The sequence below is a fragment of the Phaseolus vulgaris genome, chromosome 6 (genome assembly GCF_051622355.1).
Source record: "Phaseolus vulgaris cultivar YP4 chromosome 6, ASM5162235v1, whole genome shotgun sequence".
NCBI lineage: Eukaryota > Viridiplantae > Streptophyta > Magnoliopsida > Fabales > Fabaceae > Phaseolus > Phaseolus vulgaris.
This window is the reverse complement of record NC_143503.1, coordinates 24586363-24658451: the sequence shown is the minus strand read 5'-3', so window position 1 is coordinate 24658451 and position 72089 is coordinate 24586363. Positions and strand designations below refer to the sequence as shown.

The following is a 72089-nucleotide window of genomic DNA, read 5'->3' as shown; positions in this document are numbered from 1 at the left end:
TTCTTTCATAAATACTCCTTTTTTTATCTTCTTAAATGTGATGTCATATGGGTATCTATAATATTGAGAATATTGAAATTAAAAAAAAAAACACAATTTATGTGTTATTTTAAATTTGTTTGAACTTAGTTTCTTTATAAAAAATTATAAGAAAAAAGTTGGAGATCTCACATCGACTAAATATGAGAATATTTCATTGTATATAAGTGAGTGCAAACCTCATCCCATGAGCCGGTTTTATGGATTGAGTTAGACTTAAAGTTCACTTCGTAATATAGTATCAGAGTCATTTAAAACCTATCTTAGTGAGTGTTTGTTGGTCTATCGTGTCACCCGCTATCGGGTCGTTATTATGATGTGTTGGAGATCAAACATTCAACTAGAGATGAGAATACTGCATAATTTTTTCTAAAATTTTATTATTAATGTGTAAAAGTTAGTTTCATTTTTTTTTTCTTTTATAAGCTTTTAAGGAGAAATTTCTCATTATTAACTTTTGTGTATTTTAGCTCTCTAACTTAATTACTTATTTAATTTCAAGTAACCAAAACATCCATAGGTGTTATTTACAGAAAAAAAATTTAAGTTCAATTATATGGTTTGGATGAACTTTTTTAGATAATATAAAGAATTTAAAATACTTTTTGAAATTGGAAATTAAAAAAAAGTAAAATATATAAAATATATAAAATGTGAAAATATTTTAATTATTTACAATTTTATAAATTAGTAAATTTTGAATTATTTACATTCTCTTATTTTTCACGTCTACATATTTCATTCTACTCTAACATTATACACTTGAAGCTAACTACTATGTAATATAATTTAAATTACACAAAGTAAACTAGGAAATTAAAATATAAGAAATTTGAATTGATTTATTCACTATAAAATATTTATAAACACAGAAAAATCAATTTTTTAACATTTCAAAGTTTTATTATATTTTTCATCTAAATATAGATTTTATGACAACATGAATAAAATAATAAATATATTTAGTTCTAGTCTTTACTCTCTCTCTCTTTAGCCTTTAGGTTATTGTAACCCTCAAGATAAAATTAATAAGAGTGTTTAAATAACCTTGTTCGAATATTTTAAAGATGGCTTAACAATTATTATCTTGCGGTACGCGAACATTGTGGGACCTTATACACCTTAGTGTTAATTCTAACTAAATAAAACCTTTGGTACGAATTTATATAATCACGAAAATCTTGATTTATGGAATCATGAAAGGAAAAAACTATTAATATCATGAAAAACTCACAACATAGATTCAGAAATTATGACTATAATAAAAGAACAAATAATCCTTTTTAATTAAGGTTGTTGATAGAAATCTCATATTGATCACAAATAATTTCTTTTATAGTATTTAAGTCTGTACAAACTTCATTTATAATCCATTTTGTAAAATTTAATTAATTTTTATTATTTTTTTAAGAATTTTAGATAGACCAGCCATGAAAGTAAAACACCAAGTTATATGTAAATCAATCATGACTCCTAAATTAATGAAGAGTCACAATAAACAACTACCACTTATATATCAAGAAGAGTAACCATGCATTATTTATATAAGTATAATGAATGCTAATAGAGTTTTAAAAGTCACTAATGTAAAATAAAGTAAATTCGATTTTAAAGTTTTTTTTTTCATCTTAAATTCGATCTTAAAATAATTAATGGTGGTTTATATACTCATTTTCTCTTCAACTCACTCGAGTGTCTTTTAAGGATAAAATTATAGTAAAACATTGACCTCTAAAACAGACCATACTTCGAATGCGGAGATTGATCTAACAATATTATCTTCATACGTGAAGTTGGAACAAAAATTATTATAAATAAACCTTTAATTCATTTTAAAAATTGAGTTACAAATTTATGAACCTTCAGTAAATATTTTAAATCATTAGAAAAAATAATTTATGATAATCAAATGAATATTAAACCAAGTTGCTATATTCTAGCACTCAACCCCAATATTTTGATGCAAAAGGAATACTTATGTGATGCTCTCTACCACTACTTCCACTACTCATCAATTGGCAATAATTAACTAACAGAAGATGATTAAGTGAAATCCACTAGGTTAAGCTACATTTAAGTTCGCATAATTATGTTTAAGACTTGTGACAAAAGAAATAGAAAAAAAACACGTCCCCATATACGTTGCAAAATATAAAAAAAATATATATATTCGGATAATAGAAAAGTGGGAGGAATCAATAATAAATATATTTTCTTTTTGTCACAGTTTGGCATCTCGAATGCCCCACTCAACCCAACGAGAACGAGTTTTGGCGAAAGTAAAAGAGCACATTATTACGTAAATTATATGTTTTATTTTGAAAAAAAATAAAAATAAAAATACAAAATCAACAAAAAAAATTAAAAAGTTAAACTGGAATATGGAATAAATTTTAGTTACCATTCAATTAGAATAAACTTAGACGTCAATAAAATGAATAATTTTGTCGTATATAACTAAATATAAGTAAAATAATGTACAAGAAAAACAATCTTATTAAATTTTACAATTCCACAATAAACTTAGTTTTCGCAAATAAATATGTATCAACATTATTTAATAAAATAAACATATTTTTATGGATTTTAAATTTTTTAATATCCACTCCTTAATCAGAGTTATTTATAATTTATTTAATAAAAATTTATTGAATACATATTATATAAATTAATGCAAGTCTTTACAACTCAATTTTATAAGATTGAGGTAAATTTAAATTTTCAGAGAATTTTCAACATTAAATAATATTATTAGTGTAGAGAATATAGTTGAAATAAAATGTCCGTGTGCTGATAAATTGACTAATTTATTATTTCTTCATAGAGAATCATTTCATTGGTATAATGGGCTTTCAGTCCTTTCGGGGACATCTGATAAAATTGGAACGATACAGAGAAGATTAGCATGGCCCCTGCGCAAGGATGACACGCACAAATCGAGAAATGGTCCAAATTTTTTACTGGATCTTGTTATACTTGGTGTAACGGAAGGAGAGGGTTGCATAGAATTCACAGAAGACTGGATAGGGCTTTATGTAATGGAGTGTGTCTGGATGAATGAGATTCTTGTACTTATCAAGTTCTTGTTAAAAATTGTTCTGATCATTCCCCTATTCTTGCTAGTCTTGCTAGTAATTCTTTGCGGAAGGTTAGCAATTTTCGTTTCTTTTCTATGTGGCTTCAGGACACTTCGTGTATGAAGCTTATTCATGATTCTTGGGCTAATAAGGTTGTTGGTTGTCCTATGTTTATCTTGCAACATAAGTTAAAAAGGTTGAAACTTAAGCTCCGGGACTGGAATAAAAATTCTTTTGGTAATGTTCACAATGCAGTTCTTCTTAAGCAGGGTATCCTCCTTGGTATTCAAAAAAACTTAGAGACTGCTAGTTTGTCTGATAGTGATGGGCTTCTTTGTCAAGAAAAGATTGCTAAGGAGGAGCTTGATCATGCTCTTCACTGTCAATATTTGTTTTGGAAAGAAAGGGCTAAGATGTTATGGTTCAAGGATGGAGATCGAAATACAACTTTTTTCCATGCTGTGGTCAAAAGGAGAAATAATTCTAGTGGGATTCATCGTCTACGGATTGATAATGAGGTTACGGAGGATCCTAAAATCATTAAGGATCATATTTTGGACTTTTATAAAAATCTTTATGCTGAGTCTATTTCTAATGTTCTGAATGCTGATAATATGGAAGATTTTATTGGTACTTATATTCCTCCGATGGTTTCCTCTGAGGAAAATATGATGTTGATTAAATGTCCTGATTTTTCTGAAATCAAGAATGCGGTTTTTCATCTTAACGGTAATAATGCTCCTGGTCCTGATGGTTTTGGTGGTGTTTTCTATCATTCTTGCTGGGAAATTATTGGGACAGATGTTTGTAATGCTGTTCAACAATTTTTTAAACAAAATTGGGTTCTCCCTGGAATGAACAGTAATGTGGTATCTCTTATTCCTAAGATTCAGGGTGCTGATTCCATTAAAGATTACAGGCCAATTGTTGTTGCTAATTTCAAATTTAAAATTATTTCCAAGATACTGGCGGATAGGCTTGCTCTTGTGGCTGCTAGAATCATTTCTCCTAATCAATATGGGTTTGTGCAGGGTAGACAGATTCAGGATTGCATTGGTATTGCTTCTGAGGCTATTAATATGCTTTCTAAAAAGGTTAGAGGAGGTAATGTGGCTTACAAAGTTGATATTCATAAAGCTTTTGACACTCTGAGTTGGAAGTTCTTATTATTAGTTTTGAAACGCTTTGGTTTTCACCCCTCGTTTGTCAGTTGGATTAGTACAATTCTCCGTTCAGCTATGCTTTCTATCAGAATAAGTGGTAGTTTGGTGGGTTTTTTTCCCTACAGTTGAGGTGTAAGACAAGGTGATCCATTGTCTCCTTTACTTTTTTGTCTTGCAGAGGAAGTTCTTAGTAGAGGTATTTCTAAGCTTGTGAATGATAAGAAGATTTTAAATATGGCTAGTTCGAAAGGTTATCCCACTCCCTCTCATATTTTGTATGCTGATGACATTTTTATTTTCTGTAGGGGGGATATTAAGTCTCTTCGAAATTTGAGTACTTTTCTTAAAACATATGGTGATTTTTCTGGTCAATATATTAATAACTCTAAAAGTAGTTTCTTCACCATGGATAATTCTCCAAGATTTGTCACCAAAATTCAAAATATTCTTTCTTGTAGTCATGGTTGTTTGCCTTTCAATTATTTAGGAGTGCCTATCTTTGTTGGTGCTCCAAAGTGTCGATTTCTTCAACCTTTGGCTGATAAAGTCAAATTGAAGCTAGCATCTTGGAAAGGTAAATCTCTTAGCATGATGGGTCGGATCCAGCTGGTCAATACAGTGATTACTGGATTTCTAGCTTATAGTTTTAATATGTATAAATGGCCAGTTTCTCTTATTAAGCAAGTTGAGCAGTGGTGCCGGAATTTTATTTGGACTGGTGATATTATGAAAAAAGGTATCGCTACTGTTAATTGGGCGAAAATTTGTTCACCTCTTGAGGATGGAGGCTTGAATATTATTAATCTTCATCATGAAAATAATTCATATCTTCTTAAGCTTGCTTGGAACTTCGCTTATAGCAACAAACCTTGGTCTTTACTCTTGAAAGCCAGAGTTCTTAAATCAAAATACGAGTTTAGAATGGTTTATAGATCATCCTCTCTTTGGCTTGGAATTAAACAATTTTATTCTATCATACTTGATTATACTTCTTGGACTGTTGGTACAGGTTCTTTTATTAATTTCTGGAATGATAAATGGTGTTCTACCACTTCTTTAGCAAATATTGCAGGGTTATCTGATGGGGCTAACATTCCGGATACAGTCTCTCAATTTTGGTCAGGTTATGATTGGAATATTCCCTTATCTTTACAACAGATGCCGCATTTTTTTTAATCATATCATGGTTAGAGAGGAACAAGATATTCCTAATTGGATTCTAGATGAGTCTGGTCGTTTCACTCTTAAATCGGCTAGGACTTTTTTCTTGGAACCAGGAGTTCCAGGTGGTTGGGGTAAGTTCATTTGGTCTTCATCTATTCCGCCTTCCAAAACTTTAGTACTCTGGAAAAATTTTCATGGGAGACTTCCTACAGATCTGCATATTCAGAATAAGGGTTTGCATATATGTTCTATGTGTACGCTTTGTGAAAAGCATGAAGAATCTATTCAACATCTATTTTTTGAATGTTCTAATGCATTACATATTTGGAGTTGGGTTCGACAGATTTTTCTTACTTCTCATTTCTCTAATAAGGATGATATTCTTTCTTTTATTAAGAGTGATGGTAGTCCTTTGGTTAAATTGATTAAACTTGCTGTGACAACCTTTTCTATATGGATGATATGGCGTATGAGGAATTATGCTAGATTTCAGGATAAGATTGAGGTTTCTAAGGCTATTTCGGTAATTAAAGATTTAACTCGTCTAGTGGGAAATTCATCTAAAGCTTCAATGAAGAATGATATGTTGGATTTCAACGTGATTAAGTTTTTTGGTATTAAGACTCGTAGTGGGAAAGTTCTTCATCCTCTTCCAGTTAGATGGGAATTTCCTTCACCAGGCTGGGTTAAAATTAACACTGATGGGGCTGCTAGGGGGTATCCTGGTCTTGCTACTTGTGGAGGTATTTTTCGTGGGAGTATGGGAGAATTTATTGGTGCTTTTTCAGGGTTTCTTGAAGTTCAAACTGCTTTGGTTGCTGAGTTTTATGGAGTTATACATGCTATGGAGGAACCTCAAAAGATGAGACTTACTAATGTTTGGCTTGAATGTGATTCTGTCTTGGTTTGTGCTGCGTTTACTGCTAGGACTACTGTTCCGTGGATGCTTCGTAATCGATGGAATACTTGTCTTAATTTCTGTAGGACAATCAGGTTTAGGGTTACTCATATTTTTCGTGAGGGAAATACATGTGCTGATAAGTTGGCTAATTTAGGGTTCATTCATAGACAATCATTTCATTGGTATAATAGACTTCCATCTAGTTTGTTCTTAGAATTCTTTATGAATAGGTATAGTCTACCTATGTATCGTTTTTGTTAACATGTGGGTTTTGGTCTAGTCCCCCCATATTTTTGTATTTTCTTTCTTTTTCCTTTTTTTAATAATACTTTTTTCATGTGATGGCAGATGATTGTTGTTACTTGAGATGTCAGCCTAGCTGAGATGTCAAGTTGCATAGTGATGCCTAACATGAAAATTTTCATTAAAAAAAAATAATGGGCTTTCATATAGTATGTTCTTAGAATTATTTAGGAATAAACATAATCTACATATGTATCGTTTTTGTTAATATATGAGTTTTGGTTTAGTGTCCCCATATTTTTTTTTAATAATATTTTTGTCATATGATGACAAATGATTGTTGTTACTTGAGGTGTTAACCTAATTAAAATGTCAAGTTGCTTGCCTAACATGAAATTTTATATATATATATATAAAAATTATCAAATTTGCATTTTTTTTTAATTTTAGTTTTTAAATTTTGATCTCATTTTCATTAATTATTAAAAAAATACATTAGAAAATCTTATAAAAATTCAGCTCTTTTAGGACTACAAATTAACTAATTTTTATATCAATAATACTTTACATGATACAAATTTGGTTTTTCAATAACCAAATTTTTAATGCGAATAATAAATAAGTTTATTCTAATAAGTAATATTGGAACGGTTCATTTATAGAATATTTTTTTTAAATGGGTTTATTCTGAAAAAGCTTAAGAATTATTGTTGTATTATTGAGGTTGAGGTTTCCAGGAAAGTGAGTTTTTTTACAATGTTAGGTTTGTTTATTAAAATTGTTTGAAAGAAAAGAATAGAAGGTGGTTGGGTGAGGTTCTTATCCAGTTCCACACGTGGAAACGCGGCAAATGCACGTTGAATGGACAAAAAGTTGATTGATTGAGATGTATTGGAAACAAGACAAAATGAAATAATTATACTATTTACATAATATCTATCTATCAAATTTAATATCACAACCCATCAAATTAAATATACCAATCATAACAACCAAAATAATAATGTTTTTTTATATGTCAAATAAACACAAGATATTTATTATGTATTTTCTATTTTTAATAAAATCTCTGTTTAGCTTATTAAAATAAAGTTAAATAATTTGTTAGTAATTTTAAAGTTAATCTAGGTTAAAATTAATATTTAAAAACATAACAATTTTTCTTTTAAATTTTAATTACTAATTAATTAAATTATAAAGTTAGTAGTTAAAATGTTGTAAGCATACTAAGAAATTATTCATTAATAACATAAATTACTTTAAATATTTTAAAATAATATTTAATTTAATTAATATAATAATTATTTTTTTCTAAATTTAATTTTTATCTGATAATTTTTTTTAGTTTATATTATGATTGTTATGATGTTAAAATTAAATCTAATAGTTTAATATTCTAACAATTTTATTGTCTGGGTATTGGATATTATAATCAAATATCAATCAATAATTAATTTTTATTTATTTAATTTCATAAGTAAAGTCTACAAAATCCATACATATTTATTAATATTTAAGGAAATATAATTTATGTTGTTGCAAGTGATATTATATATAATCTTTAATTTTATTGGTTTCATATTAGGAATATCAAAATGCATCTGTAAAAAAAATCATGAAATTAAAATTGATCAATTAATATTAAAAATCAATATACGATAACAATAATAATGTATTACTAGGACATCTTTCCAGAACATTTTCGAGAAGTAATTCTCTCAACTTATTCTATAATATACTGAATTTTTGTTCTGTTTAGGTAACTTGCATTAAACTTTTATATTTCGAAACTTATCCAGACTGAGAGGTTCAAATTCTAGAGGTTGCTTGGAAAGCAAACAATTGAGATAAGAGAAACTAACTTTAATTTTTAATAGTACCCTATACTAGAAGATCTGGATATGGAGGGAACGTAGTCCCAATATTCAATTTCTATTGCAAAGATGTTGTTTGTTTATATATTATGTTGTTTTTTTATATATTATTTAAACTTGTAGAAATATTATAAAACTCGTGCTAGGCTTTCATCACATGAAAAATATTATAAAATTAAAAAAAAAAACATGGAGCCTAGACTAAATCCAAAAAAACAAAGAAATTTCGAGTAGCCTAAGCAACTACATTATAAGTTTAAACCAAAAAATGAAAAATTAAATAAACACATTAAAATATTTTTCTCTAATGCCTAACTCTCATAAAGACAAAGACAATAAAGAGTAACGATTGAATCCCAAAAATCTAATCAAATTAATCCTCATTTGCATTCAACACGATAATTATACCGATCGGTGCCACATCACTTGGCCTCGATGACTGATCTACCAGTCAAAAGTATATTTAAAGCGCAGTTGTAATAAATGATAGTTAAGGTAGTTGTAGAAACTCCCTACGAATCAGAGTCACATCCCATCAAATCTAGGTAATGTCCCAAAAAATAAGGGTAACCTCCCTAGAAATCAGCTAACACTGATACATACTAGATTCAGCCCACCAGACATTTGGCCCAAAACTCAATGTTATAAATACCTCTAATAGTGGAGTAAGATACGCTTTTTATCAGTTTTACTATACACCATTCACGGGGTACTTACTTGATCGTCAGAGTACATTTGCAAGTCAACTCCTGATTGAGCTCTGAGGAATTAAGAAGAAGGAGTCTTGAAGTCTGAAGGAATGAAGTACTGAGGAACAAGGGAGCAACCGAGTGACCAACACTGCAACAATCGTTACAACTGATCTCAGGTACTATCTAAAGATATTTGTTGCGTTAATCTATTTTGGAAGTTATCGTATTGACTTTCACCTCAACTTTAGCAGAATATATCAACCTTTTGGAAGTTTGAATTAGTTCTTCTTAATTCCTCTTTATTCATTTCTTTAGTTTAGATTATAGTTTTATATTTTTAGGAATGTAATTGAGGAAAATATTATGGTAAGGATGTTATTTGCATGCATGTTTAGAAATATATTTAGTTAACTTTTCATAAGTAACTAAATAAATTAATTAAAAATGGAAGCTATAATATAGTTTAAAATTAACTTTTTAAAAAAAATATATAAGTTAATAAAGTCGGTACAATTAAAGAGATATAAAAAATAAAATACTCTAAATTATTTTCTATAATTTTTTAATAAATATAAGAATAAATATTCATATTTTTATATTTTCAAAAAATATGAATGAAACGCCTCTTTAATTATTATTATTATTTTGAAAAAAAATAGGAATATGACTTGTAACGTAATTTTATATTCCTGTACAGTGAAAGATGAGTTTGGCCACTAGCTTCCACTAAGTCAAAAAGTGAGTGCAGTAGATTTTACAAACAAGGTAAACTTTTTTGACATAAATTAAATTTATTTTGTCGCCATGCTACTTGTCATATTATGCTGATTTGTTTATAAAATTATTAAAATTATAAATTAACTTCAGTAATTAAATATCACTTTTGATGTGATAGATATTTTTGTATCATTAGTCAACTTACAAATGATATTTAATTTTGTACTATAAAAGAGTTATATTACCAATCAAATACATGATAAATTTTATGGATAATATAATTTATAGTGGATTGATGACATATAAAAGAAATTGCATTATTTTTACCTAGTGTTGCTGGATAATATTAAAAGTAATTTACACTATTTACTTATATTTTTATTAATGTAAAGTAGATTTGTACTAAAGGGTTTTTCAGTGGCTCCCCAGAATATAACTTTTACTACAATACCGCTTTCTATGGGGAAATATAAACTTTAAATTAGTAATATAACATGGTATACAAAAATAACTAAACAAAACTCATAAATAACATATAAATATAGTATTTTTAATATAAAATAATTAAATATTTCATGGAATGAAATATATAATCATAAATTAGTATACGGATTTGATTCATTAATGGAAAAACACTTTTGATGAGAGTTAAAACATATTTTTTATATTGATTTTAGACCTCTCATAAATATATGTAACATAGAAAATTGTAATTTTTATAATCGTTATATAATTTTAATACCCTGAAAAATAACATCTAACTATTATAATACAGGTTTTACATATTACTCTACAAGCTTAGAGTTTTTCAAAACATTCCTAATACATGATTAGGACATATAAAAATACAAATATTTACAATATAAGTTTCAAAATCAACACCCTAATGCTCTTCCGACTCTCCAACACCTGTAAGATCATTTGCTCGTGTACGTAGTAGAGTCATCACAGTTCAAACACAACAAAAAAAGTAAGGGTAAGCCAGTGGAAATATAATTTTTATAATATACACAATTAAATCAAAAGAGAAAACCAAATTACATGATCAATTTCTCAAATTATTAAAATTTCTTCAAATCTCAACAATAAAATAATCACATATATCTCACATGGATCTACACATCTAGGATATTAAACAAACAAAATAACATATGACGCATTCCAGAAGACTCGTATTAAGTAAGTCTTACCTGAGACTAACACTTGATCCAAAGATTACCAGCGAATCCAACAAAAATGATCAGGTAAGTTTAATACAATCCAAGTCGTGCATCTCATATGTCACGGTGTGCATGAACTTCCCCATCAGCTTCTCACCACTTGATATCTTAGTCTTTGTGACTTAGATCATCAGTGAAGCTCAAAGATATCTGTTACCACATAGGCATCAATACTTAATACACATACAAACATTAGTCCATACATTATTCCAAATGTATGAATTTAATTTCATTCAATTTCATGCAGTATCATTCAAAGCACGATCCGCAACATTCGAAAGTTTATTTAATATATAAAAAAACACTTAACTACTAAACCATCAAAACCTAATATTTTTACAAGTTTAAATAATATATAAACACACAACATCCCTGTAAGAGAAATTGAATATTAGGACCATGTCCCTTCCACATTCAGATCTTATATCCTAGGGTGCTATTAAAAAATAAATTTAGCTTCCTTTACCTTAATTGTTTGCTTTCCAAGAAACTTCTAGAATTTTATTCTCCACAGTTTGGATAAGCTTCAAGATTTATGAGCTTAATGCAAATTATCCAAATAGAACAAAAATTCAGTATATAGTAGAATAAGTTGAGAGGATTAATCTTTTCAACTGATCCCACCAAGATTGATGACTAAATCCTAAGGAAAAACAGAGAACAAAGGATATTTAGAGCAAAAATGAACTTACTCTGTTTGAAAATCTGATCGGATAGAAATGTTCTTTAACTCGCCAGCTACAACGTGGTCCAATCATATTCTAAAATAGATGAAGATTGGAAGGGAAAATTAAGAGTTGTGAGGATTCAAAACTTGTAAAAATATTAGATTTTGATGGTTTAGTATTTAAGTTTTTTTTTTAATGTTAAATAGAATTTTGAATGTTGTAGATCGCTTTTTGATTGATATTGTATGATGAAAATGGTATGGAATTGAACTCATATATTTGGAATAATGTATGGACTGATGTTTGTATGTGTATTAAATATTGATGCCTATATGGTAACAGAGATCTCCGAGCTTCAGAGTCACATAGATTAAGATATTAGGTGGTGAGAAGCTGATGGGGGAGTTCATGGACACTGTGACATATGAGATGCACGTCTTGGATTGTATTGAACTTACCTTGACCCTTTCTATTGGATTCACTGTTAATGTTTTGATCAAGTGTTAGTCTCTGGTAGGACTTATTTAATATGGATATTTCGAAAGACGTCAGTTGTTATTATGTTTGTTGAATATTCTGGATGTGTAGATCCATATGAGATTTATGTGATTGTTTTGTGTTGGGATTTGAAGAAGATTGAATAATTGAGAAATTAATCAATGTAATTTAGATTTCTCTTTTGATTTAATTGTGTATATTATAAAAATTTATTTTTACTAGCTTACCCTTGTTTTTCTTGTTGTGTTGTGAACTGTGATAACTGTACTATGTATACGAACAAATTATCATACAAGTGTCAGAAGGTCTAAAAGAATTTAGAATGTTGTTTTGAAACTTATATAGTAAATATTTGTATTTCTATAAACTTTAATAATGTATTAGAGATGTTTTAAGAAACTCTAAACTTGTATAGAAATATGTAGAATCTGTATTGTGATAATTAGATGTATTTTTGAAATGTTACAAAATCTAACAATATTTGATGATACTATCAATAAGTTATTTAATTAATTAAAATATAAAAAGTTAAATAAATAAAAACGTGTACAAAATTCAGGAATAGGCGAATATCACGATTTTTTTTAATAATCCGGAGACTAAAATCATAAAATAACATATATCAAAATCACAACTCAATTAAAACGAAAACCAAAGTTATAATTTAGTTTTATACAAAAAAAAATTGCCCTCCCTAAGGAATTTTTAGTGAAAAAAATTCCGATTCTTTAATTTATTGGACTTGCTTTTAAAGCATTCGTACCAAATTTAATATTCTAAAACGTTAATATTTTTAGAAAACTTAAAAGAATTTTTCTACAAAAGACCATCTAAAAGTAACTTTAAAATCTAAATAGATTGGATAAAATATAATTTCTCTGACTTTTTTGTATTTGCTAAAATTGATAAGTATGAGGTTTCCTCGAACAATTTTAAATAAGATGCGTATATATTCTCATACGTATGATGACATGAATTGAAAGTTGAATTTAGTATAAAGTTATAAATAGGAAGTCACTATCAAATTAAGCCACGTCGATAAGACGCGTAAGTGTTTCTACAACTTAATTACTTCAACCAGTAATGTAATCATTTTGACTTTTTAAATTTGAAAAATATTATATATAATAATAATATAATTCATACAGTAATTTCTATAAATTTTTTAGATTTTTCATTTTATTTTATCATTCTAGATATATTTATAAAAAATAATGTTATATACGTTGTTGGATACGAATCGTGTCCAATTTGCCTTTTTCTAAATCATAATTGAAGTCCTAAATCATATTTTAGATGAAAACTTCACAATCGTTGCACAAAAACAAAGAAAATTTTGCTTGTTATTTATTCATTTTAAGTAACTTGCACTCTTAGATATATAATTTGTCATATTGACCCAAAAATAAAAGTCATTTGTCACACTTATTTTTGGTACATTTTTTTTTGTATTACATCAATTTTCAATTCATTAATGCTATTTTAAGCAATTTTTTCTGACCAATGCATTTACAAATCCCCACGTTATTAGGCGACTGCTAATTTCCATTAACAAGTTGCTTAATCCATAAATATGTATTCTCTCTCTTCAATATTTTATATTTTTCTCTTATAATTAATAAAAATATTATGAGTAAACAAAAAATCATAATTTATTTATAATTTAAAAAAATACAAGTTAGAGAATTAATCATTCAATGTATGAAGTCAAGTAAATATACATGTGGAGTACCTCATTCTTATTACATGGCTCATAATTGTATCATTAAAAAACTTAACATGGAGGTTCCCCGAACAACCTCTAATACATATTGTAAGGATATATATAGAGGAACAACATTAGCAATTACTATTTCATTATTATTGTACCACTAGACTAGACAAGACAAGTTCGTTGGTCAAATTATGATTTTTATTATAATTATTATTAATATAATTTATACTTATTATTATTAATTATTATATTATATTATATTAATATTAATAATCCGTATGTAAATCATGCTTTTCTTGTAGTGATCATGTCATCATTATCATTACCAAGTGCTCCCATAACCTCCTTACATGATGGATATGAGCCTAAACAAAGGCAAAATATTAGTTCAACATTCATAAAAATCATAACAATAATAATAAAATAGAAAATAACACAATGTAACATATGTGGTCTTGTTGAGACTGTGTTGTGATTGAGATCCCAAAAAACAACCACAATATTAATTTGAAAAAACAAACGAAGATTTAGACCACTAACCTCATTAAAAAATGAAAAGTTGATCCAATCAGACAGAAACGACCAATATGCAAAACTCGTCACAAGAAAACAAGAAATAATGTGAGTCATAGCAACATCAAATGAAACATTCACAACCTCATCACAATTGTCGTTGGAGAGAAAACAAAGAAGAAGGTCAAATTATGTCATTGTACAATGAAGAAGTGAAAAGGAAAAAATTTACAACAAATTTTAAAATTCCGTGTAATTCAATGTAAAATTCTTCGATTTATTTTCAAAATTATTATCATATTTTTTAATTTTTTTTTGATAAAGAGTTCTAACGTAAAAAAAATATATAATTAACCATTTTGTACTAAAGAAGATACTCAAGCAAGCAATATACTGTTACAACTTTTATATTTTTATCAAATAACTAATGTAATATGTGTTGGATATATTCTCCTAAGAAATGATTATATATATAAACAATAACTCCCATTTAAAGTAATTCAAAAATCAAATGTAACACATTAAATTATGTTTTTGAAAAATAACACTCGTACACTATAGGTAATACACTCTATGCTCTAACCAACTATTTTTTAAAGTAAAGTAACTAATAATTTTATTTTAATATACTTTATATTATAAATTAAATTTATAACTATTATTTCTTCACTAAATCTCTGCTTTCAAATAAAATAATTGGGAATTTGTTCTCAATAGTACTCTTTTTTTTTCACAACACAAATAATATTTTAGAAGGTGATTTAGAAAATATTTTATTTTTAACTAATTAATCCATCTCAATTACAAACGTTTACCTTGAACAATGCTATTTAACAAATTATATAATTAAAATAAATTATGCTACATTATTTATATAAATATGTATTGTTCGTTTAAAACATTATATATATTTTGAATTAAAGTAATTAATGATAAGATATTTTTCTTAAAATTATCATTTCTATAATAAAGTAATATAAAAATCGATACTTACAGTTAATTACTATAACTAAGTTTCATTTATAGATGAACTTTTTTTCCACTTTCTATAAACTAAGAATATTTTGTAAAAACATTAAGCTATTTTTTCCCTCTATTAATTAGGATAAACTTTTACTCGTGTTAGTTTCTAAATAATATAATTTTTTTTTATTTCAAACATAAACATTAATTATTTTGTCGAAACGAAATAATTTTTTATTAATAATATTTATACGTAATTCATCTTTGTAGAAATAACAAGAATTGGTAATTCTGATATTGTTGATTAAGGAAAGAGCAAAAGAACAATGTAAATAATCCCATAAAGAATAAATAAATATATGTATATATATATTTTCATCATAATACATATTTAATCAATTTGATAAAGCTATATTCATAACTTACCAAACTTAAAAAAGTCTCACATGTTTAATTTATTTCCATTTAATATAATAAAATGTTTATTATTAACAACAAAATTATCTACTGTTTTTATGCAAATTTTATATATATATATATATTTTAAATATTAGTATTCTACAAAAAAATTGATTTTTTTTAGTCAATTTGGAACTTCAATAATTAGTCTTTAATTAATTAATCAATAAAGAAAATAGTGGTTACATTAGGAAATTAAAATATTGGTGACGAAAGAACCCAATTAAATCCGATTTCAATATGAAGTAATCTTATAAGAATCTTAAGATATATAAGAATGACATTTTTCCAGCTTCCAAGAATTTAATATCTAAAAAACAGAACACAAGGTGACGTAACACTTAATTGATTCTCATAAACTCTGGAAGAATTTAACGAAAGAAAAAATTGTAAAATTTAAGGATAAAGTGATAAACATCTCTCTCCTCAATTTCAGACGAGACAAAACGGGAAGCAGCGAATCGCTCATCACAAAATAGAAAAGGAATCAAATAATAAAATAAAAAGTTATGTAATAATAATTAAATAAAGTGACAAATATATCCCATAGCAAACCACGTGGCGATGCGCAAGAGGAAATTGGCGGTGGTCCCTGTGAGATTGACTGCGACACCCGGTAGCCGGTTAAATTTCCCACGCCACCGATGAAAGTGACATCAGACGAAACGACACCGTTTGGGGTCCAACCTTTGCATATAAATAGGAGTACGTTGTTATGTTGAACACTTAACTCTTTCAACTAGGAACCATTCTACGTGTTGTCCGTTCCATGTCTCACTCCTTCATCTTCGTTTCTTAAATCATTTCCTTCTTTCTCTCTTTGTCTTGTTTTTTTCTCTTTGCATTCTCTCTGTTCTTCTTTTTCTCTCTTCGTCGTAGTTCACATATCATAACGCAATGTGTGGCATACTTGCTGTGCTTGGTTGCTCTGATTCATCACAAGCCAAGAGGGTCCGCGTCCTTGAGCTTTCTCGCAGGCAATGATTCTCTCTGTCTTCTTCTTATTTACACAAAATCAAACAAGCAAAATTAATCTTCACCTGCTTTTTTTCAAATAATACCCTTTGCTCAACTTTGATGTTTTCTAGGCAAAGTTTCTTCTTTTGTGCATTTTTCCCATTCCAAAAAAAATAATTCTTACCCAACTGAACTTTTCTGTGACTGAAAAGTGGAAACTCAGCATGATGGTAACTGTATTTTTAGCAACTAATACACTGAAATATAATTAAACCAGCTGTAAAGATGACTGTGACACTTAGGAATTGAGATAAAAGGGGGAACAAAATATACTTGTCATAGATAATTCTTTCGTATAAGAGAATTGGAAAAGTTAAGTGTCCAAAAGTTGTTTAATTTATTATCATACTTTGTTTGTACACTGGCAGCAGAGCAGAAGAATCATAAAAAAGTTGGCGCTTATAATTTTGTTTTTGTTTCAACTTTGGTGGTGGTATCTTCTAGTGAAAAAAATTGGTGGACACTAATCTTTTGTTAATACCTAGAGAGAAGTGTTTGTAAATAAGTGGTAAAAATAATGAATATTGGTTTTCTACTGTCAAGTTCATTCAATATTTTAAAGGGAAGGAGTTAAACTTATGTAAGTGTTGAAATCATAGTTATTGCTTAATATTGGGGGCAGTATGATGCCAATCTTTTAGATGGAACAAGTATTTAAGGATAAACATGTTTGGAGAGAAGCTAAGTGGATTCTAGAATGAACAAGTATTCTTGTTAGATCACTAACTTATGTAGATAAACTAGTGGCATGTGGGGTCCACCTTGCTGTGAAATTATTGGTAACTTTGTGGTGGAAAAGTACAACAGTTGGAAAGTAATGGAAGAAGTTAATTTGTTTGAAAGTGGAAAAGGAAATTTTCAAAGCCTTCAGTTAAGAAAGTACAGTTTGAAGAATGAGTTAATAATTTACAATTTGATGATGTCACAGGTTGAAGCACCGTGGTCCTGACTGGAGTGGGCTCCACCAATATGGAGACTGCTATTTGGCTCATCAACGTTTAGCCATAGTTGATCCAGCTTCTGGGGATCAACCTCTCTTTAATGAAGACAAAACTATTGCTGTTACGGTAAGCCTTTGTTCAATGATTTAAACTTACACTGTTATGGCATGGAAAATTGGTAATAATAGTGATGGTAGACTTTAACTATAATTACCTTCAAAATCGTATCAACAGTTGTTTCTGATTAGTTTACACTAATTTACACTTTGATTATTAAACTCATAATACATAAGTTGTTCTACAAAAAACTGGAATGTATTCCATAGTAACATATACCTTTTGTTACATTTACTTCTTAATTCACGTTAAATATCATCCACTGAAAACCAGGTGAATGGTGAGATCTACAATCATGAAGAACTCAGGAAACAATTGCCTAATCACACGTTCCGTACAGGAAGTGACTGTGATGTTATTGCTCACCTGGTTAGTCATCTTTATGTATAATCTTGTAACAATTCTAACCTGATCATGTATGCATAAAAACCAACAGAAATTTTTTGTACTTCTTGTTCTTATCACCTGTATGCTGTTTTAGTACGAGGAGCACGGAGAAAACTTTGTGGACATGCTTGATGGTATATTTTCATTTGTTCTGTTGGATACCCGTGACAACAGTTTTATAGTGGCACGTGATGCTATTGGAGTCACTTCCTTATACATTGGTTGGGGTCTAGATGGTAATCTTCAAATATGTGCCCTGCTTTTGAATTGAATTTATGTGTATCTGTAACAAGAGATTTGAATTGAATAAATAATGATTAGTTTGCATACTCTGTTCAGGCTCTGTCTGGATTTCATCAGAATTGAAGGGGCTAAATGATGATTGTGAACATTTCGAGTCTTTTCCACCTGGTCACTTGTACTCTAGCAAAGAGAGGGAGTTTCGTAGATGGTACAATCCTCCATGGTTCTCTGAGGCTATTCCTTCAGCTCCTTATGACCCTCTAGCTTTGAGGCATGCCTTTGAGAAGGTAAGATACACAGAAGAAGACTCAACACATGATTGTAATTGAAAGTTTATCCAAAAACCACCTACTTGGTTAGCTTTTGGAAAAGCTTTTGTAGAAGTTATCAAAGTAGCTTGTAACCTTCGTATAAACTCTTTTGAATGTTATTTGCAGGCTGTGATCAAAAGGTTAATGACCGATGTGCCTTTTGGTGTTTTACTCTCTGGAGGTTTGGACTCTTCACTGGTTGCAGCTGTCACGGCTCGCTACCTGGAAGGCACAAATGCTGCCAAGCATTGGGGAACAAAACTACACTCTTTCTGTGTAGGACTTGAGGTGCGTGTGTACCTTTTCTTGCAAGTGTAGTAGATCTGTCAATAAAAGAAGGAAACCATGAAGTTTGTCTTGATCTTTGATTATATTATACTGAGTAGGGTGCACCAGACCTAAAGGCTGCAAGAGAAGTAGCAGATTACATAGGAACTGTACATCATGAATTTCACTATTCTGTTCAGGTATATCTACACGAGATAGTAGCTTACAACTCAAAATTTGGGGTTATTTTGAGGTGCAAAATCATAATTAGTAAATGTTTTATATATGGTATATGCAGGATGGCATAGATGCCATTGAAGATGTGATCTACCATATTGAAACATATGATGTGACTACAATTAGAGCAAGCATTCCCATGTTTCTTATGTCGCGTAAGATTAAGTCACTAGGAGTCAAGTGGGTTATCTCTGGAGAAGGATCTGATGAGATCTTTGGAGGGTATCTATATTTCCACAAGGCACCCAACAAAGAAGAGTTTCACCAAGAAACATGCCGCAAGGTCACAGAGTTATCATACTTATTGCCAGATCAATTTAAGTGGCTGGACTGTTGAAGTAAAAGGGTTAATGGATGATATTTTTTCTCATTTATGCAGATTAAAGCACTCCACAAATATGATTGCTTGCGAGCCAATAAATCGACCTTTGCCTGGGGTCTAGAAGCCAGAGTACCATTTTTGGACAAAGAGTTTATCGAAGTTGCAATGAACATTGATCCTGAGTACAAAATGGTGAGTGTACAAAAAGTTGCAATGCAACACCACTTAAAAAATGTTACATTTTATTAAGTGGTTTACTACTTAATCTGTTCAGATAAAAAAAGAAGAAGGGAGAATTGAGAAATGGGTACTGAGGAGGGCATTTGATGATGAAGAGCATCCTTATCTGCCAAAGGTACTCTGATTTGCAGCAATGCTTTACAACTTTGCTAAATTAATTTCTTAAACTAACATGTTAGAGTTTCATCTTATGCAGCATATTTTATATAGGCAGAAAGAACAATTCAGTGATGGAGTTGGCTATGGTTGGATTGATGGCCTTAAAGGACATGCTGAGAAACATGTAAATCTTGAATGAAACCCTATCCCTCTTATTGTCATAACATTTCATACCGCTAATTTATTCTTGGTTCTTCAAAATTTCCAATAGGTGACTGATAGAATGATGCTCAATGCTGCTAACATTTTCCCCTTCAACACTCCAACCACCAAAGAAGCATACTACTATAGAATGATATTTGAGAGGTTCTTCCCTCAGGTAAATTTAATCAACCATACCTAGATATTGAAAATTTCATGTTGATTTAACAAGGGCTTAACCAAATCTGTGTGTTCCTTAATTTGATTTTGTAGAACTCAGCTAGACTCAGTGTTCCTGGAGGACCAAGTGTTGCATGTAGCACAGCAAAAGCTGTTGAGTGGGATGCTGCCTGGTCTAACAACCTTGATCCATCTGGTAGAGCAGCACTTGGAGTGCATGCATCAGCTTATGGCAACCAGGTCAAAGCTGTAGAACCAGAGAAGATCATACCCAAGATGGAAGTTTCTCCCTTAGGAGTTGCCATCTAGAGGAAGCATGAGCCATAGCAAAGGAGTATTAGAAAACTAGTTATCATTAATCAAAATTTTGCCTGCTGTGTATTTTATCCAGGCAATGTTATGTGTTAAGTGTTGTTATCTTCTTCTTCTCTTTACTTTCAATTAATGTCACCTCACACTATCATAATGTACTTGGTTTCCAACAAAATGTTCTTTACCTGCCTCTCTTTTATCACTTCAATTTTAATGCAACCCCTTCTATTTCAACATTACTCACCAAAATTTAATCATACAAAATTTACATCCAAAAATATGAAATTTCGTAAATTTTACAATATAGATGAATGCATATTCTTCTGCTAGGTTCATAAATTATTGTATCTTTATGTTTATAAATAATATATTAATATTTATTAACCCCGTAATTAAACAAGTCTCGAATATATATCCTAGAACACATTTTTTTATTTATTTTCCTAAATACATAATCGATTAAACGTTATCAATTGTAAATTATATGACCTTAAAAATAGCTTAACACAAATCATGAATGAGAAATATTTTTTAAGAAATATTTGTTTGGAGTACAATATCACATACAAAACAAAAACGAAACAAGAGTACATCCTTGATTAATTGATATTCAATATTAATTTCTCTAAAAATATCTATAACTTACGTATAAACTAATACTTTTTTATAGAAAAATGTACTTATTTTTTAAAAATATTTATAGAAAATTTTATTACTGACAAGAAATTTGTGTAATGGGTCTTACAATTAAATTTTTGGATCAAGATGTTTGGCTTGAGCTGATTAAAAAAATATCTCAAGTTGCTTTTACAAACTCATTTGCAACCTTAATTTTAACTCGATTTAAGCTTGTAAACCTTAATTCAAACAGACACCTAATAGTTGAATAGAATCCATGAAATCAATTTCCAAAACAAATGCAGAAATGATACACTAAACTTTTCTTACTTTGATCTACATATGATCTCTTCTTCCTAAATTCTAAAAGTAAATAAATAATTGTTTCATTTAATTAGCATATCTTTATACATGAAAGAGTTGGTGCTATGATGCAAGTAACCCTCTTAATAAATGCATTATCACCTACTAATACTCATAACAGCAGTGAAGTGGAAGAAATATGTTAATTAGTTAGCAGATGACAAAACTTAGTAGAACAAAGCAGTGTAGAAAAGTTCATTCCAAGTATCTGGCAATCCAGGAAGACACCAGTGGCTACAATCAGCTGAATAGTCAGGTTTGGCTCTCTGCTGAGGGTTCAAATCACCACTGTAAATGGAGGGATGTGCATCCTTCCTAAATGCTGATAGCATTGTAATGTCAAGAAGATAAGCAGGGTTCCTCATTTCTCTAATTACCATGTCTACAACCCTCATCTGTTCAGGGTATACACCAGGGTATGCTGCTGTGCCACTGCTAATAATTGGGGTAGTTTCACCATAGCAGTTCTTTGTACTTAGTCCTGCTGTCACTCCAGAATTCCATTCATTTGGGCTGCATACCAATCACAGAGTTTCACCACAGTACTTTTATACTCAAATTTGTACAAAAAACACACACTTGGTTAACTAAATCACTAATGAAGATTTTACAATATGTTAAATATGACATTATTTGTGAAACACAAATCACTTTTTTTTCTTTGTACCAAAAATTATTGCCACTTGTATGGATGCATATCCATGTTGTAATGCTTGTGTTTAGAAACTTTTGAGACTCTCTTTGTTCAAGGATTGGCTAAGTATAATTCATTAATTATCATTCAGTTCTTCTAATATTTTTACTAAAAAATTATTCATCAAAACTTTATAATTAACTAGTTATAACTCTTAATAGATAATATGACCAATTCATTCAATGTAACAAAATCATAGTAAAATAAAACTTTATAATGTTGGTGAGCATACTATTATCTCATATATAACTATTCATCATTGTAGCTAATACAATAATTAAAATATTATAACAATAACTTGCATATAAAATTAAGAATTAAAAACGATTATTATATGGACTATAAATTAAGTCAAAAGTAATATAAATGAAAAAACAATCTTTGTTATAAGGTTTAATTAGTATTTGATAAGTTAAATCAACATTAAAAATAGTTATCAAAACTTAAAAGTATGACTTTTTTTAGAACCTTTAAAAATTGACTAAAGCCTTTCATAGGAAAAAAAGGACAATAATGGCCATATTGGTCAACAGTGATTTTATTTTTTTGGGTGGTGTTATTGTTAAGCCCCAAAAGCACAAAAAGCTGTATTGGGCTCCAGATCTAGACCAATGGACTAAATCTGGCCTTCCCTATATTCTTACTTTTTACATCACTTTTTCTATTAATAGCACTATGTCACTGTCCTTTGTTTCTTAACTATTGTTTTAAAATCTTTGAAAGAGAATTTAGAAATAACTTTTGGAATAAAACTTTTGATAAAAAATTATTAAATTTGAAATTAACATTTTAAAAATGACAGGTCCATGTCACATCATCATATGGCATTTAAGCAAGTGTTGAATGAGAAGCTCAAAAAAGAAAATGTATGAAAGGGCCCCACACATAAATAGTAATTATGTTTTTTCTATAAAACATATTTAGTAGGGGACTAAAACAGTTGATGCATGAATGATTTCACCGACACATTTTAAAAGAGAAAATGGAAATTTTCTCAGACATGCATCACCATGATTATGCAGGAGGTGAACAACTTTTCTTCAAATTGAATGGGGATGGATTGTTTAAGGCCAATAAAAGTGCCAACTACACTTCATGTGAGCATCAGTAACCAGGAAAGCCACAAAAAGGTTACTTTGCAAAAATTGCAGTAGTATAGCTCCAATTTTTCAATTTTAAAAATACTTGTACATAGAAACTAAAGTAAAGTTCAACAATCTTAATCAAAATATCAATTATCAGAATCAAACAACAAAAGGCTTTCTTAAGTATACTTAAAACATTCTTTTATGCATGCTGCTCTTCTAAAGGCAATAACTCACATTCAAAGGGTAAAACAAGTAATTTGAGTTGATGGAAAAAAGTAGTGGTCTGAATTTCAGGTACATGTATACCAGATGATGAAAAAAATTAGTAGTCCAAATTTCATGTACAAGTATAACAACTAATAGTTGATTTTCTCATCCCCAACTAAGACTACTCATTTATCTTTCACCCGTTTAGAGAGTTAGAAATCCATAATCAACAGTACTAAATGCATTATTCAAAACATTGGGGAAATTATTGGCTAGTCACAAAATAAGGGGCACCACCACCCAAAGGAAAAAGTGTCTGCCAAACTGATAGAGATAGGACAAAGAGCTAACAGAAGCACGTGAATTTCAGGTCTAAGATAGGTAACTCTAATGGGTCAAAAGAGGGGGCTCTTAGTTTCTGCCCTTAACTCATCAGATGCAGATTTATACGCGTTGGATATGCTATTCCAATTGAACAAACACAATCATGAAGTATAGGCATACCACACTATGCTATAGTACAATAATGTAAGAGAGAGAAAGGCAGGGTCAGAGTCCATACTTTGTGTGTGTAGGAGAAATTCCCAGGAAGAACACCTTGGTTCTGGTTCTATCAATATTGCTGTCCACCCAATTAGCCCATGTTCTCATACCCCTTTCCAAAGCTGCTAAACGATCCATGTCTGGGTAGTATTTGCTTCCTAATTCAATATAATCCCACCTGCACTTAGTATCCAAAACACCAAACTACTTCAGAGTTCATTACATAATTTAAAAGAAGAAAAAAGTGTACAGTCAATCAATCAGAAATCATACTCAGCATAGCATATACTTAAGGTGATGATGACAGTAAAAGTTAACAAAATTACTATGCATATAAATTTATGATTAGATGACTAGTATATACATTATTTACTTGTAAAAGAGAAGAGATATTTGCCTACCCTTGAAGAGATCCTTGATGCTCCCACCAATGTCCAGTGTTGAAAGAAAGCACATCAGCATTTTTCCATATGTCACCATTCCCATCAACCTCCTCTAGCCTCAAAATTCTCTTCCCTTGGACCACATCAATCTCTACCAAATAAGGAGCTCTGTAAAATGAAATGGTAACACCGTAGTCCTGCACATACCATATCAAAACCCAGTCAGGGGGACCATCTTTTGCAGCTGTAACACGCTGCTTTTATAGAAGTCTACTTTATACAAACACAAAAACATGAACATAATTTAGTGTTCCAGTTTGCATCAACTAGTCCAAATATAATGGCTTAATAGTACATCTGGGCCCCCCTCACAGCACCTTTTACAACAGATACTTTGTCCTGTTGAAAATATCCAGAACCAACTCCCTTTGATTTTGAATGAAGCCTAACAAAGAGGGACACTGCACAAACTGTTCTGATGCAGGAAAACCACTGTGCTTACTTTCCTTTTCCTTAAACCAAAAACTGGAAAACTTTGCCCCGGAAATAATAGGGGTAATTAACTGACAACATCATGGCCTAAAGCTAAAATCTCAATTAATGGGACATAAAAATAGTGAGAAAATGTCCAGTGGGTAAACAAACATTATGATTGCTGGGAAGAAATTAAAGCGTTCGCACTCACCAAGAATCTGAAGGTTGAGAGTGGTTCCCCTCTGACCAATTGTGTTTGTGTCTGGGGAACTGCAGTGTATATCAGGCAAATCAATGACTGCCATTGATTGCGTCCCAGCGAGTCACCCACAAACATCACAGTTTTGCCTCTCATCTGCAGCAGAAACTCCTCCCCATTGAACCTACCAAGAACATGCTACAAAACCATTTAGAGGCATACATAGGATACTGGGGTCATTTTTTATTCGCTTCAAATTTTTGTTCTAAATCAATTCCACACTACTCACAATTCAAATTTTATCAAGTGTAAAATAAATCCGAAACAAATATTTCAAAAAAAAAAAAAACTAGGAATCATTTTCTCATTTCTGACATCACCCTTAATCAGCTATTTGAACAATCTTGTCTTTTTTTTTCACAGGTATGTTCCTTGGAAGAAAATCCTATTCTAAATATTAAATCACTCCAGTAAACTCAACCCCAGTTGGTGAACGATCTTGTTTACTTACACTGAAAAAACTAAAAGCAGTTTTCTGAAACAAGAAATTAAACACATCCAAAGACACCATTATCTGAAGAACCGTTAACTTGCAAAAACACTAAAAAATGTCAGCTTTATGCTCAAGTGTTTGTTTTGAACTTGGGGGTACCTTGGGAGGTCACAGTTGAGGGGTCTCCATCTGTATTTGAGGTATTGAGAATCTGGGCGGCCAAACATTTTGCAGTTGAACTGTGGATCTATTATGGGGCAGTTGGAGGATTGGTAGAGAGGGTATGAGTCATCTTGGATCCAGGTTCCCGCAAAGAGAGCACAGTTAGTTTGGTTGGCATGGATCATGGGTCTCTGCTGGCGGAGAGTGTTGTGGTGGTGTCTCAAGCTTAGAAGGAGAGCACAAGAGGCTGTGTGGTGGTGAAGGGAAAGAAGGAAAAGAAGTGCAAACAAGTGCGGTAAGGCAGCAGAGGGAGATTGAAAATGGAGAAGAGCCATTGGAGAATCTGTGGAGAGAAAGAGAGAGAAAAAAAAAGGTTGAAGACAAAAAGGACAGGGAAAGGGGAGAGGGAAGAAGGATGTTTGGACCCTTTTGAAAAAAAAAATGTGAATATATAAAGGATTGAGGTTTTTGGTTTTCTGTGAATAAAATGACACAAAACAATGGTGCAAGTTTTGTTTGGTTGTGTAGATGGGAAGAAGGTACATCAAAATCCTCAAAGTGAGGTAAAACAATTCAGTTCATTTAACATCAAATCTCATACACATAATCAATTAAGCGGAATTATTGAATAAAAACACTGTATTGTGAGATTTTAAAACAGTGTGAAACCAACATTGTGGCCAACATGGGAGAATGTGAGAGAGGGGTTGTGTTTGTGTGTTTTTAAACACCACAATGTTTTTTTAAAATGGTGCAACAAAAAAATTATGAAAGTAGAGAGATTTTGAAAATTTAATAACATAAGAAGTTAGAGAGACTTTTATTGAAATTTTAAATGCATAACAGGACTTTGAATTTGTTAAAGTGTAATTTAACTTAGTTTTAAATTAAGGTTGTCCTATTTTAACACAATTTTATTATAATCTAATTTGAATTAAAACATAATATAGTTTTAATTTAAATTAAATTTGAACTAAATTCATGATATTTTGATACGAATTTAGTATAATTTAATTTTAAATTAAAATAATTGAAGTGGTTTAGTATAACATTATTTTAATTTAATTAAAAAAATAAAATAAACTTTGAGTCATTTTATGGGGAAATGTGAAGTTGTGAAGGTGAGAGGATTTTAGTTTTATAAACCCATAATATGTCATGAATGTAAAAACTTAATCATATAGGTAAATTTTAAAAAAAATATTCACATTTTAATAATCATTTGCGACCAAAAACACTTTACTTCCTGTTTTTACTTTTATTTTTTCAACTAAAGCACTAACTTGTTACGTAAGATGTTGAACGAGGAGAATAAAATTTGTGGTTCTACTATCAATTTTGTTGTAAGGAAATAAATTTTAATAACAAGTTTCTACATTTTTAGTTTAATAATATTTATTGTTTTAATTATTAAAATAATATATATTTTATTTAAAAGTTTAATTGTTTGAAGGATAGTAGAAGTATTTTTTGAATAACTTTGGAGTGACCTCTTTAATGAAAAAGTTATTTCAAATTACCCAAAATATTCCAAAGCAAATTCTTGTGAGAGTTTTTTTTAAGACTATGAGAGATAGAAAAGGAGAGAAGATACATAAATAAGGAAGAAATTGGATTTTGTATTCATAAATATTTTTAAAATTTAATAATTACAAATTTTTACAAAAAATTTTCGTCAATAAAATTATTATTTTAATATAAATATTGTGTTGTCCTTATTGGGCTTGGAGAAAAAAATACTTCTCACTTGAGTATGTTAATATCTTTTACTAAAATAAGGCAATTTCTCCTTCCATCATATCAATTTAAGCATGCACCCAATCAGTTTTAGAAAATGACAAAAATATCCCTCTTAAATGACGAAAATAACCTTACATAAAAATGGAAAAAATTATTTTTGAAATTTTTATCTGAAATATTTTGGATTTCAATTTTCGGAACATATTTTTGAATTCTCAAATTTTTTATCCAGAATGTGTTTTTGTTTTGTGTTTAGAATTTTTTTTTCAGAATATATTTTTTTATTTCTCAATTATAATTATTATTTTGAATTTTTTAATTTGGAATAAGTGTAGTTTTGGAAATTTAAAAAATTGATATGGTGGAGGTTAAAATTGATATGGTGCAGGAAGAATTTGCCCTAAAACAAATATGACTTAAAATTTATTTCAACAAAAATATTTTTTTATTTTAAAAAAACCGAGTCCTATGTTAAAGTAATATTTTTAATTAGAAAAAATCATTGAAATTGCTCTCGTTATTTTTCTCATTGAGTTTAAACTCACTCTTAAATATTCTAAAATATTCTAGAAGCATGTTTGAAGTGCAAAAAAATGTACTTGAAAAAGACTAAATACGAAATTTCATTTCATTTTCTAATTTGAAAAGTTTATCCATTATAGTAAAAGTAAAATTAGAAACAATAAAAAAATGTTGATATAATTTTTTTAAAATAAAAAATTGCAAAAACATGTTTAAAATTGTAGGTGGATGCTTCCCTTCCCAGGTAGAACTTGGTAGCATTGTGTTGGTGGGTTAGTATAGGATGTGTCCTAAAGGATTGGTATACCCCTTTGTAGGAAAGAACCTTTTAGCCCTTCCCTCAAAACAAAACCCAACTTTTGTTAGAAGCATATGTTCCTTGCTTTTCGTTAGAACATTATATTTCCACAAAATTTTTATTTAAACGTTTATATGTATTTAAAATGTTAAGAACCTCTAAAATTTATGTTTTATCTTAATTTTCAATATTATAGAATTGTGATATTATTTTTATAATATTTTTTTATGTGTTATTTAGTTACTCTAATAATTTTAACAACACTCTTTCAACCATAATTGAAGTGAAATTTTAAAAACATAAATTGTTATTATTATTGTTGTTATTTATAGTAAGAAAATAATTTGAATTAGAGATCAGATAGAAATAAATAAGTAACTATTTTTTTTTAACTTTTTAAAATCAACATTTAATATAGTTAATTTTTTTAACAAAATCAAATAAACAAGTGAGCAATACTAAGTAAAAAAAAATATAATATTGTTTCAAAATAAACATTTTCCATAATTATAAAAGCTTTCAAAACTGATAAATTAGTTTCTAGTGATAAAAATTAGGTTAAAAATGTTGTTTAAACACTAACTTAATATTTTTATTTATTTTAATAAATATTAATGTCACTATTAATGATACATCCAAGCCAATATATCATTGCATCATCTTCCAATAACCACTTATTTTCTTTACATAAAATAGCCATATAAGTAAAAATAATAATTAAGCACATCTTGTTTCCATCTTTCTCTTTGTGCTTCGTCTGTCTTCTTTACCCTATGGATTAATGACTTCTATAACTTTGCATTCAAAAAACCCGAGAACAAAACAAAAACATGTAAATCGTTACGAATTTGAAACACACAAAAAAACGTGGCTAGATTTATTGTGTAGTGTCTTATGATAAAGAAATTGAGAAACTTTCTCGTTTGAGAGTAGAGAAAACAGAGTGAGGGAAATTGGAGAAGAGAGCACATTGGACAAAGAGTCACTCGTTTCAATTTAACCAAGGGATCAAACTTCATGCATTTGATGACGACAACTATTTTCCTCTGGATTAATCCAACATATGCATTTTATGTCAAACTATTAATAATAAAAAAACAAATTAGTTGAAGATTAGTAAAAAAAAGGAAAAGAAATAAATGATTTTCCATCATTCCGAACACCTTTTGTGTATTCTGGAATTTGAGGTTTCACCTTTTGCTTTAGAATTTTATGTTTCCAAATACACACTTACGGTGTTGCAATGCAGTGAGTTTTGAGTTCTCCTATTATTGTCATAGTCGTGAGTCGATTTCAAACCCTATATACAAAAACGCAATGCACATAAAGAAGATGGAATAATTAGAACAAAACCAGAAAAAATAGAAAAAAAATGAGAGTACATATTTATAGAAAACATAAAAGAGGAAAATTGAGAATGAAAGCGTATCTCCAAGAGAGAAGGATTTGAGAGAAAGGAGTGAGGGACTTGCTTGAGATACACTAATATTGTAAGTGATAAGTTTAATAAGTGAAAAGTTTTTTATAGTAAGAAAAGTGTGAAGTTGATAAGAAAGTTACGTTTGATTTTTATAGAATAAAATTCAAAAATAAAAATAAATATAAAAAAAATGAAATGACAAAAGAAATGTCAAGAATGTCTAAAGATAACAATAAAATAACAAAAAAACCTCTTATTATATGTATATATCAAAAAAGTGGTTACAATGAGAAATATAAATATAAATAATATGTTAATAACAAAAACAAATTAATATATTTTAAATGATTACTAAAATAATGTGTATTGTTTATCCTTCAAAACGACTAGTTATTAACATCGATATCCATACCACAGTTTTTTGTTTATCTCCCTCTAGTTTACAAACTCAGATGACGGCAAAAATACAGTGATGCATGGTTGTAACACCATGCATGCTGAGTAAAAGTGCAGTTGTACAAACAAAACTACAGTTCTACAAGCGCTTGTATCAGAAGTAGAGTTTTGTACAAGGCTACTTATGCTATGTACAAAAATCTACTACTTGTGACACACATGGAGAATTTATCATGCAGCAGCCATGATGGCTTGCTAAATCCCTTTTCTATGATTCTCTGTTTTTCCTTCGTGTGTAGACAAACTTATACAGGACATCATTCCTGTCAACTTGTTTATCAAAAGAGCACACAGTACTGGTTGTTCCATTGTGATTTTGATGATCCGGTTCCTCCACCTATGAACCAATGACATTAACAGTCCTAAAAGAAACAGAAAACGATCTTAAAAAACAATGAGATAACAAAGGAGAAGAAAAATACCATTCTAAATGGGTCAATAGCTCCTATAACATGGTGATCATTATTGCTTGCACAAGTACTAGAAAAAATATCATATATGTTAGTATAACAGATTATACCCCAAATAGATCACACAATTAATACAGGATAAATTATAAAACAGACAAAGCAAATCTTATAAAGAAACAACTTTGAGAGCATCTTAAGTTCCTAATGTCAATAATATTATTAAAAAATACTAATGGGCGAAAGTATAAAGGTTAGACACTTGGTGTCAATTAATCTTGTCTCATACCCATATATACCATACACACATACATGTCGCTATAATTTTGTTCTCTAATGATTGAATTTGGATTCTCTGCTCAAGAGAAGTATGACTCACTCTTTGTCAATATCTTCTCCTTGGTGTACTTCACATACTGGACTAGACTTACTGTGGTTAACACAGCAACGTTCATACTCTGCAAAAGGAAACATCAATGTTGTAGTCCTTTCAGTGTGATTCAAATTGGTTTACTTCTCTACTTTATAAAAACATGAAATATTACATACCTATTAACGGAACTGAATCTGAAGATGCAATATTCATCAACAACTTTTGGCACATAACGGTACCCTCAAAATCTAGGAAAGTATAGCCCAGAAACTGAGATCTCTCATGAATAGTCATCTTTGCGAAGCCAAAAGAGTTGGTCCATGTTTCTAGCACACTAGGTACAGCCGGCAAAACCAGCCTCTCAACATCTAATTTCATGAGCTTCTGAAGAAAGTAAAGTACAAGTTAAAGAAACTGTAAGTAGAACTATATCTTAAAGGATAAAAAAAATCATGATCTTATCTAGTCTCACCACTTACAAACTCTAGTTTAGAACTGAATAAACACCATTTCAAAAACCATAATCAATCACTATAAACAGATCATAAGCATTGTATCTAGGGGTGTGCAAACTAACCTGTTTCAACTGAACCGATTTTAATTGAACCAAACAGAATGTAAAAAAAAAATTAACTAGACAGTCTAATTCGACCGAACAGTTTTTTTTATAAAATAGGTTTGGTATTCTCTTATAATCTAAGCTTTTTTTCCCTATACAGAACAACACAATATCGTTCTCCCTAATTCTTTTTCTTCACTCTTCAATGGCGAAGACTCTTTTAAACGCAAGTCTCAATGATTCCTAATCTGACACTGTTTCTTACTATTTTTTCTGCTAAAAACTGTTATATTATGCGTAGATATGCAGAGACTAGGAAACACAGGTTGCTCTAATTTGAAATCAAAGAAAAGTATAAGTGTCTAATTGCACCATTCCAAAGATGTTACACTAAGTTTTTACAATTTTCTATATGCGTGAGATGACCTCAATTATTGAGGTCAAGACTTACAACAGTTCACACTAAAGCCTACTTCAATTCACTAAAACAAATTTGAATTGAAGGAATCTCTACCCATATAGCAAAATAGAGTTATGCACGAATTTAGTTTTTCGTATTTAATACTGAAGTCATGTATCACTCATACATGACTTTAATTTTGCAATTTGTTAACCAAAGTCATTCTACCATGACACAATCTGAAGTCGTCTTACAATCGTACAACTTCTTTCAAATAAATTCGTGCCAACAATGCACAATAAACCAGCAAAATTGCACCACTTATGTGCAAACACCACCAAGAGGGTATATATGGGAACTCTACCACTGTATAAAAAATTACAATAATTACTTATAACTTTTCATAAGCTACTACGATATCAATACATTATTTATTTTATTCATTATACTATTTGCAATATCTTTTTTTTATTTTGACATTAAATTTGTAGATATTAATATATGATAGTTCTTTTATATTACAGTTTTATTAACATACTGAAGGTAGGTATCTACTTAATATTATCATATTTTACTTTAATTTAAATTAGAATTAGAATGAAATTATATTTTAAAATATAGTCTAATATGAATATTAGAATATATAATATAAAAATATAATAATCTAATATTATAATTAAAACGACTTACATATGTATGTATATTTTGTTAGTATATATTTATATTAATACTTAGTTTTTCAGCCCCTAGCTAATTTTCATATTACAATTATGTTTGTAGATAGCGTTGTGAAACATAGCTTAAATGTATTGCATATTATTAAAGGGGAGAATATAAATGAAAAATGATACTTAATTTTTTCCATATTTTAAAAGGGATCATATGAAACAAATTTATTAATCCAATTCCATATCAGGCATAAACAGTAATTAATCACCAAATTATAGTATACTTTTAATGGTTTTCAAACATACACCTAAACTTAAAGGGATGATTTACTTAATAAAAAAAGCGAATGATTGCTAATGGCTGCTCTGATATGAAATATACTTAATTGAAAAGTTATAAAAACTAACCCATACATGGATTGGTTTCAAGTGAATGACTATACTAATCATTATGAGAAAAAATAAATTCCACTAGTTTAGGTGTACGGAAAATGTTTAGCCAAAAGGATTGGCTAAATCTCTTGGCCCTTGTCGCATTAGGGTCAATGAAGAGTTCGAGTTACCTTTTAATTGGGACAAACTAAAGAGGTGTTCGTGTTTCACACTTACGGAAGGAGTGTCCAACAAATGCATAGGTATACTATAACAGTTATTCCGGAAAAAAGAGCTTCTATAACTAAGGTAAAAGACAATAAAAAAAAGGGTATGTGTGTTTTATGGATTACCTTTTCAAGCTCATTTACTAAAATGCGACACATTCCATGTCGACGATACTGTAATCTGGTACCAACAAGAGGTATTTCAGCTACCTTCTTCCCATGGACCCTAAAAAGTTGACATAACAAATGAAATATGACCATAACAAGACAAGGCATAAAAAACAACTCAAATAGAACATGCACTTATGCAATAAAAAAAACTAGTGAAAGACCTATACTTACCTAACAGTTGCCACACTAACCAGTTCTTCATTTTTGTCAAGTAGCACAGTGTAGAAACCCTGGAAATTTATTCGATTAAGCTCTGACCTGCCAAGTTCCAAATCATAGATGTCAGGTATCGACAAAGAGATGTAACAATAATGTAGCACATTTTTTAGAGGAAGATAGCATTATCATGGACAGAGTAAATAGAGTAGATGTAAACACATCCATTAGTAAATATCATCGATGTATATAACACAAATGCAACAAGCAATATAGAACATAATGACCATGTCTTGAAGGATAACAATTTCTGACCTTCTGCTGAATATAACATCTTCCACGAGATCTCTGCAAGTCAAGGATTCCTTTAGGGGCTCAAAACATTCATGCATCAACGAAAGAGCAACATTGAGTTTGCAGTAACTTTCTGCCAATAAGTCACTTGCAATATTACCAAAATCACAACTGTTAGGGTTGATAAACTTCACCAATGTCCATGTTAGATTGTTAGCCACTGGAACTGGCTCTCCTAATAATTTATGAAGACCCTCATATATCTGCGAAAAATAGACACCCTATTGTTCAGGTAGAGTCAAAACCAGTGCCCTAAAGAGACTCTCAATGAAGACACATAAATTAATGGTCATGGAGGCTCCCATTTTTCATCAAATCACAACAAACAAAAAGTTTGAAGGTAAACCACAAATAAGAAGCAATTTTTCATGCATTATAGCTAATTTTTTCGAAAATGGGGGAGAAATAATAAACCAGTTGGAGTGGATTTAATCTACCTTTTCACAGTCTTTTCCACAGAACCAGTTTCCATTATATCTTGATGTATCTGCAGCTCCCTTTTTAAGGCACCTAACATGATCTACACAAGTTTAACAAAAGCTAAGACCACATTTACATATGCAGACAAATACACTCCAAAGATATTCAGGCATGGATATAAAATGAAAGTAAAAAAAGGGTGTAGCTGACATACATTTATGTTCACACTGTATGCAAGAAAGGAAGTGTTCAACCTCATCTCCATCAATTTTCCTTTGGCAACAAATCCCGCAACAACATGATGGACAAAACCAGTCACCTTCAGGGATATCCTATACAAAAAAAAATACAAGCCGGAGTAAAAAACTAGATATAATATCGAAGCACCAAATTGATGTCCTGTAATAAGTTAAAACAAGATAGCACTAAATATAGCATGATTGAAAAGGAAAATGGTTGATGTACCTCCAAACCAAGACACGTCTTATGGAATGAGGATGGACATTTATCACATAAAATAAGTTCACCACCAAAGTGACAAACTGAACAAATGTAATCATTCTCGGCTAGAGACAAATCACTTAATGATTTTCCAATAGCTTCCCTTGTCTTTTGACTTTGCATCATTTGTATCTGGCAGTCCAAGAGTGACTTCCCATCATCCAAAAAGATACTAGCAGAGGGTCTGCAGGTACTACTGCCACTAACATGTTTTTCGAATCCAGCAAAGCTGTATATTTTAAGACAACAGTTACACTTGATTCCATTACGGTTTATTTTCCCCTCACCCAAAGTTCGGACTTTACGGTGCCTGCCTTTTGTATTATAATAAACCTTAGACCTTGGTAAGATGATGTTGCTGTCTATCAAATAAGATGGAATATTTAGAGGCTTATGATGTAAATGAGCAGGGTCAGACACCTTTTGCACTCTCTTATCTGATCTTAGCACCTGTAGAGGCAATCCATTGCTTTGGTACTTGGGTGTGTTGGCCTTCAAATCCCTCTTGTTTTTCTTCTTTTGATTTGTAATAGATTTACTACTAGAAGCATCTTCATCCGTCTCCTGCCATTCAAGGTTCCAATTAGGAATACTTTCTTCAATACAATATTTGCATGCTCCATGGAGTGTTGGGAATCTCCGATTTTGTGGAGACACGTATATTATTCCCCTTTTCTTATTAAATACAGGTGGATAGTCAAAAACCCACCCCTCTGCTAACAGATGCTTCTTTGCCTTTAGTATCCATCTTTTTTTCTCAGCCCGGCTCTTATTGGATATATACATGCGATAATACTGCACAACAGCCCGGGGACAATACTCAGGCACATCTTCACCTTCATCTTCAACTGGAGTAGAGGACACAACGGGAGAAAAGATATCTAGATTCTGAATATTTTCAGCTGGAGGAAAGATTTCTAGATTTTGAACATTTTCAGCTGGAGGAACGATTTCTAGGCTCTGAATATTTTCAGCTGGAGGAACGATTTCTGGACTCTGAATATTTTCAGCTGGAGGAACGATTTCTAGATTCTGAACATTTTCAGCTGGAGGAAAGTTTTCTAGACTCTGAATATTTTCAGCTCGAGGAACAATTTCTAGACTCTGAATGTTTTCAGCTCGAGGAACGATTTCTAGATTCTGAGTATTTTCAGCTGGAGGAACGATTTCTAGATTCTGAATATTTTCAGCTGGAGGAAAGATTTCTGGATTCTGAAGATTTTCAGCTGGAGGAAAGATATCTAGATTCTGAATATCTTCAGCTAGATTAGAAGGCACGTCTGAAGGATGACAATTAACTGTAGGATGCATTATACTCCGAACATTTTGGAGATGCAAGGACTTCATGTCAGGGTCCTGTTTCATAGCTTCACAAACTTCAATGAGTGAAAGGTAATACCTTCGACCGTGCGTATAAGGGGCAATATACTTGTAACGTTGAACATTTAATCTATTTGACCACACAATTTTCCATCCAAGACATACAAGATGCTTTTGTAACTTGTCCATCCAAAATGCCCTGACTTTACGTTTGGAAGCAAGCGGATATTCCCTAACAGCATCAGGGCATAATTCAACCCCAGACAACTTCACAGGTTTCCAAATAGTGGATCTATTTTCTCTACTTTCTTCTTCAAAAGGACTATCACCAGAGGGGCTAATTTCATCTTGAAAGTCAGGTAAGGTCTCTTGAATAATGGGCGGGACAATTTCTTTCTGCACAACAATTTCCTTATCATGCCAGATCATGCTCAAGTCAACATTGGGCATAGCTTCAGCAAATTCCTGCTCTGGTGTTTCATTTAATAAACTCCTAGGAAGGTTTAAGACAGAGATAATTTCCTTTACCGTTAGAGATAAGTAGTGATTAACTACCTCCTTTATCAACTCGGTCCACAAGTACTTCAAATTACATGTCCACTCTCTAATCACCTCAAATTCCTTTTTTATGCGTATATCATACCAAATCTGCTTGGCCGAAACTGTGACAAACAAGTTGCTCTTCTGCTCCTCAACCAAATCAAGAAACACCCAGTTCTCTCGTCGGGTCCACTCCTCGGTAATTTCATCCCAGTCCTGAGTAATCCGTAAGTGGTGAATTTCAACCTGCATTTCATCACCCAAATCAGGGAAAAACACACTCCTCTTGTCCATTCCTTCACAGTGGTCAAATATAACTCCTTCCCACCAAGCTTCCTCATAGTTCACATCAACACACAAACCAAATGCAAGGTCCCCCCTATCAAACTCAACAAAAGGAGGCAATGGCCTAATGAACCCGCGTGCATAGCAGTTTGCACATTCAATATCACCATCCAAAGCTTTTGAAACTGTCACCACCTCCTCAAGATAATACGCCTCCTTGTCATCCAAAATATTGTTATATCTGACACGCCGTTGCAAATCCTCACATAGGATAACTGTCCCAGGGTGCCACGATCCTTGAAACCCAATGTCCATGCTCCTCACCTGCAAAATTCCTAAACTCAATTTTAAAAAATAGAAAGTAAAAATCCCAAATGAAAATGGAGTTTATTATCACCAAAACTCAACATTTTAAAAAATAAATCACTGATGAAAAAATGCCACACTTTTATTTATTTATTATTCTTACTCTAAATCTTGATCAAAATTCTCATTCTTGAGGATATATTTTCATTTGTTCTGGTGGATATCCATGGCAATAGTTTTATAGTGGCATGAGGTGCAATTGGGGTCACTTCCTTATACATTGGTTGGGGTCTAGAAGGTCATATTATGTGTGCCCTGCTTTTGAATTGAACTACAATAATTAGAATTGAATATGTGCTGACAAGTATGGATGCAAAACTAAAGGTTACCTACTAGACAAATCTCAAACAGATATAATAGAAAATAAATTATTTGTCAAAAGAACACAAGTGCCTTCATGTTTGGTTGTCGTTAATCATCTAAAAAACATTGTCAGCTTTAAGAACTAAATTGTCAATCACTACACTACAAAGAAAAAAAATGAGAAAAACTCATAATTAAACATTTGAAAATAGCTAAGTAAAATCACCAGAATAAATACTAACAAAGTATCACAAAGTTAAGTGTTCATATAGATTGTCGTAATTTTCCAGTTTTTCATAATTAATCCCTTTAAAATTATTCTTTTAAAAAGTTTTATAAATTAAAAAAAAAAACTCTATCAATCTCACGTTTCCAGTAGGCAGCCAAACTAGAGCTTTCTTTAGACAAAATTCTAAATGTACCAAGTATCTACTGTGAAATTTTCTCAAACTGTTGAGAGAAAACCAAATCATTATAGTTTTCTTCTCTTCTTCCATCGCAGCATCTGCCTCGGGCACAGCCTGATCATCCTCACCTCCAAAACCAAATTCGTTTACACCTTTCTTGATCACTGGATAAATCCACCTTTGGTACAAGTATATGAGAAACGAGAAAGAATTAATGAACGAGCGTGGTGTTTGTTGGTGTCTGCGAAGGAAGCTAGAGAAGATTGAACTAAAAAACATACCAAAAAACTATTACATACCATCATCCTATTTACTCCATAATGCCTATTATCATTATTCATGGTTCCATCACACCTCTCTTCTAAACCTTTCTTCCTCACTCTCACTCCACCTCACTCGCTCACAATCTATAAATCCTATCACCCTCCTTCCTTTCCCTCACCTTTCTCTCATTATCACCACAAAGCACTACCTCCAGAAGCCGCTTGAGTTCCACTTCTTCAGTCACGAACCACTCATCCTTCAACCCACTCTCCAAAAACTCTAAATAGCGGCGGGTTTAGAACATTCAAAACTCAAAAATTGATTGGAGAAGAGCACCTACAATAATGTATATACGTTTTGTCCAAACAAATTGAAACTTCGCATGCAGGGTGTAAAAAAGGGAATTGAATAAGAAAAACAACAATATACCATGTATACAAAAGTGTCCAAACAATTAAGTATCCGTTCATGAAAAGAAACCAAAGGCAAGAATGATCAAAACCAAAAATAGAAAAAAATGCAAATAGAGAAAACCAATAAAACCAACAATTCCTCAGAAATCCCAATAGCGAAAACAAATTACCTCCACTTTTGTATCCACTCCAAGCTTTCTTGGAATCTGTCGTTTGCGTTTTCTGCTCCCATTATTTTCAAGATCCACCATTACCATCAGAGCAAGAGTTCAGCCACCAAAACGTTCTATTTTTTTTTTTGTGAGAGAGTGCAAAAGTTTTGTCTCTCTCACATTCCGCCACTACAGAAAGAGTGAACTAAAACAAGAAAATGAAAGAGGGTTTTGAAAAAAAAAATGTGAGCGAGACAGAATTTGCAAAATTTAAACCAACGAGGTTTTAGGAAAATCGGCGACCTTTGAGGAAAACCCACAACGTTCAGACTTGGGGCCCAAGCAATCCACATGAAACACAACACTATTAATAATGTTCACTATTTTGTTATTTCAATCGCTACATAAATATTTTTTTTATAACCTATGAGAATATATAAAGATATTCTCCCTCAAACTGGTAACCATTTTTGTATACAAGTTTATTCTGATTTTCTTTTATAAATATGTCATATTTTATTATTTTGTTTTTAAAACAGTTCCAAATTTATTTTTTCTTATTTTTTTCTAATTCTTCAATCGTCCTTACGTGTATTATGTTTTTTTAGATAAGGCTTTTATTTTTATTATCATTACATTTTGAGAGACACTAAACAATCTTGAATTTGTTAAATAGCCATCTAGCACAAACACTAACACGAATATTACAAACACTAACACGAATATTGATACACGGACAAAAATACGTATAATTTCTAAAATGTAGGATACGGAGGACACATATCTATATATTGTATAATTATGAATTATATAAATTAAAAATAAAGATATTTTTTTAGAATAAAAAAATATTTTTCATGACTTGTTCAAAATGATTTATTTCTTATTTTTATAATCATAATAAAAATTCATACAATAAATTTGAGTTTTAGAAAATTAATATATATTTTTTTTAAATTATGTTAAAATCAAAAACATGAATTTTCACTATAAATCACTCATAAATGTTTTATTTCTAAACACAGTTAAAAAAACTAAAAATTAGGAAAATGACCGCAAATAAAATATATTTTAAGAATGATACTATTTGGAAGATTATAGTTTTTTTTCAACTTAATTGTGATTACGGTTTAATTGTGAATACAATTTAAAATACATAATGATAACATAAAATTAACACTCAAGTTTAAATCCAACACAAAATTAACACTCAAAAGTTGTTTAAAACTGTGGATGTAACTTTAAAAAGCAATTAATACCCGATAGGCACTAAAGAAAAAAATTAGACTTTGAAAGAATAATAACATCGGAAATATTATTTGAACCTTCAAAAAGTATTAGACACTATTGAAATTATAAGATAATTTGTTCGATATAATTCGGTGTGTTTTTTTTAAGAAATCTTAAATATTTAATTTCTCTGCAAATACTTAACTTTATATTTATAGTATATTTCAATTAAGATTTCATTTTGATAATAAAATTTTCATTTAAAAACTATATCAGGTTTAAGGGTGCATATAAGATTTTAAGGCGAATATTTAATTATGATTGAAAACTATAAAAGAAAGTAAAATAAATATTGAAAATTGAATCAATTCCAAAAGGGAAATATTTTAATACCATTTTAAATAGTCATAAATCAATTAAAATTGAACTTTTTGATGAATTTTATATTTTTTCCGTTTCTTAATTAATTAGTTTAGTTCAAATTTTATTTTAATTTTTTAATAAAACCAAAATTAAACTATTTATTAATTAAACTATAATATTATATATTTAGAGTTAGTTAACAGCTAAAAAATATATTTATTAACATTTAGTTTTTATATTTAATTGTACTGTATCTATAATTTTGAAAACATGGTATTAATATTACTCCAAATATATGAAAATATGAGAGTTCTAAAACATAGAGAAGTGCATGAAGAATTTCTCCAAAAGAAGAGTGAACTAAACTTATGAGTCAAAACAATAAAGCTTGGGAGTAATTTAAACTTGTACTTGCATAAACACGTTTAAAAAAAATCTGTGATATATTTAAAGTCAAGATGATAGAAATCCTTAACAAATCAATCTGTCCCTAATTTTAACTTAGTTAATAACATATTTATATAATTTCCAAATAAATATTATATACTAGCTGAAACTTGTGATTGTTGTTTTTCTTTTTAACATTTTAAACAAATAATAATGAAACTTTAAAATATCAAAGTGAATCAGTATAACAATCACTATCTACCAAAAGAACTTTGGACGATTTAGTATTCCGTTTGTATCGATCGATACAGTCAAAATCATTAAGCTCAAATAAAAGGTTAGCAAGTTAAAAGAAAAAACAGTGATTAAACATTATATAATGTATTCTTAAATATGAATCAATCTGATTCAATAATAGTGAACCCATGATAATCATATAAATAGTCGCAAGTTTCAAAAAAGAAGGTACATCATCACGCATTAATCACACCTAACATTAAATACGAAGATCTTACTCAAACATCAGAGTGTCTTTTGTAAAATAGAGTGTTTGCAAAGAAGTACTATAAAGAAGAAAAAATATAAAGAAGAAAAAAGATAACAATTCAAGTGAAAAGAGTTGCTTAATGAAATAAAAAAAGGAAAAAAAAAATAACTAACCGAAAAAGAATATAATAGTTTTATCAATTTTGATCCGTACTACTAGAACACGATGAAATATCAAAATAAAATATAATTAGTAAAAAATATATATAAAAAAAACCGTTATAAAACCATTACAGGAAGAATCTCATTTTATATATATATATATATATATATATATATATATATATATATATATATATATATATAACCTTATCCTATGTTTTTCATATACCTAATAAAAAAAAGTGAAACACCCGATTCACTGGTGCCTCTCCTACTAAGGACGATAAACAATTATTTCAGGAGAAACTTTAGGCTTTTGGGTTGTTTTTAATTAATGGTGATATGTTTGTTTTTAACGTATAATTTAATTTCCATAAATTACTGAAACAAAAACTTCATAATTCTAATTAAAAAAACACAAGTAAGGAACTAGGTTCAATTGGAAATACAATAACACGTGGGATTGCGAAAATCAACTTTTTTTATATAAATAAATTAATTAATATTTTAATTACAAAAATTTAATGTTGGTGAAAGAAGATAAACTGATTGTTTGTTTGATTCCGTGAAAGTGTGAAACATTAAGTGAATTTTCTCTTACTCTACATCTCTTCTTCTTTCTCTTGGAACATTACGAAATTAAGGATCCTTCAATGGAAAAATGCATTGTCCAGTAAAAAACTCCTTTAATAATAAAAGCAATAAAGCAATGTACAAATAATCATTATTGTTATTGCTATGTTGATTTTCTTTACATCATAGACTCCTAAAAGTATTGATTTTTTTCGACGGTGTAACTCTTGCTCCATCTGAAGACAAATTGTGATTGTCCATTTTCAATAACATCAACGACCATCACTCGAATTACCCCAATTAGAAGTTTCTTTTCCCTGACACCTCCAGTTAAAAAACATAGTAAGCAAACCCAATTAGAATTTGTGTTTATCTTCGTATAAAAACGAATGTGGGCCGGCTCGCAAACCCGCCGCTGCCCAAATGTGAGGCGGGCCGCCCCACATCCTTACTCCATTCCTACTCCTTTTTGGCTGCTTCTTCCTGCACCTCCATACCTTCTTGTGTCACTTTCATAAATTTTTCGTATTCCAAAAATATCCTTTTTAATATTTTGGATTACATAATCCAGAAGTCTTTTTCTAGATTCAGAATTAGCTTATGGATTATGTAATCCAGAAGTCTTTTGTGATTAGCTTATGGATTACATAATTCGGAAGTCCTTTCTATACATAAGATTAGCTTCTGAATTATGTAATCCAGAAGACTTTTTTTTTCAAATGAGTTATTAGCTTCCGGATTACATAATCCGAAAGTCTTTTATAAATATGAAATTAACTTTCGGATTATGTAATCCAGAATGTATCCGGATTATATAATCCATAGACTTATTATTTCAAATTCAAGGGATGGAAAAAAAAGGATAAAATGATATTTTATTTAATATGGGGTGGCACAAGAAGGTATGGAGGTGTAGGAAGAAAGAGTCATCCTTTTTATGCACAGTACACTTTTTTTGTGGTATTTTTTGTAGGCAACTTCTTCCTCCACCATATCAATTTCAGCATGCACCCAATCAGTTTTAGAAGATGACAAAAATACCCCTTCTAAATGACGAAAAATAACCTTACACAAAAATGGGAAAAATTATTTTTGAAACTTTTATCTGAAATATTTTGGATTTCAATTTTCGGAACATATTTTTAAATTCTGAAATTTTTTATCCAGAATGTATTTTTAGTTTTGTGTTCAGAATTTTTTTTCCAGCATGTATTTTTTTATTTCTCAATTATAATTATTATTTTGGATTTTTTAATTTGGAATAAGGGATTAGGGTTTAGGAGAAAAAATTTGGAATAAGAGTAGTTTTGAAAATTTAAAAAATTGATATGGTGGTGGAGGTTAAAATTGATATGGTACAAGAGGGTAGTTTTGGAAATTTAAAAATTTGATATGGTAGAGGTTAAAATTGATATGGTGCAGGAAGAATTTGCCTTTTTTGTATTCATTGCCACAGAACCCATTTGTTCTGTGTTACCGTTCAAGACTCACGTTCTCTCGCTCAGAAATCCTAATCGCGTCTTGTGGTGATTTATCGTCGATTGTAAGTTGCTGATTTTGATTTTCATATTGTATTGATTTTCTCATTGTGATTTTGGTTCTCTTCCTCCCCACCAATTTTCATACCTAATAATATTCTCCATTTGTATTTAGTGTACTATGTGAAAGTCCTGTTGTTGTTTGAATTGATGCTTTTTATCATTCTTATATGTTTGGGTTGATGCTCGCTGCACCTAGTGTTCAAGGAATAAACAAAAGCAATTAATCGCCTAAAGCTCAAATAAATCTAGGGCTCTCACTCTAATTTGCATTACCTTGATAATACTTGAACTGGGTTTTTAAAAGGGTGTGAGGTTTAGGTTTACGATTTTTTGGATGCCTGTGCTTATTTCAAGTAATGTTCCCTACAATTTCTCCATAATTTCTCAATCTATGTCTCTGCCTGTTGTTGTTAATTTTAGTGTTTTGATGTGGGGCTTACTTCATCTAATCTACTTATGCTGTGTGTGATTGTGGAAAAAGGTTTGTCTTAAACCCTTTTGCAATAAAAAGTGGATGAAGCTAGATTCTGTGTTGCCTACATAAAGATTACTGATTTGATTTTATTCGTTGTGGACTAAAGACCAAGTGATCTGGGGTCTTGAAACAATGGTTCTTGTCCCCTATCTATAAGATATCGTGAATTTAGTTGCCTTGCCCCGTCACGAAATGAAGAAAGGAAGGATTCAAATATGTAGTAAAGTTGGAAATTAATTTCACGGATTAAACTAGTGAGCCTTTTTAGCCTACGCATTAGACATTTCAAATTCAATCCAAATAAAGAGCTAGTAAATGCTTTTTAGGATTTACCCTCTGCCTCTGTGTGAGTTATATGGTGTAAACTGGGTAAGTTAACTATTTTATTGTCGAGGCAAAGCATCGCTAGGACTGCAACATTAGTCATTACTAGTCATTTCCCTTCTCATTTCCTATGGTATTATGACATTTGACCAAGTAGGATAGGGCAAAGCAAAGGTCTGGATCCTATAATGAAGATGATACAGGTGTTGCAATTGATTGGCGGGCATTTTGATAAGAAATAACATCATTCAATACTTGCAGTCTCATTTTATTATGCAGCGTGACATCAACTGGAAATTTGAAGGTTCTGATTGGGGTTCAGCCAAGTTGTATCTAATGTGAGGAAAGGACTAATTGTTCCTGTGGTTAAAATAATTTTCTCTTCCTCGTACATTTTGCTTATTTACTAAGGAATAATAGTGTTATTAAGCCCAATCAGAATATTTTGTGGTATAACATGTTTTGCTAGAATTGACATTTTACTGATATGGGAACTGGAGTTTGCCATGAGTTATTGAAAGAATTCAGATAGCATAACTCCCTGAGTACGGTATGAAAACGGAAGAATAGTGTTGAAAAGGAAATAAAATATCAGAAAAGGTATCCTTCTCTGTCACCCAAATCTACCGAGATGATTGTGTCTTCCCCTATTTTTCTCTCCCTTCTATCCTTCCTATCCTCGCCACTCAAGCAAGATTGTTATAACCAAATTCCCTCTCCTGTCGCATACTCATATTTCCCACACGGTCTAGCATATGGGTGCCTAACATACTGATTTACATCATATTTTGTTCAACTTTCAAACGGAGATTGTATACACTACTTACTGGTTATGTACATATGTTCAGTGTCTAGCAGGTTACTGAAAACATGGCCAAACATCATCCCGATTTGATTATGTGTCGAAAGCAGCCAGGGATTGCCATTGGAAGACTGTGTGAGAAATGTGATGGCAAGTGTGTGATCTGTGACTCTTATGTGCGTCCTTGTACACTTGTCCGAGTTTGTGATGAATGCAACTATGGGTCGTTTCAGGGTCGATGTGTCATATGCGGAGGAGTAGGAATATCCGATGCCTACTACTGCAAGGAATGCACGCAACAGGAGAAAGATAGAGATGGTTGCCCCAAAATTGTTAATTTGGGGAGTGCCAAAACCGATTTATTTTATGAACGCAAAAAGTATGGTTTTAAGAAAAGATGATGAGGGTAGATTACTGAGACGCTTGTATCTCTTTAAACTTTTTTTACGTGTTTTGTTCGGATATAAGAGCCTTAGAATGAGACCTTGACTTTGTAAACTTTTATATGTTAAAATGATTGTTTAGATTGCTGCTGAAAAAGAATTAGACATTATGGAAGCATCATCAACTTCTCAAATGAAATGACCTTTATATTAGTTGCTAATCAAAACAAATGACCTGATGAAGTGTCTACTACTGATTCTTTTCCGGAATCCTAGCTTGTGGGTTATTTGCTTGTTCCTTCATTGAGGAGTTGATTTGGCTCTGAAGTATGGTTATCTCCTCTTTCTGTTATGTAGTTTCTTTTCCTAGCATGATATTATTGTGTTTTTCCTTTGGTTTGGCACCTGGTGTGGGTTATTGGGGGTTAAGTAGGTTTTTTCATATACATATTTTTGGGACCTTTTCAATTTCCAGGCCTCACCGATTTTCTAAGCAAAACAATGTGATACTTTGGTGAATAAAAAGAGACGGCCAAAATCTTATGAAAAACTTGAGAAAAAGTTAACTAGTAACATTCATGTTTATACAAGTAATATTGACAGTTACATACTTTTTTAATTATTATATATATTTTTTTGTTTTCTAGAGAATGAGATGTATAATTTATGTATATGAATTTTACTTTTTATCATTTCGATAATTTTCTGTTTATTTATGCCAGTTACAAAAATAAAAATATAACTTTGTATGAAAATATATATTCAGTACATGAAAGCATATTTAAAATAATATTTTAAAATTATATAAATTTAAATATCGTATTTTTAAAAGATTGTTTTTTTCATTCACTTCTCATCTTCAATTAATTTAGATGTTTGAAAGTAGATCATCTACTAATTCATAAAATCATTTTCAAAGTTGAACGATTTGTACAAAGATAATAAACACTTGTTTCTATGTTTGAAAGTTTGAAAGCAGATAATTTACTAATTCATAAATAGTTTCCAAATAAAAAATTATGAATTTTTCTTTTAATTCAAACATCTATTTTTTTTAAAATTAAACCCAACGTTTTACTATCTCAGTTAACATTAAAAGAATAATTTCTGAAGAGGAATGCACCTTACGTGTGTTGGAATAGCCGTTGACCATAGCTATTATATTCCCACATTTCGTAATTGATGAATCTAACACAGTTTTCATTTTGAAGAGTCAACTTCCTCTTCCAATACCCTTCTAACACGTCTTCCAAACAACACTTTCATTATAATCCTCTCTCTATAAATACATAAACAAAGCCTTCCACACCCTTAGTTGACCTAACACAAAGCTACAAAAAATGGCATTTGGAACTCCCTCTCCTCTCTCCTTCTGCTTCTTCTTCTTCTTCTTGTTAACTTTCTTCACTCTATGTTCTTCCACAGCTAGAAACCCTACTTTCTTCTCAAGTGAGTTTCTCTTTCATTTCATCTTATTTGTTTGTATCTCCATTCAATTTGTTTGGTAACTAGAAACTATATATGTGCCAACATTCTATTGATTAAAATGAGACTTTGATATAAAGTTTATGATCATATTTTATTTTGGTGGTTGATTATTTAGTTTGAGGAACTAAAAGTTGTTGGCACAAAGGTCTAGCTTATGGCTGTCCCTTTTCTTTGCCTTCAACCATTTTAATCAGTTTTCTCTCTCTCTTTTCCCTAAACAATTCACACAATACAACAATATGTAGAATATATAGAAATTCTTTGCATGAAATGTAGTTAGTATTTGGAATAAAAGTTCCCAAACCACACTTACATAATTTGCTATCTATATAACAGTTAATTTACATTTTTTTAATAAATTTGGAATGTTTTTACACTACAACTTGATGTCTAAATAGTATTATATGTGAACTTCTTACATCTTTTTATCAAGTCCAATAGACTCTAAAATAGTTAAATTTTTTATATTGGTTATCTATAGACGGAATAAATTATTATTATTATAGAAATTGATATAAAAGAATACCAATATATTTTGAAGGAAGTGCAAGAAACCCTTATAATTAGGGATAAAATTTGAAAAAAGTAAGACTTATTTAAGAGACAAATTATAGAAATAAGTTTTATAGTACAAGTTATATAAATGAATTTTATAGTGCAAGTTATATACATTACCCAACTCTAGATATGTATAAAAATATGAATTTTAGGGTAATTATATATTAATTAAGATCACACTATAAATTTTTTATATTATTATATTTTATTCCAAAAAAAATTTAATATTGATTGTAAGGATCAATTTAGTTCCTTTTCAATTTTTTTTCCATACACTGTTAGTGTGCTGGCAAGAAAACCGTCTTATGTGATATTTAAAAAAATTGTTATAGGCTGTAAAAAAATTGTTTTAAAAGTATACCTTATATGATAATTTACAATAGTAAAGTTCTTTTATATTATCAAAGTGACATATATATAAAATCTTTAATCAGTTAATGTTACAATCATAACATCTTGCTTAGTTTTAATGTTGTTTTTTTTAGAAAGATAAACACATTGTAAGTAGAGTTTATATATGTTCTTCATATGTTTTTAATGTAAAATACTGTGGTGGTTGGGATTATTAGATGAAGATGAAGCTTGGAGCATGGTTGGGAGGTCATTGAAGACAGTAAACCTTGAAGATTATGGTGAACCAACTGCAAATTCAGGGCACGATCCATGGAAGGGTTGTAATTGGGGAAATCATGTAGGGCCAGAAGGAAGAACTGGCTGCAATTAATTTACACCTTTTTACTGCAACTGTAATACTATAAATTATTTCACTTAATGTTGTAGATGAAATATTTGTTTTTTCTTCCTAATGCAGCCACTGAATATTTAAATTCTTTATATTATAAAGGAAGAGTAAAATTACTCTAGAAATGGGAAGAAAAATCAAGTTTCATACATCCTATAACTAACTTTCATTCATTAGAAAAATTAGAGCATCCAAAAAAACATCCCATTATTCTTAAAAGAGAACAACATAGACTAAAGTTAGTTACACTTCATGGTATATTTGCTGCAAATCATATTTATGAGGGAATTTTATTAGTTTGATTTAAGCATAAGGTAGACTTTTAAGATGATATTAAGTTTATTTAGAGTTTATCATAGTGAAAAGTTTGTTAGATCTATCCTATTATTGAGCTGCTATTAGACCATTCATCAGTATATAGTTTCATACACAAGTTGATTAGTCTCAGTATAAGAATGTTAAAAATCACACATTAACTAAAGATAAATGTGAATGCGAATCTTATCTTATAAGTTAATTTTTTAAATTTAACTTGAACTTATAATACACTTGATAAGTGTACACTTAATAAGTGACTCTGTCAAATAAAAGAAGCCTTAAATCAGATTTAATACTTAGACTTTCTTTGTCAACTCATTCACCATTTAAAAAAATTGTTAGAATTTAACTCTCATTGTGTACATAAGAATTTTAGTGTAGATAATCCTTATTATCATGAGAAATCAAGTTTGTGAATAAGAAGAGGGGTAAATCCAAACTTCAACTGAAAAATAAACATGGCCACATGTATGGAACTTTCTTAGACTTATTTCATTTTCTGCCCCAAATATAAATCTTGTGATGCACCTCTACTAAGCTTATATCTGTATACATTCTCACACACATAAAATCCAGTGAAAACCATTTTAGGTTGAAACCAAACAAACATACAAGCTAGGATCATTCATTCATGGCTTGGTTAAGAAACCTATCCACAAGCCATTCCACCATGGTGAAAGCATCCTCATCATCACCAACTTTAACACCCAAAACCACAAACCCATTTTCTGGGTGTTTCTTCCTACCCCTACATTCTTCGAATTGTTCTAATTATCCTTGAGAGTGACACTTTTGGGTGATTATGAAATAGGGATGTTCCATAAGTAAAAAGTGTTTCAAGAATAAGAAATTCAAAAGACAAAAAACCATTATAGAACATATTTGTTTTGACTTCCATAATGGTAAATCCAGAATGGATAAAATATGTTATGATAATATTCTAAAAAAAATAATTTGAAAATCATTTTTAAAAGGGAAAAAAATAGTTTTTTTTAGAAATGATGGTGTAGGAAGAAACACCCATGCCATTGTTTGTGTTTCACCTTATAGGTAAATTCTTTCTCCACCCTCATGGTTAGGAAAAAATTGAGCCAACAAACACTCGCTAAAATATACTCAAAATGACTCTAATACCATATTAGAAAGTGGACTTTAAGCCTAACTCAATCCCATAAAACCGGGTCATGAGGTGCGATTTGCATCCACTTATATACAATGAATTGTTCTCATCTAGTCGATGTGGGATCTCTAACAAGAAGAGTCCAACCGAGACTAACTACCATTATATTTATTCACATTGTATAACAAATCTTACAGTTGATTAAAACATTCACCAAATATTATTTAGATAAGTGCATATCTTGATAATCATGCACCAGTTTACAATTTGAAAATGTTACTTTTACAACTGCACATTGAAAGACACCAGTTTACAACTATGATTTGGTCAATGTAATTTCAAAATTGTTCCAACAAAAAATTATTTATCTTTTCAGTTATAATGTATTGTAAACATATCAATTTGAGCTCATCGCTCTCTATATTTATTATTGTTCTTCCCTAATCAAATAGCTTGAAGAAGGATAACTTTGAAGTTTTCTGACTTCCTAGCCAATGTTGCATATGGACCCCAATGGCATCCAAATACATGCTACTCCTTCCATGCAAACCGACCACCTTACCCTCTGTTTTGGTTGAAGTGAAATATTTCCCTACTTCATCACCAAATGGACCATACTGTCCTCGACTGGTATGGAATGTGAGTGACTTTATGATTGTAGGTTGTTCATTAGCAGTGATTGAACCATAATAGCCAGATATGCAAGTCACAACCTCATTTGGGTACTCCAGTTTGATCTAAAACCACAATAATAGGTGTGAGTTAGACTAAGAAAGCTAAGTCTAGTTAATTTTGGTGCTAGCAATCATGCATGATCCAACAAAACGAATGCTAGTATAAAACAGAAGGAATGTGGTTAGACATCAGTTTAATATCTAGCACTCTCATGTAAAACTATTTATACAGAAATCATGATAGATATGATTTATAAGATAGTTTTTCAAAAGTTAATGAAATTACTAAGCAATTTACTCTTGAACGAAGTGGGAAAATAAGCATCAATTCATAATCATACCCGATGCATGGTATTTCCTCCATTACCACCATGCTTAACAGACCACACAGATTGCTTATATCTATCATACTCAATTTGAATTGAACAAATTCCTTCAGGTGCTTTTTTCAAATAAATCTGCTTAATCCCAGAAAAGACTCCATCATCCCAAGGTCTACCTCCATCCCCACCCCATGGACCTGGTCCACATGGAGCTGGTTCTTTAATCACACAACGAGAAACCTGTGATGTGAAATAGAGAGCAAAAGTGAATAGAATATCCTCTTCACTTCAATATGCAGGCTAAAATATTCATTTAGCCCCTATAGTTGTTTTCATTTTAAAGTTTGGTACCTACACAAAAAATTAAGTTTGGTCCATGCCATTAACATAGAGACTATTTTCACTGCCGCAAAAAATTGTCAGTGCTAAATCTTAAAAAGGGGACAAGTATAATTGGTGCTACAAATGGTGTTCAACGAATACCTGTTCAATTGGTGCTGATTTGGCAACAACTGGCAATTGAGAATTGTCTGTTTCAGTAATAGTTGGTTCTCTTGAGATATATTCCATGGAAGGAGGTGTTGCCACTGGCACTATTACTTTTCCTTCTATTGCATGCACACCAAGAGAATCTAGAAATAAGCCACTTCTACCATGAAAACCAACAACCTTTCCTTCTCTCAGATTTGTTGTGAAACGAGTTCCGTGAGCATCTCCAAATGGACCATATAACTTTTTGGTGGTGTGAAAAGTCAGTGACCTTATAACAGCAGGCCCCATGTACATCAGAGATCCACAGGTGCCAGATACATGTGTTAGGACTTCATATGGAAAATCAAAGATTATCTGCAACATGATGCACAACAAATGGTAAAAAAATAAAAATATCAATTTCATTGCTTAGTTTATCAGGTAAAAGTAGACTACAAAGGTTTTTTTAACTTAGTTTACCTTTTCATGTTTGAAACCTCCTGTTCCTCCATGTTTGTATCCCCATACAGCTTCCCCTTCAAGATCATACAAAACTCTAATCCATACAATTCCAACATTTCGAGACAAGTCAATTTGTCTAACTCCTGTGTACGATCCATCATCAAATACATATCCACCAGTACCACCCCATGGCCCGTATGTCACTTCTCCTTCAACCATTGATGATGCCCTATCCACAAAGACTACCTGAAGTGAATATAGATTCTTAGTTTCCTTTTATGCAAATGATGACTATATTTGAATCAATAAACTAGGGTGGAATGATACTAGGTTTCAGTGTTTGCATTGTTTAAAACAGGAATGGAGCAAAAATTGATGGAATGCATTTCATACCATTCCATCTAATACTTCTATTTTCTCACCCTCCAACTGGGAATGTATTGGATGGATTCATGAATCATTATGTTTTTCTCTGTTCTATAATAAAATTCTCAAACAATGAAAGAACAAAATTCTGAAGCAGTTCTTCAATCACAATTAGAGTTTCATCTTGATAATACGTATAATAATAAAGGTTTGTATCAAAAGCCAAAAAATAATACTGTGGTAGAACTATTATTTTGATTAGAGGATGGTACTGCATTCTATTCCCGTGAGTGCCAATTGCACACTCTCTACTATTGGTTACTATGCAATCATGACTGAGATTCATTATGCATGGCTAAAGTTGAGAAGAAAATTAAGCAACATTTCAAAGAGAGAATACTCATTAAGACTATTTATCTTGATTACCTTTTCTTTTGGTTCAATATAGTCTGGTTCTTTGAAGTTAGAAATCTTCACGGTTGGAGTTTTTCCAAAATCATCTTTCTGTTTTAAGGCAAGAACAATATCATAGCCTTGGCCAACACTTCCCTGTATTACATTATAACTACCATTCTCAGGAGTGTTAGTCATGTAGCTATGTGAATAAGACAAAGCTTTGGAAGGGCTTGGTTGCTGAGAGGACTTGAGATTGACTCCAATGGCATCAACGTGCCAACCATACCTGCCATGGAACCCAACAATCTTGCCACCAGTCATTGGCAACGAAAAATATGTCCCTTGTTCAACTCCAAATGGTCCATAGATTTTTCTGTTACTCTCAAAACTCAGTGACCGAATATAGATTGGTCCCGATTGAGTTAAGCTACCAAAGTATCCATCAATTGATGTTAGGAACTCGTCTGGGTAATCAAGCTTGATCTGGAACACAACCACAGTATTTAATCAATATGCTGTATGAGTTTCCTAAAGCACAAACACTTCATGATTGTAAACACAATGTTTAGTAAATGTTAGACTTATATATACACTTTGAATACAAAATTCATGTTTTACAATTTTTTACTTCTATCTTATAAAACACTTATACTAACTCATGGAGCAAAATTCAATTAATTAGAAAAACTGTAACATAGTATTTTGTTTACAGTAACTTCTATTTGTTTGGAAAACATAAACAACTCTTTCTTTTTATTTAAGATTTGTGCCTTAAGTTAATTTGATCATTTGTATTATCCCAATGTTATATCAATTCTATGTAAAGTTTCTTAAGATTTTAGAAAATAGTTTGCGACTGCGATTTCAGCTGCAATGTTTAAGGTTTTCGGACTCTCTGACTTCAATTACAGTCACATCAGTAGTATTTGTTCATAACAATACTATAACATCAAGGATTACAATGAAATTTCAATTGTAACATCAATTCAAAACCTTAATTTCTAGGATAAAATTAGCATACTTGAACGATGTTACAATTTAAAACCTTAATTTCTAGGTTACAAGTAACATACTTCTAATTTCAATATGAACAACTAAGGTCATGGAAAATTTACCTTGTCAATTTTATAGCCTCCACTTCCTCCATACTTGAGTGACCAGATAGATCTTTCATTCTTGTCATATTCAATCTGGATGGAGTCAATTCCTTCCCCATGACTTATCACCAATTGCCTAACTGTTGAATACACACCATCATCCCAAAGGTATCCTCCCCTGCCTCCCCATGGTCCAACTGATACAGGTTTCTCCTCAAAACTCTGCACTCAAAACATCATTCAATTCTAAGGTGTTAGAAAAAGTAAGGCAAAAAAAGAAGTTGAAGAACACAAAATGAGTTAATTCATGAATAACAAAATCTGCTTAAAGCATGCAGTACCATCTTCTTGTGCTTGTGAGAAGAGAGACAAATAGAGAAGTTGGAGTGTATTTATGCAAGCAAAAGGGTGTATTTAAGGAGTGCTTAAGAGCAGTTTATGGAAAGAAAATGGTGCCTTTAGGGAGTGCATAAGAGAAGCTTATGGAAAGAAAAAGGTGCATTTATGCTTGACAGGTGACTATGTAGAAGCAGCTAATTGGAATCCACCATGGAGGGGAAGAGTTGAATGGCAAGGGAATCAGGTTCTCCATAGAAACCAGTCTCATGCTTCCAGATATTGACAGTTTCTTCTTATTCATTTGTGACAGTCACATTCACAAAACAGTGTTTTCCCATAACCTTATTCTCCATTTTCACAACAAAATTCTATGTCAAATTCATGGAACTTTCAACGTTATATTAAAGTTCATATTTGGAATATTTATACAGGTGCCGTCCATATACTAAGTAACTAATAAATATAAATGATGGAATTAGAAATTTATATTATAATTTTTATAAATTTTAAATAAAATAATACTATAATTAAGTTAGAAAACAAACAATAAATTTTATTTTTATTACAAGGAACCTTGGTGATTTGAGTTTAATACATATCATATGTGAGTTTTTATTGAAGTATTATCTAGTTGAGAGTTTGTTAGAAATGTTCACTTATTCTCACGTATTTTTAAGAGGTATTCTATCAATAAGATTAATTACTGCATGTAAAGTATTGTTAGTTTTATAATTTATTGACTTACAGTTTTATCTTTAAAAAATATTTTAAAAAGTAAAAAAAGACATATATAAATTGTTCTTATCATTTACTTTTAAAAAATGTAAAACTATTAACTATATTGAAACACCAATCATTTAACTTATTCCACTAAACGAAAATAATACACAATAAAAGAGTATATTTATACCAACCAAAACCATACTCATCCTTTAAACAAAAATAATACATAATAAAAGAGTATATTTAGACCAACCAAAACCATACTTATCTTTAAGTGTGTTATGTAGGTGAGTTGCTTGAAATATTCTCAAAAAGTTTTAATCAATTTCAATTAGATTACTATCATATTTTATTTCTCCAAAATAAATTAATTTGTTAATTGTTTAATTTTATGAATGATTTGCTTGAAATTGAAAGCAACTTTTTACATGAATAGTTTTTTTTTTCAATTTTAATAAACTCACATTTATTAGATTTATATTAGAATAATAATTTTATTCACAATTTTTTTATGAATAAAAAACTCTCTTCCTCTCATTGGTCAACAGTGGTAGATAATTATATTAGATATAATAATATATATGTGTGAATAATTAAACTATTTATTTGGTCCATATGACAGTTATGTACTTATACCATTTTTTGCCCACATATAATAAATACATTATTATCATAGACATAACATTTAACATTTAATGGCCACATATAAAATTTTAAACATAACATTGAATGCAAAAATAATCACCAAACTCCTTGGAGTTTAAAATTTAGAATCTTACAAAGAAAACACACTCAAATTTAGAATTTACTTAAAAAAAACATCGTGCATGTAGATTTTCCAAACTCTTATATGACTAACTTTAAGATGAGAAAGATGAAGCTACTAAGGAAAAGATAGAAACCACTTACTTTTATAATTTTGAAGAATGGAAAAGAAAGATAAAATAAGAAAAAGCTTTGAAAGATAATATATATATATATATATATATATATATTTTATTTTATTTTTTTTCAAAAGAAAGAAGGAAGGAGATTTATTTTCTTCTCATGTTTCTATTTACATTTTTTTTAATAAGTTCACACATTTTTCCTATATGGTTTTAATTCTAATATTATTACAAATGGTTTTAATTCTAATATTATTACAAAGTGGATTTTAAGCCTAACTCAACCCCATAAAATCGGCTCATGGAGTTGAGTTAGGCTTAAAGTCCACTTTGTAATATGGTATCAGAGCCATTTCGAGTTTATCTTAGCGAGTATTTGTTGGGCTTATCAGGTCACCCGCTATCGGGTCGTTATCGGACCAGCCATCATATGTTAAGCTTCTTCTTCCCGCATCCCTACGTTTTTCTTCCTGCACCCCCACAATTTTGTAAATCCCAAAACTGACCTTCACCTTTTATTTAAAAAAACTAGAGTTTTTTAGGTTACCGAATATTGGGATTCGGGAGTGTGCTACGGATTCATCAATTCGGGAGTGTACTACAGATTCATCAATCCGGAAGTGATTTGTGTTCTTTTTTCAAATAAAGGGTGTTTCGAAAGCAACTTGTTGATTTCCGGATTGCTGAATCCAGAAGTCTAATTTTTGTTATGGATTGATGGATCCGGAAGATTACCGGATTCACCAATCCAGAAGATTTATGGATTTTGAAATCCAGAATGCAAAAAATATAAATGCAGATTTCCTATTCTGTAAAATTACCGAATTGCATTGTCCGGAAGAAGAAATAGTAGTGTGGGTCTTATGTGTATTTTGGAATTTTTAAAAAATAATAGGAATATTTTTGTCTTTGCATTACATTGTGGGGGTGCAGGAAAAAAAAACGTAGAGGTGCAAGAAGAAATTGTCCCTATGTTATCCCACGCACGAGTTGTCATTCTCGGCGTGAGGGGGTGTGTTAGAGATCCCACATTGACTAGAGATGAGAACATTTTATTGTATATAAGTGGGTGCAAACCTCAATCTTATGAGTCGATTTTATGGGGGTTGAGTTAGGCTTAAAACCCACTTTATAATAAATATACTAATTAATTCTACTCGATCTTAAATTCAAATTAAAGTTTAAGTTTAACTATATGAACTCATACTATGTATACCTTACCTTTAACTCACATCTTCCATTAAAAATAAAATACAATTTAAATTATAAATATACTATTTGATTAGTACAAAACTCTTAATCGTTACATACAACTAATCATAAACATTTTAATAATCTTATCATATTGTTAACAACTTATACAATAATTTAAAAACTGTTAAGAATGCAAATGGATAACTATATACATCAATTGATCTATTGTGAAGTAAAGTCACTCTAAAAATGTTGTTAGAGAGCGTTTTTAAAGCATAGCAATTTTAGAATCATAGTCTATATGCATGTTGTCTATAATTTAAAATTATAGACGACAACTAAACAATCGTAGTCTATAACACAACTATATACGACAATTATTAACATAACCGCGACCTATATTGTAAGTGAAACCCTAAACCCTAAACAAACACAAGAATTGTTGTCTATAACTTTACATCAAATTCAATATAAATTAATAATAAATACAAAAACAAAAATAAAAATGAAAAACATAAATTAACATACTCATGAAAATAATTATTGAAAAAAATAAAAAAAATAAAAAAAATTACTAACCTGGTGGTGGACGACAGTGACGACTTGGGAGAACAATGCAAGGCGTGGAGGAGTAAGGCAGAGAAGACAAAATGAAGTAAAAACGCAATCTACACTATAAGAAAATTTAGAATTACATACTGATTATTACATACGGATAAAAATCCATATGTAAAGTGAACGTTACATACGGATATTTACATACGGACTATTCAGTATGTAAATAAACATTACATACAGATTTTTCCGTATGTAAACCAAAGGTACATACGACTATAATTTGTATGTAACTTTGACGCCATGAAGCAGGAATAATTACATACGGATATAATCCGTATATAAAGTATTTAAAATTTAATTAAGAAAACAGAAATTATTACATACAGATATAATTACGTATTACATACTTAATTAAAAAAATAAATTTTTTACATACGGATTTAATCCGTATGTAACTTATTAAAAATGTAATTAAATTTTTTTTGATATATATGAATATAATCCGTATGTAACTTATTACAAATTTAATTAAAAGGAGAAAAATTGTTACATACGAATATAATCTGTATGTAAGGTATTTAAAATTTAATTCAAAAAATAGAAATTATTACATACGGATATAATCTGTATGTAACGTATTAAATATTTAATTAATTTTTTTTTACATACGAATGTAATCCGTATGTAACATATTAAAAAACAAAAATTGATACATACAGATACAATTCGTATGTAACTTATTACAAATTTAATTCAAAAAATAAAAATTGTTACATACAGATATAATTTGTATGTAATGTGTTACATTTTTAATTTAAAAATAATTTTTTTACATACAAATATAATCCATATGTAATGTATTAAAAATTTAATTAAAAAAAACTGTTACATATGGATATAATCCGTCCATATGTAACTTATTTCAAATTTAATTAAAAAATAACAAAAAGTGTTACATACGGATTATATTCATATGTAATGTATTACAAATTTAATTAAAAAAAATTGTTAAAGGAAGATAAGACAACAACGATGTAGGGAAAAAGGAAGCACGAGGAAGAGAACTAAAATGATTGTAATGAGGCGCAGATTGTAAACAAGGTTAAAATAAACATCACATAGACAACGATTTTACTTAATTATCATAGTTTCTATCCAAAATTTGAACAATATACTACATTTTGCCCAAAGTCGTAGTCTATGCCAAGCTTATAGCCTACAGTTCATATGAACAACCGTAGTTTATGCGCAAAATTTGAACAATGGGCTATGAAACTATTTGTTTTTTCAAGCAAAGAATAAATAAAATAAAATGAGACACTTCAGGGGTGTCTCAACCCTTATACAGAAAGTGGCTAATGTCAACCTGCACAACACCTGACCTACAAACATTCTTCAATCCCTATCCACCACCAAACAAATCCTCATTTAGAAGGAATGGTAAGCCACACAAAAAAATCATTGTCTAGCCTAACAAGGTCCTTATAACCAGTCTTTAGTAAAAACAATACACACAAAATAGCTCCTAATACAACTAGAAGCACACAAACACATTTACAAAGCAAAGTCCTCGCCCACAAATAAATCACAAAGGAACCACTAAAAAAAGAAACTCGCTTTCTTTAACACCTAAAGACATTTAACCTACCTACTAACCTGCCGGGAGCCGCAATACCTGTTCATAGCCTCAACAACAAAAAACCACAAAAACTTGCACAAAAAACCAACATACTTAACTGGGAGCCACATTCTATTTTCATCACCACAACTAGCGTAATCCAAGCACTTTTGTACCTGCACAAATCCTGATACCAACTTTAACCCTACAGCATAAACAAACCTTCATTCTGACCTATGGCCAATGTTAATAGCACCTGTTTCACACTCATTCAATACAAAGAGTAAACAATATTTAAGCAATTGAAGCCTCTACCTTAGCCAAAAAAACATCCTTCCTACAAAAAACTAAACTTCAACTTTTCTTTTTAATAGAGGTCAAACATGTCTTTGGATCCATACACCATTGGGCATAGGTAAAAGAGGTCAATCTCTTTGTACATGTAATCCATGACCACACCTTGAGTTGAGCCAAAGTAAAAATCTAAGAGCTATCAACTCTACCATTCTTAAAAATGATAAGATTCTTTTGTTTCCAAATCTCCCCAATCACAACAATCCACACACTTTCCCAATATTTGTTAATCTTTTGTGTTGCCCAACCAAGTTTGAACTGCAAAAAATGGGATATGACATCCCAATGGTACACCGTATACTCCCTTATCCACTGTAGCACATGTCAAGCTTATAGACTATGGTTCATATAAACAATCGTAGTCTATACTAAAAATTTGAATAATAGACTACGGTTTTACCTTGAACCATAGTCTATATAATCATTTTTCATTTGTATGAGACATTTTTTTTCTTTATTTCTAACTTTATTTAATTTCTATTTCCTGTTATCTAGGATTTTGAATAAAGAAGTACAATTGTTATTCAAGTTCCTTCAAGCACTGGATGAGATTTGAAATCAAGTTCCTTCAAGCACTGGATGAGATTTGAAATCAAGTTCCTTCAAGTTATTAAATAAACTTTAACCACTACACCAAACAAATTCTTTTATATTATTATGATTATTATTATTATTGATAATATTAATAAGAGACTCGGGGTTCGAGTCCTATCCACTAATTGCTTCCAACATTAATAATAATAAAAATAGACATAAATAATAATTGAAAATAATTAAAAAAATAAAAATACGTGAACTCACCCATTATTAAAAGTAGATATCATTGATGATCTAATTCACATAAATGAAAATATCATATGAAAAAAATTTAAAAGATTTGTGTAATGAATTACATAAATCAAGACATCAAGACATCATTGATGATCTAATTCACATTTTCATATACTTTATTATATAATCATTTGTGTAATGAATTTATCATAATTTGTAGAGTATGATCGGTAAATAGAAAAAAAAGTGACTAAAATAATTAAGTATTAGTTTCTAATAATACATAACATATTTAATATACATTTTTAAAAGGCGTTTATTTATTATTTTATGTATATTGAAAATGAATTTTTGAGATCAATAGAATTTTGAGAATAATTATATAATTTTTGAAATTACATAAATTGTTTTTATTTAAATGATATCTTGAATATATTTATATACTGATACTTAATTTTTAATAACGTATTTTTTAATGATTCTTAATATAATTGTAGTAGATATAAATAAGGTTACAGATTTAAAAGTCCTATACTTAATTTTTTTTATCATATATAGATATAGTTAAAGTATCTCAAAAAAACATATACATCTATCTATCTATATCTATATATTATGGAAAGATGTGATATAAGTATTAAATAGAGATATTTTTGCATGAAAATAAAATATTTTCTTGGGAGGCTACGTTGATTGTAGCTTTTAAAGGTAACATTGAAAACTAACGCAACGCAATCGACAGAATGCACGTTATGGATATTTAGAACTTCGCAAATTCCCATAACACTTTGCCATAATTAGTTGCTTTCAATTTGACTGATCCTAAAACTTCGGAAAACACTACAAATGCTGTCCTCTTTTCATAGGACACTCTTACCTTTCAAGTTACTCACAATTACTCTCTTCTTTCTTTTTTTAATAACCCAATTCTTTGAATTTCAAGATGAATTCACAGTGAATTTCAGGTGGGAATATGAGTAAAAAATAATTTGTTTGGATAAAATGACAAATAATGAGAAATGAAAACTTTTTTCATAAGGATGTAATTGATATTTTTTTAAATAGATAAAATTGTTGATTACGATTATCTTTGTAATTAAAATTAAATATGACTAAATTGTTCTACGTATAAATAAATTAAAATTTATGTATTTTATAAATTATTATTACAATTAATATGTTAAACTGAAGTTGAATATTTAAAAATGGAAACTAAAAATGAAGGACATTTCTCGTATTTCTCTTCACAAGAGTGAGAAAGCACCACATCTTTCTCACTTTTCTTCCTACATCGATACAAACAAAATCACCTCTCACAAATCCCTATTTGTCCAAAATGGAAACAAACACAGTATTAAAGTTACTTACAATTACTTATTTTGTTCCTTTTTCCTAAGATGTATGGCCAAGAAATTTAATAAATTTTTAATTTTAATAAAACATTTATATATTTTTATTTTTATCTCTTTTATTATGATATATATAAACTAATTAAAGAATAATAAAAGATAACCATACAACTAATAAAAAAAAGACTGATGTTACTTTAAAATTTAAAAATAACAGTTAAATAAAATTATTTTTTTACAAATACAACACTTAAAAGAGAACATATAATTTCATTTGTTTTAAGGAGGAAATACGAGTCTCGTAGGGTGGAATTATAAATATATATATATATATATATATATATATATTATTTTTTTATTTTTCAAAGTTAGAAGATGATAATACTTATTTAAGACTCTTTCCTCAAAATTTTGAAAACATTCAATTATTTTTTTAATGCAGTTTTAAATAAATTATTTATTATATTATTATATTCTTTTAATTTTTTATCCTTCAATTTTTTTAATACATAATAAAAATAAAAAATAATTGGAAAAAAGTTGTTATTTAAACTTTTAAAAATAAATATCTAATCTTTTAAAAATCAAATATTACATATCATAAGACTCTAGTATTATATTAATAATAGATATAATTAATAGAAATAAAAATTATAAATAGAAGCTAGATTTATTTCTTATTTTTCTATAACAAAATGATTTTGAAGATTTAGAGGTGTCTAAATCATTTTGAACAACTTATATTTAGTACCTATTTAAAATGTGAAGGTCATTAATAATACATTTTTAAAATATGATGGTTGTAGGTTGGTGTTAATAGTCATATTGAAGAGTCTCTAAAGCATAAATTTAAGGAGTGTGCAATCATTGTAACTATGCATTACATAAGTGATGTGTTATATAACTTAAACAATTATTTGTAGCTTGAACAAGAGAGATCAAGAGGGATCTCTCTTTTCATGAAGCATATCACTCAAGTGTTGGACAAAATGCTCACAAGTGATATGGATAATGATAATGACTCAAATATTGTTATAAACCTTAAACCGTAATGAAGACGATGAACAAAGCATTAAATAGTTGAGAGTAATTGTTTATGAGAATTTTATGTAATAGTTATACTTTTTTTATGAAGTCTTTAAACATCTTTAAAAAATAAAGCTATAACAAAATTATTAAACACAAAAAAAATGTCAACCTCTTCCGTTAAAGTTATTAGTATATTTTAGATGAGTAACGTTATTGTTAAGCGCTACTACACTTTTACACAAAATTATTAATATATTTCGCATCAATATTATAGAATTACTATGCTATATACATATGTATACCTCCAAATATACTCTAGTACTATGTAGCATAACCATATTATATATTATATATTTTTATTAAATACAAAATTAATATTTATGTGAAGTTTATAGATTATTTTGATAATTTTTTTTTCTATAAGAAAAGAAAACTACTTCTAAATTAAAAAACATACATAAATTAATTTATAAAAATTGTATCACACGTCTTCTTCAAATTTTTAACTTATACATAAGTATATTACTCATTTTTTAATTTATTATGTAATACTTGTTATATTCCTGTTAGTTAGTATTAACAGGAAGGTAAAGTCAACCGTAAAAGTGAGATTAGTCAAAGTTTTGACCGTTGTTGGTTCTCCTTCTTTCTTCTTCTTCTTCCTCAAATTCTGTGTACCGTTTCTTTTTCATTCCATTCTCACACACACAACCCAACCATGATACAATGTCCATCCACTATTCCCCGCCCTCGCCGCCCTCCCTCCACTCCATCCGCCGCTCCCTCTCCAATATCTCCTCCCCGCCGCCCGACCACCGCCCATTCGACACCCCTCGTCGCTTCGCCGCCTTCGCCCACCGCCTCTCCCACCTCCTCATCCTCCCACTTCCTCAATCTACCCCCGTCCACACTGCTCTCAAGGGACTCGCCGCCGAGCTCTCCAAGGCCGCCGAAACCCTCTCAGTCTACAACAACGGCAGCAAAATTATCGTCCTCGTCAACTGCAAATCCCTCTGCTCCTCCCTCCAAAAACGAGCCGTGGCCATTGCCTCCTGGCTCGCACTCCTCGCTTCCGCTCTCCCCGCCGGAGGCGGCGACGACGACCTCCGCAAGAAGGTCTCCGACCTCGCCAGAGACATGAAGCTCGCCCAGTTCAGAGTACCTTCTCTCTCTCTACGTCTTTTTTTAAAACTCAAATACTTAATTCACTTCCGAATTTAGAACTTGAACTTATTTAATTTAAGTCTTAAAATTACACTATAATTACTTTAGTCATATAGTTAGCAGCTATGCAACGTGAACATAAATTAGATTATTAATATGCATGTCTTATGGAATTTAATGAATATTATATTATTAAACAACTAAAAATTGTTTTTTCATTATGAATGAATGGAGATTTATTGCTCAATGATAGTATTCAAAACAATCCATTGATCACAGTCAATATAGTATGTTATGGATACTAGCTAGATACCCACCTCCTTTTACCTTATTGTCATAGATTCAATATTTAAGTCTGTCTGTACAAAAAACATGGATGTCTACGCTTCAATGATTAGTGTCTGATTCTTGGGCATACCTTTAATTTTGATTTCTATTTAAGTTTTGTTGTTAATCTTGATGGGTAGTAAATTAGGTAAGGGTTTAAATTTAACTCGTGCTTAGAATTTTAAGGATTAATGTTGTGTATTATTCAGGTTTGTACTATGTTTTAGTGGCTATTATGGTGTTTGATGACAGATCTCAGAGAACGAAGAGAGGGTTTGGTGCACGCTGGAAAAGGAAGGAGATGGAAGAGACAGCAGCAAAGCGGTGCAAAGTGGTATCGTCATGGATTTGGCTCGTGCTTTGGGGTTCGACCCTGGTGACCGTGCTGAGTTTTGTAACCAGGTGAAGCTCTTCAAAGGTGATCCTTTTAGATCCCATTCTGTGTCTGAGAGAAGGGTATTGGTGTCCTTGGAGAGAATTCTTTCTAACTGGTCTGGGGAGCCTGTCACTGTGACCCCCAATTGGGACTTTGAAATTGCTGAAGATGCTGCTGCTCCTGTTTTTCCATTTAAGAGTTTTCTTTGCCCCTTGACCAAGGAAGTCATGAGGGATCCTGTGGTTGTTCTGGAGTCCTCTCAGGCCTATGAGAGGGCTGCTATTGAGTACTGGTTTGAACGGTGCGTACAAGATGGCCGTGAACCCACTTGTCCGGTTACTGGCACTGTTCTTAAGTCCTTGGAGCTGAAGCCTAATGTTGGGTTGGCTGGGGCAATTGAAGAGTGGGTTGGCAGGGTTGTCGATTATCAAATCAAATCTGCAGTGCAGTATCTGAGTGAGGAACCCTTGTCCGTTGATCATGTTGAGCGTGCTCTGGATCATGTTTATAAGGTTTCTGAAGAGCATCCCACTAGAAGATACATAATCAGAAACGCTGGTGCTGTGCTATTAATAGTAACTGTGCTCAGTAATAACTCCAAAACTATTGGATCACGTTTGAGAAGCAAAGCTCTAACGACTTTACTTAGCATGGCCAAGGATGAAGAAAGCAGGGTCAGTTTTAGTGATCTAATAAATTATTTCTAAACTTAATGGATTATCTACTAAGCTTGTATTTGAACCAAGTTCTAAATAATCCACTATTACTGAAGATAATAAATTATCTAACTTATGATAATCGATTGTTTATGAAAGGACAGCAATGTGCAAACACAAGATAACCAATTATATTTTAACATAATCGAGTAATATGTTTAGGATTTAGAGTTTATGGTTTAGGAATTTTCAAAATATTTAGGAAAAGGTTTAAGTTTTTCTTAAAGGTGTAGAGTGAATATGAATTGCATAAATTGATGCAAACTGAGACTAATGCATGATAATTCACATTCACTCATGAAAGCAACTCATGATAGTTTATTGGTACATCATCAAAACCAAACCATCATTCTGAAAAGTCTTCAAATCTTCAAGAGCTTTGATAAACAAAAACAAGTTAATTTATTGAGATTGGGTAAAAAAATAAAATTTGAGGGACTTCAGTAGAAGGAAATTGACAAGAAGATCAAGTTTACTTAATTTTAAAAAGAGAGTCCTAATTGACTTTAAAACAACTTGAGAGACTAACATTGCACAAGTAGTAGAGCAACTAAAAGTACAATTAAGCCCAATGAAATCTAACTAGTTTTATCTGTACTATATGATGGATAATGGCATGCGGAAGTGAGTAGAAAACATCAACAGATAGTTGTTCTTGTGGTTCAATTTCAAATGTTCTTCGAATTGTATCTCTTAGAAAATCGCATTTTTCTCCTTTTTCTCTTTCTAGTGGAAAACTGACAGACAAATTACCCATAAACAAAATAAGCTTTAAGGAATTATTTACATTGACATTGATGCCAACCCTTGCTTTTTGGGCTATATGATTTTCCGTTGGTTTCTTGGAACATATGCCTTTTTTTGTACATATGTACTACTGTTCCTGATGCAATTTTGTACTTACTGCTAGAAAATAATGCTGGGACGGGGTATCAATAGATTGGCTGTACATAGTCTTATTGGGAGCTCTGCGAAGGAGAGAGAATATGCTACCAAGTTATTACTAGAATTCTGCAATGATGAAGATTGTTGTGCAAGAATTGCATCAGAAAAAGGTTCTTTAGTTCTTCTCTCAAGTATAGCAGGAAATATGGAGTATCCGTCTTTGTCAAAATTAGCTGAGGAAGTCTTGAGGCTGATGGAGAGGGTAGAGGATAATGTCCAATGTTTGGCAGCAGCTGGAAGATTTGGACCATTGATTTCACGGTTACATGATGGTATGTATCACTTCTTCTTCTCCCAGATGGAGTATATGGTAATGATTATTTGTTAAAAATATATCAGTTGAAGGATTTTTGTGTGGATTTTTATCCTTTTCTATCGGTTAAATATTGAGCCACAAAATAAACTATTGGTGATGTTTGAACATGGTTTTTGGTAAACAATTAAGATTAAATATACTAAATTGTAATTTTGCCAAATTCGGGAGCAGGTTCTGTTGGTGTAAAGATAGAGATGGCTTCTCTGGTTGGAAGGATGACCTTGACAAATAGCTGTAAAGAACAAATTGCAAGGCAAGGTGCCAGAGTATTTGTCGAACTTTTGTCTAATCAAGAAGGAAGGGAACCGAGTCTGCAAGCATTGTATAATTTGTCAGGATTGGATGGCAATGCGACCATCCTTATTGAGTCTTCAGTCCTTCCATCTCTTACAGAAGTTTTATTTGATAAGCAGGATCCATCTCATGAGCTGAAGTCATTGGCTGCTTCAACAATTGCGAATATTGTATCTAAGCCAGGGCATTGGGAATTAGCATCTGCTGATAATGATGGAAACCCAATGCAGTCAGAAATTATTGTTTATACACTTTTGGGGCTTTTGAACTGTCTGCCCTCTCAGTGTCAAGCGATAGTTCTTCGCATTCTTTGTGGTATTACGTTATCTCCTCAAGCATCAGGTAATTTCCATCAGCTAGCATTAAATTAATAGGTTGATTGTGCTCTCTGCACTTCTTTGTGAAGGCATTAAACTTTTTCTTGAGTTCACAACCTCAACCTTTTATCTGTTTAATTTGGTATTAGGTTTTAATTTCCTCATTAAAATTGAGATATACAAAAGAGTTTAATGATCTGGCCTTGTAATTAAGCGAGAACTGCACCATTTGATATTTACACTCAATTTTTATTCTTTATGGTTCTACAATCAATGAATATTCAAGCTGTTTTGTGGCACTTTCCTAGAAGTTAGTATTCGGAGATTATATCATTGGAAAGAAAGCAGTTACTTTTTTTTAAAAAGTGCACTTATCTTTTGGTGTGCGTGCACATGGTGATGATCAATTAAATGACTTCCTCTCAATTCCTATTTTTGGTTACGTTTTATTCCTGTCAATTTGTTTATGTTGAGAATAACTGTTTTAATCATTAGGTCTTTGTTGCAGAAAAAAATTGCATTTACAAGTTTTTAATTGCATTACAACAAACGTCAAAGTTTCACAAATCCAAATATCTAAAGTTTATGTTCTAATCCAGAATTTTTGTGCGTGGCTGCGTTCAAATATATTTCGGTGCATTTTATTCCTTTTGATTTGTTAAAGTCAAAACTCAAAATAACTGTAGTAACTATTAGACTTTTATGCTAGAAAACTTTTGCGAAAATTGCATATTTCTTGAAGTAATAGATTCAACTTTCAACAAACCCAAATATTTGAAGTTATATAGGGTCCATAGTTCTAGTTTCTTGTAACTATTGAAGTTTCTTTCTGTTATTTTCTTTTTGTAGATAGTGATTTAATAATTTTTCTCCATGATTTTCTTTTTCTTATGTAACATAGTTTTAGATGAGATTGCTTTAACAAATGGTATATGTGATAACCATCCTGCTTTCGTGTGGGGGATCTCTTGTATTGTTGTAGCTTATGTGGAATAGAAGGCTCCATCTTCACACTGACATAATGGTTAATGATATTTTACATTTGTTTATCTTATGTAGAGTTAGTAGCAAGTCATATCACGTATAAGGGTGGCTTTGGAACGGTCATACCATTTCTGGAACATCCAGAAGTTGAACACAGAGTGTTTGCTTTTAAGCTTACAAGACTACTATCTGAATGGTTTAGTCAATTCATTGCAAATGAGTTGAGACTTTCAAACAAACTTCCTATACTCAAAGAAAAACTGTTAAATAACCAATCTACAAGTGATGAGAGATCAGAGGCAGCTCAGATACTTGCCAACATTTCCCTCTCAGAAGGTGAAATACAGACACTTTTAGGAGGTAATTTTGTGGAATGGACTGCTGTTACTCTCAAGAACCAGCTGCGTGTTTCCAATGCAAGGTCTTCTCAGACTGCGGCTGGCATGCAGAAGGTCTTATAGGTCTCTTGCTTCACTTCACAAGAAACCTTGATCAAGAAACTCTTAATATAATTAGAGAAAATCACCTTATGGCCATTTTCTGTGAGCAGCTGGATTATAGTTCAAAACCAAAGGTAAAACGACTAGCTGCCATTGGATTGAAAAACTTGTCAGAACTTGGAAGGTCGGATTCTGTTAGGGACTCTAAACTACCATCTTCCAGTGGATTCTGTTCCTCCCTTGTGCTTGTGTGTGGGAGAGCCTCTAGTCAACCTTCCACATGCCCCATTCACAACCTTCCGTGCAATGAAGATAGTCAGTTGTGCCTGCTCAAGAGCAGAAGTATCAAACCCCTGGTTGATATCCTCAATGACAGTGACACCGATGTTCAGCTAGCTGCAGTGGATGCGCTTTCTACTCTAGTACTAGATCACACATCTCGCAGTTTCAAAAGAGTTGTTGATGAGCTTGAACATTTGGGTGCAGTTGATGCTCTTACCACTCTTTTTACAGAAGTTAGATCTGAGGAGCTTCGGGAGAAGGCAATTTGGATGATCGAAAAGATATTGAGAGTGGAAAATATAAGCAATCGGCATGCACTCAATCATTCTCTTGTGAGAGCTTTGGTTGAAGCCTTTAAGCATGGCAATACCAAGACAAGGAAACATGCTCAAGATGCTCTTACCCTCCTAAAGCAGTTATCCGGAGTTAGTGGAAAGGCATCAAGTCAAACTCGAGTAAAGAGATAGCAAAAGTTTCATTTAATTCAGTCGCTCAAATGTTGTATAATCAAACAACAATATTTGCCCATTGTTTGTATAGAAGTCATAAAGAGTTAAAGGATAGGAATGGTTGTACATATCAACCATGTAGTACTGACATTATAAGACTACGACGCACCTATGTGTAAACACTCATTTTGGAAGAGTTACTGTAGCAAGGAAGAAACTGAACAAATATTTGCTTGTGTTGATCACGTGAACTGTGAATCTTGGAGTGATTCGGTGCATTTTGCTGGACTTGAAATTATTTGCAGTCAACAATTCGATTTGTTTCGGCTATCAACATTCATAACATGAATTGTTATAATTGAAATTGAATTCGGAAGCAGCTGAAGTAACAGGAGATTTGTTGAATTTGGTGAAGCTTTGGAACATTAATTTGAATTTGATTCGAGCATGAGGTGACCGGCTTTTGATTGAAGCAATTTATCAAACAGCTTCGATGTTTTCTTTTTAATTGAAACGTGCAGATTTCATGGTAAGTTGTGACGGTGACTGAAATTAGTTTGTGGTGGAAATTATTTGAGGAAATTAAGCAATTGAATTATTGAGTGCAAAGAGAGAATTGGAATTGAATTTGGCAAAGCAAATTGTGTAAGTATTTCATTGAAGCAGCAAACTAATGGCTGGTTTCTGCATTCACTTGAACTGATTTGAATTGAGTGTTCATCAATTTGCGTATGCACGTGCTTTCTATTCAGTTTCAAATTCTTTAATTACAACTAATTAATTGTTTCCTTATATTTGTGAGACATATGAGATACATTGTTAAACAATTGTGATGATTTGAGAATGAATTACGAAACTACCTAATAAAAAAGTAAGTGTAACATTATATTTTAAGAAAAAATTATTGATTTGAGAATAATTAATATTGATCTATCATTATTTGCATTGGATTAAATTAACTGAAACTTATAAATAGTCATTTAATTTTGTTTATCTAATATTTATATAGGTTGATATTTGATTTTGAAGAGATACAAACATGTGGATAATAAAATATTTATATTGAATTTTTTGTATTTGTTTATATATTTTTGTATTATTAGGACGTTATTATTGAAAGAATTAATCTAATTAAAAAAAGCCTTAGCATTTGTAGGTCTATGCTATAAATAAACTTTTTTGCTTTAGAATGATAATTTAATAAAATTTTATGTTTTATCAAAAAATTAATTTTAGATTATTTTAAGAGAACTCTTTATTTTTATCTTTAAATTATTAATTAAAAATTAGTTTTTATTCAGTTGATCAATTATTTATGATTGTAGTGTTTTATCAAAATTCTTAACTTAATCATCGCATTATACATCATCAAATCCATAATAGTACTGATAACTAACATCATAACATAAATAACTTATCTCAATCAACTGCCATTAAATCACATTAAATTAAAGATAATAACTATTAAACATAATTCTTTAAGTCAGAGAACTAAATAGCTAAATTAAGTTGATATTTAAAAATTATGCTAAGCGGATTTAATAATGGAAATAGTATGTCTAATTTTTCTAATTTAAAAAATAATTGTTTCTTCTAGAAGTTAATTAGTTGCTCAAAGGTACTATAGGTTGCTCTCATAAAATCAGACCTTACAAATAACTACAACACACCATCATAAACTTATATTAACAAATTTTATTTTTTTTAATAGATCATACATGTGACAATATTAAGATCACATATGCAAATAAAAAAGAGAACAAAGAAAATGAAGAGTTTGAAAACCAAAGTGAATAAAAAACTTATCATAATAAAAATTCTCTCGGATTAAGAAAGACATACTCTCAAGTGTCTCCTAATTCATGGTTTCAAAAAAGGAAAAATAAATAAATAAAAGATTATAAAAAAAAACTTAGAGAAAGTTACAAAATTTAGACTTAAAAAAATGATGATTTTAAAAAATTGAAACCTAAATTTATTATAGTAATTTTATATATTTTTTAAAATAAAATTAAAACACACTCAGAACTGGTACGGATAAGGGGAATCCGACTGTTTAATTAAAACAAAGTATTGCGATGGTTCCTGCGGATGTTGACGCAATGTGATTTTTGTCCAGTTTATAAACTTTAAATCTTATCTCATAATACTCTTAAGAAGAATTAATTATACGTTTATCTTGATCTCTCAAGTTATATCGGCTCGTATGATTTTGTGTGTCGAAAGAAAAAGAATATTTTGCTCTCTTTTCTAAGCTTTCACTACAATAAAATTATTAGATAAAAAACAATTTTAGATAAAAAAAAATAATTATTTGCTATATTGACTAAATGATATATTATTTTAGAAACTAAAAACATTATTGGTATCTAAATTAATTTCTATTATTGATAAATAGTTTCTAAATTTGTATCTAATTAGCTAGCATAATTTTAATTACCAATTAATCATTAAATAGAAACCAATTTTTTTTTCTAAAATTGATTTTTGTTTAATAATTTTCTTGTAGTTAGATCTATGAACTTCATTTTGGAAAAACATTTCTTTCCTCCTTAGATTTTAAGTTCTTTTCCCACCTTTAACTTGCATATGAGGATCTTTTGGTGCATGTGTGATCTCATAAGAAAAAAATGAGTCAATGCGAGTCTAATATAGTTGTAGTGTGTTTGTTTGTTAAGTTTAACTTTTTAAAAGCAATTTAAAAGATCTTTGAGAATCTTAACTCATCATTTATAAGATGAATTTGATTTTGTGTAAATTAACACTTAAGTATTAAATTTACTTGAATTTTGTTAGATAGTTTGAGTTTTGTGAAGTAT

The 72089-nt window shown here is 30.5% G+C and overlaps 5 protein-coding genes, 1 long non-coding RNA gene and 2 other non-coding genes across 9 annotated transcripts; 5 read left to right on the top strand and 3 right to left on the bottom strand.

Moving 5' to 3' along the window:
• The first annotated feature begins 2894 nt into the window (after positions 1–2894).
• On the top strand, positions 2895–2997 carry LOC137833760 (U6 spliceosomal RNA). The gene has a single exon (XR_011084819.1). It is a non-coding gene; the product is annotated as a U6 spliceosomal RNA (small nuclear RNA).
• A 13636-nt stretch (positions 2998–16633) lies between these two features.
• Positions 16634–20954, top strand: LOC137831482 (asparagine synthetase [glutamine-hydrolyzing] 2). The gene is made up of 13 exons (XM_068639170.2): positions 16634–16882; positions 17851–17989; positions 18254–18349; positions 18462–18603; positions 18707–18897; positions 19048–19209; positions 19308–19388; positions 19487–19708; positions 19805–19939; positions 20022–20102; positions 20184–20270; positions 20358–20465; positions 20561–20954. The coding sequence occupies exons 1-13, from the start codon at positions 16803–16805 to the stop codon at positions 20774–20776; spliced, it is 1740 nt and encodes a 579-aa protein (XP_068495271.1). The 5' UTR covers positions 16634–16802; the 3' UTR covers positions 20777–20954.
• Positions 20955–21767: 813 nt separating this feature from the next.
• On the bottom strand, positions 21768–26582 carry LOC137831481 (protein PMR5). 2 transcript variants are annotated; one of them, XM_068639169.1, is made up of 5 exons: positions 26001–26582; positions 25361–25532; positions 24694–24872; positions 24312–24470; positions 21768–22273 (listed from the first exon to the last, which is right to left on the bottom strand). In XM_068639169.1, exons 1-5 carry the CDS (start codon positions 26546–26548, stop codon positions 21928–21930), a joined length of 1404 nt encoding a protein of 467 aa, XP_068495270.1. In that variant the 5' UTR covers positions 26549–26582; the 3' UTR covers positions 21768–21927. The 2 variants fall into 2 exon arrangements, with proteins under 2 accessions (XP_068495270.1, XP_090160124.1); XM_090303998.1 differs by having other exon boundaries at positions 25361–25546; positions 26001–26430.
• A 3793-nt stretch (positions 26583–30375) lies between these two features.
• Positions 30376–39303, bottom strand: LOC137833485 (uncharacterized). Its single transcript, XR_016521318.1, has 11 exons — positions 39116–39303; positions 35012–37516; positions 34761–34878; positions 34564–34646; positions 34088–34329; positions 33788–33874; positions 33572–33671; positions 31396–31603; positions 31226–31304; positions 30862–30919; positions 30376–30776 (listed from the first exon to the last, which is right to left on the bottom strand). It is a non-coding gene; the product is annotated as an uncharacterized LOC137833485 (transcript).
• Positions 39304–43699: 4396 nt separating this feature from the next.
• Positions 43700–45980, top strand: LOC137831480 (PHF5-like protein). The gene is made up of 2 exons (XM_068639168.2): positions 43700–43841; positions 45487–45980. The coding sequence occupies exon 2, from the start codon at positions 45509–45511 to the stop codon at positions 45839–45841; it is 333 nt and encodes a 110-aa protein (XP_068495269.1). The 5' UTR covers positions 43700–43841; positions 45487–45508; the 3' UTR covers positions 45842–45980.
• Positions 45981–47136: 1156 nt separating this feature from the next.
• Positions 47137–48758, top strand: LOC137833086 (uncharacterized). Its single transcript, XR_011084677.2, has 2 exons — positions 47137–47272; positions 48439–48758. It is a non-coding gene; the product is annotated as an uncharacterized LOC137833086 (long non-coding RNA).
• A 1488-nt stretch (positions 48759–50246) lies between these two features.
• LOC137831479 (jacalin-related lectin 3) lies at positions 50247–54492 on the bottom strand. Its single transcript, XM_068639167.2, has 7 exons — positions 54180–54492; positions 53857–54060; positions 52772–53224; positions 51998–52225; positions 51530–51892; positions 51065–51286; positions 50247–50786 (listed from the first exon to the last, which is right to left on the bottom strand). The coding sequence occupies exons 1-7, from the start codon at positions 54180–54182 to the stop codon at positions 50490–50492; spliced, it is 1770 nt and encodes a 589-aa protein (XP_068495268.2). The 5' UTR covers positions 54183–54492; the 3' UTR covers positions 50247–50489.
• Positions 54493–63310: 8818 nt separating this feature from the next.
• Positions 63311–69515, top strand: LOC137831478 (U-box domain-containing protein 44). Its single transcript, XM_068639166.2, is given in 6 exon segments — positions 63311–63818; positions 64404–65201; positions 66154–66460; positions 66676–67140; positions 68175–68543; positions 68546–69515. Coding segments are annotated over 6 exon segments (3114 nt in total). The 5' UTR covers positions 63311–63386; the 3' UTR covers positions 69289–69515.
• The last annotated feature ends 2574 nt before the right edge of the window (positions 69516–72089 follow it).

Excerpts from the sequence above, each read along its gene's own strand:
- LOC137831482 (XM_068639170.2), top strand. The coding sequence starts at position 16,803 with ATGTGTGGCATACTTGCTGTGCTTGGTTGCTCTGATTCATCACAAGCC. Across the intron at positions 16,883-17,850 it reads GTCCTTGAGCTTTCTCGCAG|GTTGAAGCACCGTGGTCCTG; the intron begins GCAATGATTCTC and ends ATGATGTCACAG. Across the intron at positions 18,898-19,047 it reads TGAGGCATGCCTTTGAGAAG|GCTGTGATCAAAAGGTTAAT; the intron begins GTAAGATACACA and ends TGTTATTTGCAG.
- LOC137831481 (XM_068639169.1), bottom strand. The coding sequence starts at position 26,548 with ATGTACCTTCTTCCCATCTACACAACCAAACAAAACTTGCACCATTGT. Across the intron at positions 24,873-25,360 it reads TCTCAACCTTCAGATTCTTG|GACTACGGTGTTACCATTTC; the intron begins GTGAGTGCGAAC and ends TGGTATGTGCAG. Across the intron at positions 22,274-24,311 it reads ATTTCTCCTACACACACAAA|CCCAAATGAATGGAATTCTG; the intron begins GTATGGACTCTG and ends ATTGGTATGCAG.
- LOC137831480 (XM_068639168.2), top strand. The coding sequence starts at position 45,509 with ATGGCCAAACATCATCCCGATTTGATTATGTGTCGAAAGCAGCCAGGG.
- LOC137831479 (XM_068639167.2), bottom strand. Across the intron at positions 51,893-51,997 it reads GAGGTTTCAAACATGAAAAG|ATAATCTTTGATTTTCCATA; the intron begins GTAAACTAAGTT and ends ATCATGTTGCAG. Across the intron at positions 51,287-51,529 it reads AATCAGCACCAATTGAACAG|GTTTCTCGTTGTGTGATTAA; the intron begins GTATTCGTTGAA and ends TTCACATCACAG.